Source organism: Dipteris shenzhenensis, chromosome 25 (assembly GCF_047967505.1).
Source record: "Dipteris shenzhenensis isolate YYH24624 ecotype China chromosome 25, Dip_SZ_1.0, whole genome shotgun sequence".
NCBI lineage: Eukaryota > Viridiplantae > Streptophyta > Polypodiopsida > Gleicheniales > Dipteridaceae > Dipteris > Dipteris shenzhenensis.
In genome coordinates this window covers 49,391,451-49,463,539 of record NC_141620.1, presented here as the reverse complement: position 1 = coordinate 49,463,539, position 72,089 = coordinate 49,391,451, and the positions used below count along the sequence as shown (strand labels likewise).

At 43.5% G+C, this 72,089-nt stretch overlaps 1 protein-coding gene and 1 pseudogene across 3 annotated transcripts; both read left to right on the top strand.

The window, feature by feature from the left end:
• The first annotated feature begins 12,669 nt into the window (after nucleotides 1-12,669).
• On the top strand, nucleotides 12,670-61,709 carry LOC147886003 (CLP protease regulatory subunit CLPX1, mitochondrial-like). Of its 3 annotated transcripts, XM_087396066.1 has the most exons (17): nucleotides 12,670-13,009; nucleotides 13,138-13,791; nucleotides 14,051-14,281; nucleotides 14,586-14,665; nucleotides 14,792-14,895; nucleotides 14,992-15,071; nucleotides 15,221-15,271; nucleotides 15,544-15,618; nucleotides 15,943-16,020; nucleotides 29,107-29,163; nucleotides 44,026-44,096; nucleotides 44,217-44,316; nucleotides 52,813-52,917; nucleotides 53,057-53,119; nucleotides 53,455-53,577; nucleotides 53,657-53,815; nucleotides 61,047-61,707. In XM_087396066.1, the coding sequence occupies exons 2-17, from the start codon at nucleotides 13,180-13,182 to the stop codon at nucleotides 61,128-61,130; spliced, it is 2,073 nt and encodes a 690-aa protein (XP_087252192.1). In that variant the 5' UTR covers nucleotides 12,670-13,009; nucleotides 13,138-13,179; the 3' UTR covers nucleotides 61,131-61,707. The 3 variants fall into 3 exon arrangements, with proteins under 3 accessions (XP_087252192.1, XP_087252193.1, XP_087252191.1); XM_087396067.1 differs by having other exon boundaries at nucleotides 12,670-13,791; nucleotides 53,730-53,815; nucleotides 61,047-61,709; XM_087396065.1 differs by having other exon boundaries at nucleotides 12,670-13,791; nucleotides 61,047-61,706.
• Nucleotides 38,408-39,030, top strand: LOC147886004 (uncharacterized; annotated as a pseudogene).
• Nucleotides 61,710-72,089: the final 10,380 nt, after the last annotated feature.

The following is a 72,089-nucleotide window of genomic DNA, read 5'->3' as shown; positions in this document are numbered from 1 at the left end:
CCGAGTAGGTACTAGTCGGGAATTTCGGGCATGGCTTAGATTGGCAACTTGGGGAATTCAAAGCGTCCCCTCTATGGCGATCTAGTCTACTCTGATCTAGATCTAAACCAACCGTCGATCGATGAAAGAGCAGCAAATAATTCCTTTTCTTTTGTTCTTTTTAAGTGCTGGGTCAGATGCGTCGATGTAGAGGCAAATGTGCGTGAAGGAAGTGGTTTTATCGGCAAGGCTCAAATGTGAGTGTAACTTGCGCTGAAATGTGCGCGTGATGTAACGAGCGCGTAGAGCATAAAAAATCGAGCGACTTTCCTTTTTGGAGCACCTTCAAATTCTTCCTGGATCAAGAGATATGACTTGATCTAGGTGGAGGAGCAAAAGGAGTGCAAATGTGCTCAATGATGATGTGTCACTGTGAGCCACATGCACTTTGTGTGCCTGCAGAGGTCAGTGTTGATTGGACAACTAAGGTGGCACTACTGATGATGTCAGCAGATGATGTGGTAATGCTGACGTGGTTGATGACATGGCTTGTTGAGTTGGTAGGGGTGATGTGGTAGTGATGATGTGGCTAATGATGTGTCCTTGATGACATGGTACAAGTGATGTGGCAATCGATGATGTGTCTATGCTGATGTGGCAGATAAGGTGCCACGTGTCAATCCTTGAGCTAGACCCTATCCTATCTTGATAAAGGGTGGCCAGCTTGCCACATGTTGGGATGTGGTTGCCTTTCGGAATCTTTTAGATTTTGATAGAATCTTCTAGATTCCGTCACTAGTTCGATGAGTCATCGCTGGAGGACGGAGATGAAGCTCAAGGAGATGTTGCTCGCCGCAGGGGCTTGAAGGGTTGTCATCCGTCGAGGCTGTGCTTATTGCAAACTTGAGTGGAGGAGCCTTGTTGCAAGTTGATGGCTGTCGGGAGTCCGTCGGTGCTGCAGGTCACGGGTGGCGCTCGAGTAGTGTGCAGTGGAGAAGGACCGAGAGCGTGGTCGGTCGTGCAATTGAGCTTGTGCTTTGTGAGCGATGGAGAGGCAATGGCCTTAAATCACTCGAGGCTCGTCGCGATGGCCTTAGAGCTGGCACAGCCTTAGGGAAGGTTGGTTGTGCACTCTATGGCCTTTGAGGCTATAGGAGGCTACAGTCGGTGCGGCTGACTATGAAGGCATTGGGCTTCAGAGAAAAGGCTAAAATGTAGGAGGCTTGGGCTTCGCTGCTACAGGGGTGCCTTGAGTCTCGGTTGTGAGGCTTGTGAAAGGAGGCGCTTGGTCCAGGAGATCCACATTGAAGAAAAGAGCGAGTTGTTGAAGCAGAGAGCGGATCGTTGCTGTCAATGGAGACAATTGCTCATTGCTGCAGAAGGTGTTGATTGCTGAGAGCCTTTGTTGGTCATCGTGCGGGTCGCGTAGTTGAAGATGAAGAGGCTTCGGCGATCAGTTGTAGTTGTTGGCGAGGAGTAGCTTTGGAGCCATTTGCTGCGTGGTGGTAGAGCCTTAGATGGAGCTCGCCTCAAGAGCTTTGGAGACTCACGGTCAGTGCTGCCTTGTAGAAGGCCGTGAGATCTCGGAGGTTAGAGCTGCTTTACCAGCAGCTGGTTTGCTTCTTTATTGGAGGTCGTCTGTGTCGGCTCCTTTGCAGTTGCTTTTGTAGTTGGGCTTGTGATAGAATAGAACCTCTGTGACAAGAGATGAATCTCTTCACAATAGAGCTCTCGAAACAAAATCTCAGGAATTCTCCCGAATGGATTTCCTCTCCAAATCTCTCTCACAAGCAATGGATTCCTATCTCAATGAAATCCCTCTCTCACAATAAGAATGAACTGAATTCTCAGACATGCAGTGGATGCAACAGAAGAGGAAGAAATCTCTCCCTCGAAATGAATAAACCAATGAAAGGAAATTCTTTCAAATGAATTGACAAAAATTCTCTCAATGGAAGTGAATGGAAGGATCTCACAATCACTCAAGAGAACTCTCAAGAATCGCAATGCCTCAACGGAAGGCAAGGGAGCTTTGATACCATGACAAAATATGAAGAGGGGAGAGGAGAAGAGTGGATATGAGGAGAGAGGGCACAGCTAGAGAGCACACCACAAATGACTAACTGTACACTAGATTTAGTTGAAAAAATAGAATATATACAAACCCTTTTAGGGTTAGGATTAGGGGATCTAACCCTTTCCTTTATAGCACTCTATAAGGTTAGTGCTATGCACATATGATCACATGATGGTGCTATGCACACATGATCACATGATGTTGAGCATGAACTCTCAACATACTTTCCATTCTTAGATCATAAATTGTATCATCAAGTGCAATCCATGATTTTGAATAACCAGGCGTTTCTTACGTAGCAAGTATTGTAATCCAATTTGTGACAAAGTTGTGTGGCCACTCTTGGAATGGAGTAAAGCAAAATTTTAAATACCTAAGTAGGATTATGAACCATAAGTTGTATATCTTAAAGATAGCCATGGCATGAAATCATATTTGGTTGGGTTATGTCAGGCAAATCAGGAAGGTGGCCCTGAGAGAAAGTCTATTTCATGATACACATTGATGTTGAATTCACATTGTGTATCTTGTTGGAGAAATCAATATAGGCAACCATGACATTATCTACAATAGAGGTAGAGTACAACTCTCTTACCTGGGGTCTGTGCAGGGCTATATGGTTGGTATGTTTGTCAATGGACCTTGGAGCAATAAAAGATGATTCCATAGTTATATTTTCTGACAAGTAGAGTGCCATCGCATTGTCCAAAAACCCATGGACATTTGCTACATTGTTTGTTAAAGGATCTTGGCAATATACTTGTTATCTTGGAGCAGTGAAAGATGATGCCATGGTTATCTTTTTCTGGCAAGTACATTGCCATTTGAATGGCCAAGAACCCAATGGATAAGAGAAGTTAAAGAATATTGATATTTGCTACCATTTCATACAACATTAGGTGGAAGAAGGGGATGTCTAGTCAATCTATTCTTTTCTTGAGTACCTAAGCAATGGACTTGTTCACTAAAGCCTTAGCTTAAGAGAAGTCTGAAAATTTAATCCTTGAGAGAAGTTTGAAAATTTCAATTCTTTATTTGTGTAGAGAGTGTCCAATGGTGTAGAGAGTGTCCAATGACATAGGAGTGTTGAGATATGGTCAACCCATGTGCAAATAGCATGCATACAGAGGGTAGAGGGTTAGAGATTATTGGTCCCTGAAGGACTTAATCTTCATGGAAATAGTCCTTAGGGACGTAAGGCAACCCACAATTAGAGTTTGCTATATATTATATCATATTCAATAGTGAATCGGCCAACCCAATTGAAAAGAACTAAAAAAGTATTAATAAGTGGAAAAGGTAGGAGGGGAAGGGTGGAAAGGAAAGAGAAGGCTCACGAGGACATTCCTCTATTTATGAGAACATGGCCCCCACTCTCCTCTTATTTATGAGTGTGAGAAATTATGGCCCTCATACTATACTTTTCATACAATGTCTTAATGTAGTATTGTGGTAAGACCTTGAGAGTGACTAATTGAGGTTTTGAGTTGAAGTCTTCCTTTTACATGAAAATTTGAAGCTATCTCTTTGACCTTAGCCTAATTGGCATACTCCACCTTTTCACCTAATAATCAATTGAAATTCTCGGTTGAAAAATAAAGGCCTTTTCTTCTTAGTGTAAGTTATATACGGGGATTAATTTGTTGCTATTAAGGGCATTTAGAATAGGTAGATGGGAAGTATAGATGAGCAATCTAATGAAGGAATAAGGTGAGAGCCTTTAGGGGTGTTGAGAAGGTCTACATGTTATATGACTTAATAGAACTCACAATTTTTTCACTTGAAGATGCTGCATACAAATTTTCTGATTTGAAGATGGTAATGCAATTCTTCGTTGAGCAAAGCTTGAGTCAAGGTTCATATTTGCATCATTTGTTTAAATACGAAAGCTCCACGTCTTGATTTATTTGATCCATCCTATATAGTTCTCAAGTAGTGTGCATAGCCACTAGGTATCGATATTGTGTGCAATAGGCAATGTTATCTCGCCAAGCTCTCAATATGATATGGTACTTAATGAAGATGTTGCATGAAATTCATGGTTGAACAAAGATCGAGTCAAGGTTTACATTTGTATCATTTTCTTAGATATGAAAGCTCCACATCTTAGTTTGTTTGATCCATCCTATATGGCTCTCAATCAATATGCATTGCCACTTTAGCTATTGATATTTTGTGCAGCAGGGAATGTCATCTCGCCTCACGATATGATATGTACCTAATGGATCCTTCAAAGGAAAAAACCATAAGTTTGCAGGAAAATGAAATTGATGCAAACAAATTGTTTAACATGCAATACATCTAAGACTAGGCTTTTTGAAAATTTCAGTCATCCGAGACTAGGTTTCTTGAAAAATTGAGTATATAATACTTCAAGTTCAATGTTCTTGAATATTCAAAGCTGAATAGCAAGGTGGTAGTAAAATAGAGCAAGAGCATTGAAAACTTCTAGAAGATCAATCGATTGACTCTAAATTCTCCAAAGTTAGCAATGAATAGGTACTTACTTTTGCAACATTTGGGGGTCCTATTGACAATGGCACAAGGATTAAATGGAAAGATATTATCACGAGCATAGAGCCAAGCTACATGCACCTTTGGGTGTGAGGGTTTGATGAGCATCATAACTCTTTCGAACTGCAGGGGTTTGATTGTGAGGGAAGGAAGAAACCTTTGTAAGAGGTGATAGATGGCCTTGTAGAAGGCTCCTGACAGTAAATCTCCTTGAAAGCAATTAGTAAAGCCATGGTATAGTATTTTTGTGCATGGCATCCTTGAAGCACAACTAGTCTTGAACGCTTGTGGCTTTGGCTCATGGCATTGATACTTGAGGCGTTCACTCTGTAAGAACCCTATATAGCATGTGCGTGCACTCAAGGGATATTTATATACCCTTAAGTATGTGTCTAAATCTAAACTATATGTAATTGACATCGTTCTCTCTATAGAACTTGACACTCTCTCTACATGTGTCACCTACACAAAGCTCTCAAAAGTGAGGTTTAAAAAAACAAAGAAACAATGCAAGAAGTAGTGTGAGAAGGGCTTGCCTCCATGACACCCTCTTGCGCCTCCCTCCATAAGCCTTACCTAACATGCTTCCTGACAAAATATGAAGAGGGGAGAGGAGAAGAGTGGAGATGAGGAGAGAGGGCACAGCTAGAGAGCACACCACAAATGACTAACTGTACACTAGAATTAGTTAAAAAAAATAGAATATATACAAACCCTTTTAGGGTTAGGGTTAGGGGAGCTAACCCTTTCCTTTATAGCACTCTATAAGGTTAGTGCTATGCACATATGATCACGTGATGGTGCTATGCACACATGATCACATGATGTTGAGCGTGAACTCTCAACACCTTCCCTCAAGATCAACATCATGAAGTAGGCCTTCCCTCAAGATGATGATTCTGGGGAATCGAAGAAGGACTGAGCATTACATTCCATCACTCCCCTTTAATGGGAATGTCCTTCCTCTGCATCAAACCAAGAGCTAGTCGGTGTTTCTCGAATAGCTCTTTACCGAGTGGTTTGGTAAAGATGTCTGCAACATTTTCTTTGCTATCACAATGCTGCAGTGTGATGTCACCAAGTAACACTCTTTCTCTGATGAAGTGCTCTCTGACATCAATGTGCTTTGTTCTGGAGTGATATACTGGATTTTTGGCCAATGCTTGAGCCGATTGATTATCACAGTATATTGTTGTTGGCTTTGACTCATCAAAGTAATCTGTTTCTGACAATAGTCTTCTGAGCCATATAGCCTCACATGCACCTGTAGTGAGTGCTCTATATTCTGCTTCAGTCGAAGACAGAGAAACAGTTGGCTGTTTGTTTGACAACCATGATATAGCACCTTGACCAAGGAAAAATGCATATCCCTGTGTCGATCTCCTGGTCTCATGATCTCCAGCATAGTCACTGTCACAGTATCCATGCAACCGTGGATGACTTCCTCTGTATTCTATCCCAAATTGTCTTGTACCTCTGATGTATCTCAAGACTCTTTTGGCTGCATTCCAGTGAGACTGTTTTGGATTTGCCATAAACTGTGCTAGTGAGCTTACTGCATAACAAATATCTGGCCGTGTGATTGTCAGATATATAAGAGATCCAATGAGTTGCCTGTAGTATCTGTCATTGACTGTAGGCTTTTCTGAATCTTTAGTAAGTTTCAAACTCTGTTCCATGGGAGTGGCTGCAATCTTGCAATCTGCCATATGAAACTTCTTCAGGAGACTATCAACATATTTGAGCTGACTCATGAATGTGCTATCTGAATCTCTCCAGAACTCAATTCCAAGACAATAGTGCATAAGTCCAAGATCTTTCATGTCGAACTCTGCAGATAAGTCTTGTTTTAGCTTTCTGATGAAGCTATCCTTGCTTCCTGTCACAATCAGATCATCTACGTACAAAAGTGCAATAGTAATATCTTCCCCTTGAACTTTGTAGTAGAGAGTATGATCTGCATTGGACTTCATGTATCCCAGATCAGCAAAATACTTGTCAATTCTGCTGTACCAACTTCTGGGTGCTTGCTTTAAGCCATAGAGACTTTTCTTGAGATGGCAAACCTTGTTCTCCTGTCCTGGTTCAACATAACCGGCTGGTTGTTGCATGTAGACTTCCTCGTCTAGATAACCATTGAGAAATGCATTCTTGACATCGAGCTGATACACATTCCATTTACTGAGTGTCGCTAGTGATATCAAGAACCATATGGAATCCATCTTTGCTACTGGAGCATAAGTCTCATCATAATCTTGGCCATATTGTTGTGCAAATCCTTTTGCAACTAATCTGGCTTTGTATCTCTGAATACTGCCATCTGGATTGTACTTCACTTTGTATACCCATTTGTTGGCTATGGCCTTCTTTCCTGGTGGAAGGTCACATAATTCCCAAGTGTTGTTTTTATACAAAGCATCCATTTCTTCATTCATAGCAGTTTGCCATTCTGGCTTATCTACTGCGTCTTCGAAGTACACTGGCTCTTCTGTAGCCATGATGGTAGTCATAAGAGCATAGTTGGTGGTTTCCACCTGAATTGCTTTGCCTTTCTGAGCATATGTCAATCTGACTGGTGGTCTGCTTTCCCTAGTAGACCGTCTGAGCTGCTGTGACACTGATTGGGGTGTTGCTGGCAATTCTTGCTCTTCTTCATCAACCTGTTCTATAGATGACTGTGAAGTCGATGCTTCTATCTCCTGTGTAGGTGAGGTTTTCCATTCTGATTCCTCATCGAAGATTACATCTCTGGAGATAATGACTTTGCGGTTGATGGGATCATACAATTTGTATGCTTTACTTTCTTCACTGTAGCCTACCATGATGCATTTGCGTGACTTCGCATCCAATTTTCTGCGATGATCATCATGTATGTGGGCATATGCTATGCAACCAAATATGCGGAGATGCCCAATGCGTGGCTTGTGTCCAGTGAATGCTTCATAAGGAGTCATACCTTGTATCGGTTCGGTAGGAAGCCGATTAAGCAAGTAGTTAGCTGTAGCTATTGCTTCTGCCCAATACTGATTCGGAAGATGCTTTTCACTAAGCATTGCTCTAGCATTGTCTGCTAAAGTCCCATTCTTCCTTTCAGCTATTGCATTTTGCTGAGGAGTATCTGCACATGTGAATTGTCTTCGAATGCCGTGAGTTTTGCAAAAGTTCATGAATGCTGAAGACATGTATTCACCTCCTCTGTCTGATCTCATGACCTTGATCTTTCTGCCTGTTTGGTTTTCTACCATGGCTTTGAATTCTTGAAATCTGGCAAACACTTCAGATTTCTCTTTCAAAAAGTAGACCCAACAATATCTACTGTAGTCGTCGATGAAGGTCAAGTAATAAAGTGAACCATTGATGCTGCGGGTCTGGGCATAACCCCATACATCTGTATGAATCAAATCAAGAATACCTCGTGCACGAGAGGTACTTCTGACAAAGTTGGTTCGCTTTTGTTTGCCGAAGCAACATGCTTCACAAACCTTTCCAAGAAACTGTAGCTTCGGAATCCCAATTGCCATATTTTGATTCCTTAGATCTAACAAGTACTTGAAGTTGACATGACCATATCTCTTATGCCATTTTGCAGATAGTGGCATCTGTTGCATTTGAGCTGACATGGCATGTTTATCTGGTACTGTAGCTAGCATCCTGTACAAGCGTCCTTCCTTGACACCTTTTGCTACTAGCTGACCTCTTTTGGATTTGTCTCTGATAGTGCATTCATCACCGTCGAAGATGACTTTGTAGTTGTGTTCCGTCATTTGACCTACTGATAAAAGGTTCTTGCTGAGCTTCGGAACATAGAGCACATCTTTGACTAATCCTTTTGTACCAGTGAAATTGTTCATAGGGATAACACCTGTCCCTTGAACCGGATTCGGTGTATTGTCTGCTGTATAGATGACATTCTTTTGACCTTCTAATGGCTTCATTTCTGTGAACCATTCCTGATGATTTGTCATATGAGATGATGCACCGCTGTCGATGTACCAAGGATCCTGTTCCACTTGGTCGACTTGATAGCTGAAATCCTCTTTGGGATTAAAATCAGTGTCTAGGTGCATTGTATCAATCTGATGCAATTCCTCACTTGCAAGAAACATATTGCCATGTTCATTTGCAAAATGACTGTGACTAGAATGTCCACCACGATGATTTCCTCTTCCTCGGGAATTCCCTCGATTACTGCTGGATTGACCGCCTTGGTCATACTGCTTCTTGCGACAATCTCTTTCATAGTGTCCAAACTTGTGACAATAGTTGCATTGAATGTTTGACACATTGGTGGATGCATTCCCTCATCCTTGGAATCTTCCTCTGTTGGAATGATTTCCTCTTTGCTGATTTTGATGTTGCTGAGGATGCTGCTGATGCTGATGCTGATTCTGACTTTGATTTTGACCACTTTTCTGATATGATCTACCTCTGTTTCTGCCTTTGCCTCTGCTTCTGTCTGAAGCGGTGAATGCCTAATCATTAGAATGACCTTTATGTGCTTGAATGGCTTGAGTCCTGAGTTCTTCACCAAGTAGAACTGACTGAAGTCCTTCCAGTGTTGGAATTTGCCGTTGGATGGCAATACTCTGGACTAGATTCTCATATCCTTCTCCTAGTCCATTCAGGATTACTTGAACCATTTCTGCGGGATTCATAGTCTCTCCTGCTGCTGCAAGTTGATTGTTGTAGTCTTTGATGCGGAGTACATAAGCATGACCGGTTTCATTGCTATTGCGGAAACTCTGGTTGATCTGGTTTCTCAGGGTGAGAATCTTGGATGTGTTCTTGGACTCGTAGAGAGCTGCGAACATATCCCATGCTTCTTTTGATGTCTTGACTGTGTTGAGCTATCCTAGCATGACATCTTGCACATTCTGCTTGATCAGGTGATAGGCATACTTGTCTTTCTTATCCCATTCTGCTTGAGCTCGGGCAATGGCAGGATCTGCTACTGGTGCGGAAACTGTTTGTGTAGATGTAGATCCCGATGTAGATCCCGTTGCTGGTGCTGTGACAACAGATGGAGTAGAGCTACTGGTGGCTGGATCGGCCAATGGTCTAGGTATGGATCCATCAACATACTCCCATTTGTCCTGAAGCACAAGAATGGTCTCCATTCGGTATTTCCATGTACCGTAATTGGAGTTGTCTAACTTAGCAGATGCCTCCAGATTGAGGTTGCTAGTCGACATGGTGCAAACAATGTACTCAAGAGTGTCCTGAAAAAACTCTGTATGAATCAACTGCAAATACACTGAAGATGCCAAGTGAAATCTCTGTACCGTCGGTGAAGATAGAACTGCAATAAATAAGATTTGACCTGTGTTACAAGGCTTGTGGCAATGATGCCGGGAATAGCCAAGAGGCTTTACAAGGCTGAAAAATGATGTGCACGATGCCGTGAGATAGCCAAATAGGCTTTACAATGGTGGCATGTGTGTGTGAAATCAAGTGCTATCTGCCCACTGAATCAATCTGCAATGCCTCTGAACTCTGAAGTCTACTCACTGAACTGATGAACGTAAGGTTTCAGGTAATGCAATGATGTGAAATCGGATGTGAGCGTATGGACTGACTCCGAGTAGGTACTAGTCGGGAATTTCGGGCATGGCTTAGATTGGCAACTTGGGGAATTCAAAGCGTCCCCTCTATGGCGATCTAGTCTACTCTGATCTAGATCTAAACCAACCGTCGATCGATGAAAGAGCAGCAAATAATTCCTTTTCTTTTGTTCTTTTTAAGTGCTGGGTCAGATGCGTCGATGTAGAGGCAAATGTGCGTGAAGGAAGTGGTTTTATCGGCAAGGCTCAAATGTGAGTGTAACTTGCGCTGAAATGTGCGCGTGATGTAACGAGCGCGTAGAGCATAAAAAATCGAGCGACTTTCCTTTTTGGAGCACCCTCAAATTCTTCCTGGATCAAGAGATATGACTTGATCTAGGTGGAGGGGCAAAAGGAGTGCAAATGGTGCTCAATGATGATGTGTCACTGTGAGTCGCATGCAGTGATGATGTGGCACTGTGCTTAGCAAGAGGTGTGCCAGTGAAGCTCTGTGCTGAGGTGGCAGGAGTGTGCACAGTGTGCCTGGCAAGGGACTGTGCCTGCAGAGGGTCAGTGCTGACTGGACTGCTGAGGTGGCAGTGCTGAGGTGTCACTGATGACGTGGCTTGATGACGTGGCCAGATGACGTGGCACAAATGACGTGGCCTGATGACGTGGCAGATGATGTGGCCTGATGACGTGACAGATGATGTGGCACAGATGACGTGGCATAGATGACGTGGCACAGATGACGTGGCTTGATGACGTGGCAGTGATGATGTGGCAACTGACGTGGCAGTGATGATGTGGCAGCTGATGTGGCAGTGATGACGTGGCAGCTGACGTGGCAACTGACGTGGCACTAATGACGTGGCAGGTGACGTGGCAGAATGACGTGGACTGCTTACGTGGCGCTGATGACGTGGCTCCGATGGTGACGTGGTAGATAAGGTCTGCCACGTGTCACCTCGTGGGCCGCCGAAATCTTGGAGATGCCGACGGAATCTCGAAGATTTCGTCGTCGTTTTCGTTAGAGGCTGATTGGAGCTCTGTTGAAGAGCGCGGGCATGCGGAGGAGCCGGAGCGCGTCGCTGGCGATGGAGCTCGTCGTGGAGCTGGAGCGCGTCGCTCAGGAGGTCGGAGCTCGTTGAGGCAACAACGAAGAATGCCGCCATTCGAGAGGCGGAGCTACAGAAGGAGGTGGAGCAGAGGCGGACTGCAGCAGCTGAGACGGAGAGGCTGTGCGCAGGAGGTGCAGCCTGTGGGCGTAGAAGCCTTGCACAACACTAGAGATCTGTGGGGAGCCGCTTTGTGAAGTGGATTGGAGCGCAGGTAGCGTAGGAGCCGGTGAAGAGGCTTGGAAGTCGTAGAAGACTATGGAGATCCGCTCGCGGGTACCAACTAGGAGACGCTTCGTTGCTGGAGTGTGCAGCCGTGGTCGCAGCCGCGTAGAAAGAGGTCTGTCGGTGCAGTAGCCTGCGTTCGTTGTAGCCCACAATATCTTGTCGATGGAGCCTTGGTTGTTGCTGGGCTTCTCTTGAAAAAGAAAACACTCTCAAACTCTCTTGAGACACCTCTCTATCTCTTTCTCTGAGAATGAGACTAAAACCTTTCTTTCTCACCCTATCTCTTTCACACAGTAATAGCTCTTGAAGCTTTCAATGAACACTCAGAGGTCTCTCTCTCTCACGGAATAAGAAACACTCAAGAGAAGGAACTAGAATCTCTCAAGAATGAACTCAAAGAAAGAATAATGGACGGAAATTTCCTCTCAATGACGGAAATTTCTCTCAACGGAAGTGAAGGGAAGGATCTCACAATCACTCAAGAGAACTCTCAATCTCACAATCTCTCTCACACTCTCAAGAAACTCAATGTCTCAACGGAAGACAAGGGAGCTCTGATACCATGACAAAATATGAAAAGGGGAGAGGAGAAGAGTGGAGATGAGGAGAGAGGGCACAGCTAGAGAGCACACCACAAATGACTAACTGTACACTAGAATTAGTTAAAAAAAATAGAATATATACAAACCCTTTTAGGGTTAGGGTTAGGGGAGCTAACCCTTTCCTTTATAGCACTCTATAAGGTTAGTGCTATGCACATATGATCACGTGATGGTGCTATGCACACATGATCACATGATGTTGAGCGTGAACTCTCAACACTTCCACCCCCTCTTGCTCATTTTTGAAGTCTGGAGAAGCTTCTAAAGAAGGTGCTGTGAGACGATACAAGAACATGCAATGCACATGGGTTTGTTTATGCTTCTAGGTCCATGCTTCGAGGAACTGGGTGCTATCATGTTGCATTGTAGCAACGTACGGCTCCCCGACTAGTACTTTCTGTAGCTCACCCCCTTCTATGCACGTGCTATCTAACATATTGCTCAGTGAACTTCGCAGTGGAGGCGAAGCGAGGGCGGAGAGAGCATCGAGAAGAGGAGTGCCACGTGATGGGACACGTGGGATGGGGTGATCCGAAAAGCCTGGTCTTTTGCTGTCCAAGCAACAACAAAAACAGAAAACATATCAAGGAAATCATTCAATTCCAATTTTCAAAAACTTGATGACAAGCGATCTTCATCCTCATCATCATCTTCATCCCTCGCCTTTTTCTTCTTCTCATCGATCACCCTCAGAGCATTTGCTCTCCAGCATTCGAAGCTCAGCACTCCTGCTTCAGAAATTTGCTCCTTGTATCTTCACTTTTGTTTGAGAATCGCCAGGCATTTTTGTGGTAGCCCAGAATTCACAGCTTATGGTTAGAATTGCTGGCGTTTTTCTGAAGAATCCTGTAACTATTGCACACGACGAACGTATTTCCGTCTAGATAATTGCTGGCGTGTTTGTGAAGAATTCCGACGGGATCTGCAGTGCTTCGTTGTTTTTGGAGATAGGTTTGCATTTCGATTTTGCCTTCGCCAAAAAATAGTCATTTTTGCACTGCACCGAGCTTTTCGAAAGTTCCAAGCAGGACGAGCTCTGTCGTTTCTGGATGATGCCGACCGATGCCGTTGTTTCTTAGCATCTGCGGTGCGGGGTGAGAAAAGGCATATCGGATTCGATCATGGCCGCAGCGCGGTTAAGGAACGTTCGCAATGCTGCAGCTGGCCGGGTGTGTGCAATGCAGCCTGGAACGGCAGCTGACGTTTTGGGAAGTACATCAGCTTGTCGGAAGCCTTTCCTAATGCCAATTTCATCGTCCAGTGGCAGTCCTCCTATATTAAATACACCTTCGCGCTCCATCCCTTCCTTAGAGAAAGCTGCAAAATTGGATTTTGTGGCTTCGCTAGTCAAGAGTGGAAACATAGATTTCGTAGGTGCTCTCGATTCTACCCGTATCTTGGATGTGAGAATCCCTCAGAAAGATGGCTCTTCCCGAGACAGACTTGATGCACAGGACAAATGGGGCTGCGTCAGGTGCCCATCTTGCGACATGCAATTGGAACTCCCTTTTTCGCCTTTTCTTCTCCTTCCAGGCTCAATTACGCGGAAAGCCTCTTTCCTGCATAGAAGGTTTCTTTGTCCATCCTGTAAACCTGCCCCCTCCCCCCTGACACTTTCCCTTATGTCTTATCTGCCAAAGAGCATCGACGCAGCATGTGCAGGGGAGAACAAGGGCCGCGCAAGTGCTTTGCTGGTGGTTAAAGGCGTCCGAGCTGAAACTTCTTCAAATGCGGTAAGGACAGGCTCACGATTTTTGGCCTGCCATAGGTAGGTCTAAGTGAAGGCGATTCAGAAGATGCTATTTTTGCGTTTAGGAATCCTCCACATGTTTAGGGCCTCTCTCTCTCTCTCTCTCTTGTCTCCCTGATCGCCCTCTTTCGCTATTTGGATCTCAGGCAGGCCTTATGAATGATTTATTATCATTAACCTTGTTTTGCTTCTTCTTGAAATAGTGCAAGATTATATGAGGATAACCTTCAGCATGCCAGCAGGTCGGTGGAAGTTCTCTTCCACCTGCAGTGGCGGTTCAACAGGCTCCGAACCCCCCGTTTGCTCCAGGTAGCAACTTTATCCGTGCCCATCCCGGACCCGGTGGATCTGGTGGCTCTGGTGGTTCTAAGGAAGGGTGGGGGGGCTCTAGCCTTGGAAAAGATCTTCCTACTCCTAGGGAAATTTGTGTGGCCCTTGACAAGTTTGTGATTGGACAAGAGCGAGCAAAGAAGGTATGCACTTGGTACAGTCGTTTCAGTCCATTTGCATTTTGGTTTTCTGATGGCCAGGCTGTGAAAGGGCTCTCTAAGTTTCCGAAAAGAGTGTCTCATAGTTCTCCTCCTTTCTCCATCTTTGGACTTAGGTCACTCTGCCCTACTGTTCACTGAATAGCAATGCTTTGTGTTCTATTGTTGATCAGGTTGTTGCTTAATACATGTACTTAAATCATCTGCTCGTGTGTTCATTCAGGGACTAGTTAGCCTTTTTTCATACCTTTCTATGTTGAAGTTTTTGAATTGCTTTTGCACATTACAGGTTCTGTCAGTTGCAGTCTATAATCATTATAAACGCATATATTTTGAATCATCATGGAAAAACAATTGCAAGACTGATGGGTAAATCCCTCCTCAAAGACCGCTTCCATTATTCTTTGTTTCTCAACATTTTGATTGGGTACAGCTTGTTCCATTTCTCTTTTTAAAAAATGGATCCTCAATAAAGCTAGGGTATTGAGATAACAGGCTAAGTGGGTACGCTGCAAGTTCTTCTGATGAAGAAGATGAGGATGGGGACTTTGTAGAGCTGGAAAAAAGTAACGTGCTTCTCATGGGTCCCACTGGGTCTGGTGAGATCCTTTGGAGAATCCATTTCATTTTTTCTGTCTTTGATACCAATACATATCCAAGGCCTTGAATTCTTGTCAACATCCTTTGTTTCACAGGAAAAACGTTGTTGGCTAAGACGTTGGCGAAGTTCGTTAACGTGCCTTTTGTTATCGCTGATGCTACGACACTCACACAGGTCTCTTATCTTCCTCTTCCCACTGTTCCCCCCGCCCCCCCGCCCCCCCCGCCTCACCCCCATTTGCAAGTGCACACAAATGGCATGTCAGCATGTTTGTGACACGTGCATGTTGGCAAGTAACTAACATTACTTGTGTCTCCTTGCAGGCAGGGTATGTGGGCGAAGATGTGGAATCCATCTTGTACAAATTACTCATGGTAAATGCCACGACTATACTAGCCCAGACTTTGCCTTGTACACTGTTATGCATGATGGTGTTTTGCTCAGACGTGAAAACACACAAAAAAGGGATATGGGTTTGGCGAGGTCCCCTGTTTGATTTCGTACTTTTGTATATGGGTCATTGGTTTTGACTCATGCCAAATGATCAAGAACGTCAATTTTAAGTTTCTTTTTCCTTGAAGAAGTGATTTGCATAGTTCTAGTTCTTTGCACGGATCCTTTCTTATTGTAATTGTGCTGTCAACAGGCTGCTGAATTTAATGTTGCAGCTGCGCAACAGGGCATTGTGTACATTGATGAAGTTGACAAAATTACAAAGAAGGTATGTAGGCTTACAATAATTCCATCAGGTTGCGGGCCTGGTGATTTAAAATGATATAAGCATGGCTTTCTGCATTTCATGTAAAACCCTGTCTCTTCTGCAGTACATGAAATGCAACGATAATTATACGGCCATGCAAAACAGTTTGGGTTTTGTTTACTGGAACTCGTCCTAATTAACCAGAATCGTTTCTGTTGTATTTCTGAAATATGTAATAAGTCTGCTATTGCTAGTTGTGTTCTTAGCTCTGTCATTGTTCTCTAGCATGTTTTTGTTTATCGAGTCATTTTGAATTTATGTGCATCGATTCTTGTTGGTTTTTAGGGTGAAAGCTTGAATATCAGCCGGGATGTCTCGGGAGAAGGTGTGCAGCAGGCCTTACTAAAAATGCTGGAGGGCACTGTGAGTCAATTTCCCCTGCTTGTTATTAAAAACAGAGCCTTCACGCCCCCCCCAAGCCCCTCCTCCTCCCAAAAGAAACCAGAGCCTTCACAACAGTTCATTTTTTCAAATGTAAAAATGTAGACGGGGCACAAATGCCTGCGTATATAGTAGATCTGGGGTAAAGTGATATGAGGATGAAGTGCTAGACCTGCCTTTTGCTTATCGAAGAAGCAATAGTACAGTAGCCTTAATGGGTTTAAATATATACCTATACAGAACACCTGCCTACCCAGAAGCAAAGTGTTAAAAAGTCGGATTAATGTTGGAAAACTTTTTGATGCTTTTTCACTTCTGCAGCATTTAGAAACATATGTGAACTTTAATAGTAACAGCAGTGTTGGGGCGTATTGTCAGCCTCACCCGTGTGACTTCCAAGCTTAGCTCGTGCTCTATGGGGGCATGTGGACTTTGGCGTAGTGCATTTAAGCCAAATTTAGTAGCAACACTGATATATTTCCGTCCGTCCAAAACGGACACAATACAAATGAGATGCAGAGTCCTACCAAACCATGGTCCTCCGATCTTACGAAAAGCCCTACTATCTGCTTGGCACCTCTAGATCTCTGAGCCCGTGTGCTCCTCTGAGCTTATCTGGACTTTTTGTCCAGTGATCCTTCCATCTTACTGCTCGGTAGTCAGCCTAGGTCCCCCTTTTACAGGGGCTGAGTCCCCCTTGATAGAACCGACCAGCCACCCTATTATGGCCGACTGGAATCCCCCCTACCAGCCAACTGGGGGGGGGGGGGGAGGGGGCTCTATAAATACCCTCCTAGGGCTCCAATTGGAGGCATTTGCTGGCCTGCCTGGCCACATGGCATCCAGCCAGTGGCCCATGCTAATCCAATTCAGATCTATGCCCCAAACGAGGCTCATAGGGACCAAAAACATCCATGAACTGCTGCGCCTGCCTTCAGCCTCTGTTCTGCCTCTTGCTGGGCTTCTGTAGACCTCCAAACATTCCCTACACCTGTCTGCAACCTCCGTACAGTTCCTGTGTCCTGTTGACATCATCCTCCTGGCCATGCAGCCCTTGCTTGCTGGTTTCCTTGTGCAGTCCTGTCCTCTCCAAGGATGGACAGCCTCTGAAAACTTCTCTGCCAGATCTGCCCTCCATGGTGGCTCTCCAGGTACTTCCATTCTATTTCTGCTGCCGACATGGCAGCCCATGTGGCAGCCCCATGTCCCGTTCTATTGTCCTATGGTTCACCTCCCCGATGCACTCTCATTTGGGGGCTCACAAGTGGGGAGGTGACCAACCCCAATCGAATACCCCCTCTCACCAACCTACATTGGCTCGATCCCAATCCATCGATGAAGATGCTCCAGTATCTCCCGTGTCGTAGCCCTCTGGAACACTTTTGGTGTCATCATAGTCTTTTCCTGGCTTTTCATCCAGTGGCTCCTGCCCTACCAGGTCCGGTCCCGCATAAGAACACCAGTCTAGTACATAGGTCCATCTAAGGTAGCACTTGATGGCACCACCATCTTCAGTCCACGAATCTTGAGCACTCCAGTTACCATCATCCTCCAATTGTCCCCTTCATGATGGGTGAACAGCCTGAAGTTGTCCAGGCACCAAGCTCTCAAGGTCTGTTTCAACCTGTCCTTCGTCTGGCTAGGTCTGTAATCAAACTGTATACTCGAGACATTATATCCCAAGCATGAATCCAGATTTATGTGGACCGTAAAGCCCCGTGTGTGGTTCTGTGTGGTCCCCCTCTAAGTCACAATCTCAGAAGACCCTAAGTCCTTAGGTCCTGTCGAAGAATCCCTCTCTGTGTCAGCAACACCAGCAAGGCAACTAGATGGCTCCAGGCACCCATCATTGTCATTCATTTTTACAAAGATCTTTGAGTCCTCTCCTCACAAATCCTCAACGTTACATCCCGACAATACACTGGGGTCCATATACCTAATCTTAGCATCATTTGGGAGAAGCCATCAAGAAAAGTTCCTCTTTTACCACAACCAAGTGAGCTGACTTCTCTGACTTTGATTTGGCACCCTTCTTGTCATGTCCACGGATTGGTATCGGATGTGTTTTGGGTACACAAGACTAGCTCAGGTAGCCTGGGGAGGCTTAGAGCTAGGCAGGCTTGATTCTCGGGTTGAGTGGCAAGGGTATGAACCAGTTAGAGGTCTTCGCTATTTTTGGCGCTTGGGGCCCGAGTCTATATAAGGGGCCCAGAGGTTCAGTTCTCAGGGGGCCGATGGGAGTAAGTCTCGTTCCCAGGTGCTAGGTTTGATCCTGGATTGAGTCGCGGATGCGCGTGTGCATCATAGCATAGCCCAAGGCCCAGCAGCAGATCCCAAGCTTCACGGCGCCACCTAGTGGTATGGGACACCAGGCTGGTTAGGATCTGGTTGGGAGTTCGTGCTAGTAGCACAGCTCGTGGCTCGAAGGGGACATCTCCTGATTCGGGATCGCATCCCATAGATGACATGGTTAGGTGGTGAGCAACCTGCTCAGTTTTCTCACGTTTGGTGTGTTCTTGTGTTTGCTTGTAGGTCAGAGATTTCAAGAGTGATGGGGTCGTGTCAGTTGGTATCAGAGCTAACTCCTGAGGTAGGAACTTGTGTTGCGAGAATTTTGGACGAATTTTTCTCTAGGTATGCCTCAATTTCGAAATTCATGTTCATGTCGTGTAAGTGCCTATTGGTTCATTGGTTAAGGGAAGTGGTATTAGATTGGGATAGAAGGAAGGAGAGGGAGAGTGAAGGGTGATTTCGTTGCAAGATGTGATGGGCTGAGAGAGAGAGAGAGAGGTGTAGTTAGGAGGAAGTAGTGAGGTCCGGGTAGAGGCGTCAGAAGGGAGTCAGGAGAGAGCGTAGAGTTGGGGCGAACCAAGGGGGATCCCACGTGTTGGCTGGCTGCTCAGTAGTTGTGATGGCAGGTAGAAGGGGAGCATAGGAAGGTGCGCAATAGGATAGGGCTAGATCGCAATCTAGGCCAGTTGCTTTTCGGGGGGGGCCTGGAGGCTTAAAAAAGCACTATGCCTCCGTTTTTGGGGGGTGAGCTTTTGGAAAAGCAGGGCTTTACTATCTTCGCAAGGACCTATTGTATCTGTGATATTGTATCTGTGATGTAGCTTCGGAATATAATAAACACTTCTCATTATGATGTGTATCAGTGTGTTTTGATTCCGCTTTCTTCATTTGTTGTCTTTGTAATAACAAAAATGAGTTAAGCGTGCTTGAACACCGTGAATTGAGAATGTTGTTGGATGATTTCATGGATGTATTCCTTGCTCAACTACCGGAAGGTTTACCCCCCGAATGGGCAGTAGGCCATCGCATAGATTTAGTACCTGGGGCTCAACCTATTAGTGTTCCACCTTATAAGATGAGCTAGCATGAGGAGAATGAGTTAGCTTCATAGCTACAAGATTATCTGAATATGGGCTATATTCGCCCAAGTAACTCACCTTGGGGAGCACCTGTCCTCTTAAGAAAGAAGAAAGATCATTCGTGGAGAATGTGTATAGATTATAAACGATTGAATAAAGTGACATTTAAGAATCGATACCCTCTTCCTCGTTCCGATGATTTGATAGACCGTTTGGCTGGAGCGAAGTATTTCACTAAGATTGATTTGCGTACATGTTATCACCAAATCCGTATCTATGCTAAACACATAGATAGAACTGCATTCCAAACTAGGTATGGCCACTACGAGTTTTTCGTATTACCTTTTGGTTTGACCAATGCTCCTACCACCTTCCAGCAAATGATGAACGATTTGTTCCGAGATTTTTTGGGCAAATTCGTTGTCGTGTTCTTAGATAACATCTTGGTATATAGCCGAACGCTAGAGGATCACATAGGACATCTACGGATTGTCTTAGTTATTCTAAGACAGCATAAACTCGATGCTAAGATGAGTAAATGTGACTTCTTTATGAAGGAGATCATTTACTTAGGACACAAAATTTCTTCTGAAGGTATTAGCATTGATCTAGATAGTATCCAGAAGATTTTAGAATGGCCTATCCCTCAGACTGTGAAACAACTTCGTTCTTTCCTAGGATTCATGATTTTTCTACGGAAGTCTGTGCATGATTATTCACACATCATGGCACTCCTGACCAATATATTGAAAGGTCGCAGATGCAGGTCTACCGAGCCGATCTCTTGGAATGATGCATTGAATAAGACTTTTGAAACCTTGAAGTTAACTATTAAGGAAGCACTCGTTCTTGTATTAACTGATCCCACCTGGCCTTATGTTTTAGAGGCTGATGCGAGTGATTTTGCGAATGGGGCAGCTTTATTCCAAGAGGATAGACTTGTAGCTTTTGAAAGTAAGAAGCTAGACGGCACCCAATATCGTTGGCCCACACTAGAAAGAGAACTGTATGCAGTTGTGTATGCTTTGAAGGTTTGGAGACACTACTTGTATGGTTCGAAGTTTCTTGTATTGACCGATCATCAATCAATCAAGTATGTGTGTGACGGGTTTGAATTGAGGGAAAGAAAGGCTAGATGGGCAGAGTTAATGGAAGATTTTGATTTTGAAATACGTTATTGAAAGGGTTCGCTGAATAGTGTGGCGGATGCCTTAAGTCGAGTCAAGTTTGTAAATGCTATGTCATTTACGGAACTATCCTTAGACCTATTTCAATCCTTGAGAGAGCTTTGCGCAACTGATAGTCATTTTAGTTCTTATTGGCAGAAAGTCCAGGATGGGAGCTCCATGGTTGACCAGGACTGTGCCACCTACGGTACAGGCGGCGGGAGGTTAGTGGATGATTAGAAACGGCTTGCTATTTCGGAATGGAAAGAAAGACCCATGTCCTAGTCGACCACCTCTCGAGGATCCCAAATGGGGAGCTCCAATGGGGGTCAAAGATGACCTTCCTGATGCTTCCCTATTCCTCATCAAAATCATCCCTGAGTGGGCCGCCAAAATTTGCTACTACCTGGAAAATGGGCTCTGCCTCTAGACAAAGACCTCAAGAAAAACAGAGCCCGGAAACTCATCAAGGATGCAGCACTGTATTAGTTAATTGCAAGCCATCTATATTGCATGGGGAAGGATGGCTTCATGCATAGCTGCATGTGTGAGCACAAATACATTGATATGCTCAAAGAAGCCCACTCTGGGATCATTGCGGGATGGCATTTTGCCGCTAACATTATGGCACGTAAGGTGCTACAGGGTGGACTTTGGTGGCTGACTCTCTTTGGAGACGCAACTGAATTTGTCAAGTTGTGTGACCCCTGCCAGCATGTGCAAATCTCACATATGGTGGACATGATGCCCTTAATAGGAATTTTAACTGACCAGCCCTTTGAGAAATGTGGCATAAATTTTAGCGGATCAATAAGCCTAGCAGCTAAAGGAAAAGGGGCTAGATACATTATTTTGGCCACAAATTACTTTACCAAGTGGGTAGAAAGGAGAGCCACGAGGAAGCCCGATGCAACATCTAGCGGTAAGTTATTATACGAGGAAGCCATTGCGCGATTTGGATGTCCCTTAGAGCTAGTCAGTGACGATTGGGGAACTCATTTCCTCAATAAAACTATTGTGATCCTGACCAGTAAATTCATGATTATACATAGCAAATCAATGCCAACACACTATTCAAAATTTTTGGACTTTATCTCCTGGTTTGGGTTTTTTTTGGGAGCATATCCTCTTCACTCAACTTCACTTAGTGAGCTCAAAAATTGGGTTTGTATTAGGACGAATACGTTCTTACATTTTTGCATATAACCTCAGTGTTTGCCTATGTCTCTTATCTCACGCTTGGTTCCCTAGTCGAGCATAAGAGATCTAGAAAGGAAAAGAAGAAGAAAGGTCCTCAAGGTTGTGAAAGCAATCTAGAAGGTCCAAAATAAGATGGATTTTTTGTTAGGGAGCTTTAGTATCTCATTTTGAGTTCCTGAGATCTCTTGTTTGGATTTTGGTTTTGGTCTTTGTTCTTTTGTTTGTGGGAGTTCTAGGTTCTCTTTATTGAGTTTCTTCGATCTCTTGTTATAAAAATATTTTAGATATTTATGTGTTTGAAATTTGTTTGTGGGAGTTCTAGGATCTCCTTATTGAGTTCCTTAGATCTCTTGTGAGATAAATTTATTTGTGAGAGTTTGAGGATCTCCTTGTTGAGTTCCTTAGAAATATGTTTGTTTTTATGTCTATGAAATTTGTTTGTGAGAGTTCTATGTTCTCTTTATTGAATTCCTTCGAGATATTAATGTGTTTTTATGTCTATGAAATTTGTTTGTGAGAGTTCTATGTTCTCTTTATTGAATTCCTTCGAGATATTAATGTGTTCTAGGATCTCCTTGTTGAGTTCCAGGATCTCCTTGTTGAGTTCCTTGGATCTCTTGTGAGATAAATCTATTTGTGAGAGTTTGAGGATCAGATGTTTCGGATCTTCAATCCAAGATTCTTTGGGAGTGTCATGATGCTCCTAGTGTTGGACGTCTAGGTATACATAGGACTTTGTCTCTTATGAAGCATACCTTTTATTGGCCTAAGATGCGTGCATTTATTGAAAACTATGTGGTAGGTTGCCGGGTTTGTCAGGTTACTAAGGCAGAACGCCTTAGAAGCGCGGGTTCATCACAGCCATTACAAATACCGGGTAATAAATGGGAAAGTATTTCCATGGATTTTGTTACCGGTTTGCCTAGATCGCACAAGGGTCATGACTCCATTTGGGTCATAATGGACCGTTTGACAAAAATGGCTAGATTCTTACCTACTAGAACAACCATCTCAGCTGTTTAGCTAGCTCACGAGTTTGTGGACCACTTGTTTAAGCTGTATGGTTTGCTCTCTGACATAGTTAGCGACAGGGACTTGAAGTTTACAAGTAACTTCTGGACACTTGTTTTTGAGAAGTCAAACTACTCTAAGTATGAGTTTCTCAGATCATGCACAATCTGATGTAGTACAGAAAAGGTCAACCAATTGGTTGAAGATATGCTTCGGGCATATGTTTCTAAGAGACAGTCTTCATGGAAAGATTATCTCCTTTTGATAGAATTTGCTTATAAAAGTGCAAAGCATTCAAGTACTGGTTACAGTCCTTTTATGCTTATGTACGGGTTTTAACCTAAGTCACCAGTTATGGTTGGGTTAAAGGGAATCCAAAATGATGCTGTAAAAACATTCTTGCAAGACATGCAAGAAATGTTGCAGTTTGCCAAGGAGTCTATTAGAAGTGCTCAAGATCGGGACAGATTTTATGCTAATAGACATCGTTTACCTAGAGAGTTCTCTGAAGGAACGATGGTATATTTGCATATTCCCAAGGAATCCAAGAACCTAAGTACTGGTTTAGTTCCGAAGTTGTTCCCCAGATATTGTGGTCCGTTCAAGGTTATTAAAAGAATTGGACCAGTTGCATATAAAACAGAATTGCCTCGTGATGTTAAAGTACATCCAGTATTTCATGTCAGTAGACTGAAAGAATTATTGGGTGCGGATGATCAACTTGTTCCTCCTCAAGAAATAATAGAAGTTACAGATTTGACTTTTATTCCAGACAAACTTGAGAGTATTCTTGAATTTTGTGAAAGATAGATTCGTAATAGAACTATCACGGAATACAAGATCAAGTGGAAGGATCGTGTTGAGGAGGATGCAACATGGGAGACATTACAAAACCTCCAGAGGACATTCTTGGGTTTTTTAGCGAACTCAAAAGTGAGTTCTTAGAGGAGGGGAAGTATGTCATGTGCACGGGTTGGTATCCAACGTGTACTGGGTACACAAGACTAGCCTAGGTAGCCTAGGGAGGCTTAGAGCTAGGCAGGCTTGATTCTCGGGTTGAGTGGCAAGGTACGAACCAGTTAGAGGTCTTCGCTATTTTTGGTGCTTGGGGCCTGAGTCTATATAAGGGTCTCAGAGGTTCAGTTCTCAAGGAGCCGATGGGAGCAGGATTGAGTTGCGGACGCGCACCTGCATCATAGCATAGCCCAAGGCCTAGCAGCAGATCCCAGGCTTTACAGCGCCACGTGGTTTTATGGGATACCAGGCTGGTTAGGATCTGGTTGGGAGTTCGTGCCAATAGCTCAGCTCGTGGCTCGGAGGGGACATCTGAGATCTCCTGGTTTGGGATCGCATTTCGTAGATGTCATGGTTGGGTGGTGAGCAACCTGCTCAGTTTCCTCACGTTTGGTGTGTTCTTGTGTTTGCTTGCAGACCAGAGGTTTGAGGGGTGTTGGGGTCGTGTCACTTCTTCTTTTGATCAGCCTTCTTCTTTTTGCAATCCTTCACAACATGCCTTGGCTCATTACGATAGAAGCATCTTTTCCTTCTTTCTCTCCTCCTGAATATAGGCCCAAGGAAGGCTACTTGTTGCTCCGGTCTGCTCCTTTGAGGGCTGCGTTTTGAACATAATTAAATAAATAAAGAATTCATTAATTATGATCAATAATGGTCAACTTATGCTTTGACTTTGAAGTATTTACAGCTTGGTGAGAGCAGCTAATACAATGCATGTGCCCCAAAGGAGAGCATCTCCAGATCACAAATCACCTTACTGATCTCTCAATCAAGCCCATGAATCTCTCAATCACACTTAATAGAACCTTCTACTACCAAACCCGGTCACACTAACCAACACAACCCTTGTACCCCTTGGTACTTCCCACAACATCAATTTGTCCTTCATACCCTTTCACAAATTGATGACCTCACCCCAGCAGTAGTACATTGGAAGCTTCATGGTTTGTTCACACCTAGTAACAACACTCATGATCCCAACCTATGACTCACTCTGGTTATGGCTCTTGGTTTACAACTAGGAGATTGGACAATGACAATGTATGGAAATCCGCATGGGTCCAACAAGGTAAAACCTCGAACATAAGACTAACAATCATTTAAGGGGGACATCCTAGGGCATAGAACCCTTATTGACCACACACACAAACAACTTAGAAAATATATGGGTCATCACCCTTGTTAAGATTGACTTGGGTGGTGAAAGCAGTAAGAGCTTTAACATCCTTTGGTTCTTCTTCTTTCTTTCTCTGCTTCTTCCACAAGGTTTGCTGAAAATTTCTTCTTTGTATAGCACTCTTTCTCAAAATGTCCAGGCTTTCCACAAAAGTTGCACTTCATCTTGCTGTCGTTGGTGGATCCCTTGAAGTTGCTTTTGACCAAATATGCAAATTTAAGGGTCTGTTGGAATGGTGACCTCCCCATCTGTAAGCCCCCATATGAGGAGAGCATGGGGGGGGTGAACCTAGGGTTTGAGGGAGTACCACATGGGCAGCATCATGGCTGCCATGTGTGTGCTATTTAGAAAGAGAGGGGGCTGCCACATGGGCAGCAAAGAGGCTGCCATGTGGGCAGCAAAGCAAAGGGAACACACCTGTAGTCAAGGTGGCTGCAACAGATGGCGCCAGCAATAGGAGCAGATGGCAAGGCATTCAGCATCAGGATCTGGCCTGGAAGAGGTGGATCTGGAACAGCAGACATGGCGGGGTGTCCCAGGTAAAAGGCGTGATGATGTCAGCAAAAGTACGGACGTGTACGGGCAGGACATGGTACTGGCAAAGGGCTGCAGCATGGCGCAGCATGGCGGGGGTCTGTGGGCAGGTGTACAGGCTGCAATAGGGTCTCCAGCAGCAGCAAAGGGCGGCGTAGCAGCAGCCCAAAAGGGTCTGGCTAGGGCCCTTATATAGGGCTGGTTGAGCCAGCCAACGAGGCCGACCAGCAGGTCGGCTCTTTAGGGTTGGGCCAGCCAACCAAGTCGGCCAGAGGGGGTCGGTTCATCCCCCTGCTGGGTCGGCCATTTCTCAGGGCCCTTTGGGCCTATAAAAGGAGAGGCTCTAGGCCTCATTCTTCATCCAACCATTCAGCAAGAACAGGAGTAGACAGGAGCAGCCAGAAGCCACTCCCTTGGGCCTCACACTGGGGGTGAAGGAGAGTGGTAGGTGTGCTGCAGACTGAGTTCCCTAGAGGCTGGACCTTGGCTGTCTTCTAGGGCAGCAAGGTAGCAAAACACCAGCAGTCAGGAGCAGCAGTAGACTTACTCTTGGACCCTATTCCGGGAGGACCAGGAGAGAAGGAAGAGCTGCAGACTGAGCTTGGAGGGCTGCCTACCTAGGCTGACACTCAGGGCAGCAAGGTGGACGGAGAGTCTACATACACTCGAGGTGGAGCACGCGGGCTCAGAGATCTAGAAGTGCTTGACATCTAGTAGGAGAACCTTTTGGTATTGTATCCTGTCCTACTTTATGGATGGACGGAAATATAAAGTGTTGCTTCTATATTTGTCTCTGAGCATTGTCTATTTACTGGCTTGCACATCTATGCACATAAGTTTTAGAAGTTTGTGATTCCACACCCCACACCACACTATGTGAGCTCTTGGGCAATACTATCAGTCTTCCGCTATGCGTACCCTATGTTGGGTAATTTCTAACAGGGTCATCACCCTCGTCAAGATTGACTTGGGTGGTGAAAGCAGTGAGAGCTTTAACATCCTCTGGTTCTTCTTCTTCTTCTTCTTTCTCAGCTTCTTTCATAAGGTTTGCTGAAAATTTCTCTTTCTATAGCACTCTTTCTCAAAATGTCTAGGCTTTCCACAAAAGTTGCACTTCATTTTGCTCTTGCTGGTGGATCCCTTGAAGTTGCTTTCGACCAAATATGCCCCATGTTCTTTTAGTCATTCCTCTGTTTAATTTTCCTTTCCTCTTCCAAGAGGAATGCCTCTATTTCCACCAAACTAATCTCTGGTATATTGGTGAGTAGTGACAATAGTGCCATATTCCTCAGTTAGGGTTTTGAGCAAGATAGCAATTACAATGTTATCATCAAGATTAGTATGCTTTTCATGGAGTTTAAATGCGAAGAGATTGATTCTCCTCTATCTAATTTAAGATCAAAGAATTTGATGAGCAAACTAAATGTGGAGCACTTCCCCTGTGCTCCAAAGACAAGCTCAAGATGACTCCATGCAGCATGAGCAGTCTCACAACCATCAATGTGGTGGATAAAAGAATACTCAATCCAAGAGCAACTATGGCTAGTGCCTCTTCATCCTTAGGGAGCCATAAAGTCTCTCCTTCCCTAGTGGTTGGTTTCTTTTCTTTCCCATTAGCCACATTCCAGATCTCCTTCTTTATAAGAATAAATTTAAGTTTAGTCTGCCAAGTATGAAAACCCTCTTCCTCAAACTTATTTATCTTGGTTTTTGAGGCCATAGGGAAGGTGTTATCAAGACTCGCATTGTCTAATCCCTTTACGATTCTTCAGGATGAACCATCACCATAGAGATGCATGTTACAAGCAATGAAATTTGAAAGGCCAAGGTTCTTTGCATATTGCTAATAGTGAGGTACTTGGGATTTGGCTTGGAGTTTATTGACCTTTCTATTGGTGTATCTTGGAGTTTTCTTCTTCTTTATCTTCCTAACACATGGAGTGTTGCTAGAACCACAAGAAGAAGGCATGTTCAAAAACTATCTTTCCATGAATACAACGCTATGAAAGAAAAGATACACCAGGTGAATAAGACTCCCACAAGTTCAATGGTTGAACTCTAGCACTCCAGCAGAGTCAGCACTAAAAATTCTTGCAATCAAACTAAGAAGCAAATCTTAGTTGACTTGGTCAACCCTCCAATTCACAAAACTGTCAAAATGTGAACTCAGAAATGAGCAGAGATTGGACTTTGAAATTCAAGCTATAGAAGCAAGCATTGAAGGGGCTTTTGCAATGGAATAAAAGCTCTCTTACCAGAGAGGAGCCCCTAGAGAAGAATTGCGCAATGCCATGTCAGAACGCCAGTGAGAATAGCATCATTTCCGAGTGGTTTTTTTGCCTTTTCTCCTCATATTTTTGGACCATTGTTGCTGAGACTTCATCAGCATGCTCCTTGTAGATCGCCCAACATCAGCTAGAGCCATTTTATGAATGGTGGCTCCTACGAGGAGAATCGCACGAATCTTCAACTGCTAAAAGCGTGTCGGCACGGGCAAATGAAGGAACTATTCCCTAATTCCTCTTGGCCAGGGATTCGCCCCAACATGAGGAGGCTTGGGCTCAGAGGGCATGGGAAATCTCTTAGAGATGGAGGAGAACGAGCCTACGCAAAATTTGTGGGAAGAGAATGAAGAAAAGCTTCATTTGGGGAAGATGATGACATGGCACTCAAAGAGGGCTTAAGCAGGGTGAACCAAGCTCTGATACCACATGATGGAACAGCAAGAGGGAATCAACAAATGAAGCAAATAGAGTTGTTTATTCAAGTGAGGAGAGGCTCTTTTAAGGGCAACTGGTACAATGCATGTGCCCCAAAGGAGATCATCTCTAGATCCACAAATCACTCCACTAATCTCTCAATCAAGCCCATGAATCTCTCCATCACACCTAATATAACCTTCTACCACCAAACTTGGTCACACTGACCAACACACAACCCTTGTACCCCTTGGTACACCCCATTACATGAATTTGTCCTTTAGATACAAGCCCAGTGAGCAGCTACCCCATCATAGATCTGTTTTGCTTTCCGTAGTTGTTAATCTCTCTCTCTCTCTCTCACACACACACACACACACACACACAACAATAGCAAGGTTTAAAAATGAATGTGTTTTCTACTATTTCATCATCATTAGTTAGTGCTTTAAAATTTTGGAGTAAGCCTTTGCTTTTTTAATTGAAAAGGTTCTTGTGCACTAATTGACACTCAACATCTAGTAAACGAATGACCCTCCCAAAAGTAGTTGGGTAGCTTATATCAGTTTGCATTGAATGGTGAAAGATTGTGCTAATGCATATCTTGTTATATTTTCATAGGAGTGCTCCAATCGAGTGAAACCAAAGTGCTTTTATTGTTTAAGCAGATCTTTAATTGGAGTTATGATTGAAACATGTTACATACCCTTAGGTGGAGCCACTATGGTCAACCAAAATACTTTTAGTTTATGGAGTTAGTGTCAAAACATATCTTTAAGATGCATTTGACCTGTGTGGCATGTTGGAATCCTTTACTATTTTTTGGAGGCTATTCCCATGGGGATTCGCTACAAAATACTTAGTGTAGGAACTAAATGAGTTTGACAATGTGGCAGGTTGTAAACGTTCCAGAGAAAGGCGCACGCAAACATCCAAGGGGAGATTATATCCAAGTAAGTCATCAAACAAGGATTACACTGCATCTTTTGTTTCTTTTCTTTAGCTCTTTTGGAATTATTTGATATGCCTTCGTTTATTATTTGTAATCATGTGATGCATATACGTTAAGTGAAAAATCGTGTCGTATCCCCTATGTGATACTAGAGGCTATCCTCATATGATCAATTTTTGTTTGCTTGTGGGTAATGATGATGTGAATCGCACAATGCTTGGATAACACACTGTTTAATAAGCTCAATTGTTATTTGTGGTAAACTCGTTTGTTGTTGAAGGTAGTCATACACTACACAATAGTTGTGTTAAAGTTGCGATGGTTTGGCTTTACTTTAATCCTAGCCTTCTTGATTTTGTGTCTTCAAATGTCCTTGTCAGGTCTGCGCTATGGGGCTGCCCTGGCGCCTCTTAAAGCCCTTCCTATGGGCTGTGGAGCAGGGGGTGGAGGTCGGCCATCTTGCTGGCCATCGGTTGTGGGCTTGAGCCCTCTTTATAGGGCAGTAGACAGCCCTATAGGTGGGTTGGTCCACTTAGCCTGGTCGGCCCCTTTCATGAGCTGGTCGGTGCCCTAAGAGGTTGGGCTATATATTTGCTTCCCCCCTGCCTTCATCACTTCATTGTAGGGGTATGGCAGAGGTGCAGAGCCAGCCCAGTGAGGGGGTATTAGAGGTCAACATCTATCACGGGGACGTGATGGTGAAGTGATTAAACTAACTGTCACTGAATTTGGCCTAGGAGTGCCAGGCTAGGGGCATTAGTTAATGTCCAAAGGGTACCTATGATTTTATGTGCAACAAGTGCAACTCCTAGTGCTATTAGAGTGGTTCTATTCTCTAAGGTCATTGGTTTAGTTCACTGGGGTCATGCTTTAAAAATTGACCCACTAGAGGTCCTATATACTAGGGTCATTGGTGTCAATCATTAGGGTCTGACCACGCTTCGTGGATAGAATCCCTTAACTAAGCCTGCAAGGAACCACGTCTTGAAATTCCACTCCTTTTTTGCCATGTGTGTGTGTGGAGCTTGTGTTGCCTCTTTGCTTGACTTGTGACACCTCTGTGTCACATCTGGAAGCACCTAGAAGGCCTTTGAGCCCTTCCCTAGTCTTCCTTGCTGTTCTGGGTCTTCTCCCCTACCAGAGGAGTTTTCTTTTGAAGATGACGGATTTTTGCAGCTCTCTCTTGGCTGGCTGATGTCGTTTTTGAAGATTTCTCTGTGACAGATCTCCTCCCGTTGGTGTTTCCTGCTGCTGGCATGCTCCCTGGACCTGGGTGTCTTCATTCTGGGGCTTTTCTCGACTTTCTTTGCGACATAAGTTCTCCTTTTCTGCATCTGAAGCCATATTCTTGGATGCCTCACTCCTAGCTCTTGTCTGGTGCAAGGCGCACTAATTTCTGAGGTTCCTGTGGGCTGTAATCTCCATTCTGGTGGACGCTCTCTTATGACCTTTTCTGGTGGTGGAAGGCAGCCAAGGACAGCTCCCTCCTTCCAGAGTCTGCTATCTGCTGTTCAACCATCTTTTGAGGTTGTTTCGAGCTGAAACAGGCTCCTTTTGTTGGCCGAATTCTTGTCTTCTCCTTCTGCTTTGTGCTACTGTCATTCTTGTTGAGTTTTTGGAAGGTTGGATGCCTTGTCGTTGGCCCGGGAGAGGATTGGGGCACTGGATGTGATACTCTCTTCATGGGGAAGCAATGGCAAGCCTTGGGCTCAGTGATGGCTTTGATTTATGTGGATGCATTGCTTGGCATGGTGCTTGGTCATTCTGCTTGTGATATGCTTGGCTACTGAAGGGAACCAAGAGGATAGCACTAGGAGTTGGTCACTTGCATAGCCACGGGTTGGCTTTGTACTGGGTTGCACCTGCGGGTGAGTTCAAGAAGGGAGTCCCTTGTATTTGAATTAACTAGTGAATAAATAAATACTGCAAGGAGCGGCAAGTGTTGGGGCCAACAGGTGTCACTGTTTATGCTATTGAGTAGGGGCATTCTAGCCTTCCTTGTTTTGTTTGGCTCAGTGATGCTATGCCATGGTGTTGTATGCTCTAAATATTGTGTTTGGGCAATGGCAATGGAACATGGTGGTTGTATTTTGGTGTTGTGAGAGAATAGAGTAAGATCTACTGCCCTTTGTCAGTCAAAGGTCGGTTACAGTGGTTCCGTTGCGGGGACACTCATCAAATCATCCAGAGGAGTCCTTGGGCAGCTTGGGTAGAGAAAGTATCTGCTGATTTTTCTTGGTACAGCCACCCATTGCCTTTAATATGGAGCATATAAGGCTTGGTTATGATGCAGACTTAGAGTGTGAGCCAGAGCAGCAGATAAGGGGAGCACACCCTGGAATAAGAGTGCAAGATGCAGCCCATGAAGGGCAGAGTACTCAGGTTGATGCATTGGGGCAGCCAGCTCCACAAGTACATAACTTTGCTAGTGCAGTTGCATTGGGTGCAGACCCAAGTGTACAGCCAAATGCTATGGCCGTGATGCAAACTCAGATGGCTTTTGTGTTGCAATTTTTAACTCAGCTCACTCAGAGTTTTGCTGAGCTTGTACATAATCCAGCTCTATTGCCGAGGGTAGAGGCACAGCCCATATAGGATCCCACAAATGCATGTGGGACAGCCACTACGAGAGCTACAGACACCAGTGGTACAACCAATTGCAGAGCCATAGAGGCAAGGACCAAATGGGAATGAGCATGGTAGCAATGCTCAGAATGTGCAGCAAGAGCAGCAAGCCCAACCACAACATGTGGTTCAGCCCACTCACTTTGGAGGAGGATCTATATTTCAGGCCATGACCACACAGCCAGCCCTAAATTCTTTGTATGCTAATGTGGGGATACAGCCTGGAATGTTGGGAGGCAGTCCCATGGTGTCTCACACTCAAGCAGTACCACCTGTGCCACCAAATCCAGCTGTGGGGAGTGCTATACAAGCTCCAGAAGGACCCCAAGGACAGCAGCCTCTTTATTTGCAGCCCCCTGGCTATGATCATCTAGAACCCAGGCTTAAGATGAAGGATTACAAGGAGAGAGGGGCAGCAGTGAAGTTTGAGACCTTCAATGGGCATGCAGATAGGATGAAGGCTCTTACCTTTTTGCAGCAATTTGACTTGGCTTATGCTGGAGGTTATTTGAGAGAGTCTTCGAAAATCAGGAAGGCAGCCACATTCCTCAAAGGTAATGCGATGCAGTGGTGGTCTAGCCTTCTTCTTCAGGGGCAGACACCCGCTACATGGGTTGATTTCAAGTAGGTATTCTCAGCCACATGGCTCACCACTACATTTGAAGTGGATGTCATGACTCAGTGGCATAACCTGAATGCTAGGGAATGCAAGAATCTAGAAGACTACAATAAGAAGTTTTGGGATGCACTTTTGCCTGTGAGCTCCTATAGAACAGTCCCATTTTCAGAGCAGGTTGAAAAGTATTGTTGTGGTCTTCCTAAAGAGCTGAGGGACTATTGCACAAAGACACACATTTCCAGCATGTCACAGTTGATAGAGAATGCAAACACAGCTTACTCACTCATGCAGGGCAGAGTCTCAGGTTTTAAAAGCAACTTTAAAGAGGAGCACAAGAAACCACAGCAAGCTGGAAAAGTACCTTTCAAATCAAAGTTTGTGGCAGGTCAAAGAAGAAAACAGCAGCCCTCTTCCCTCACCTCTGAAGAGAGGAATAAATTGTTTGCTCAAGGAAGTGTTTTCTCTGCAAAGAGATTGGTCATAAGGCAGCAGATTGTCCTAACAAGAAGAGAAAAGAACCTGCAGCAACTCGGGCTGAGTCTAATCAGGGCACAAAAGAGGACCCCAGAGGCAAGAAACCTAAGCCAAGTGTTGGCCACATTACTGATATCATCGGGGGTGAGCTTGATGAGAAGAAGACAGAGATGTGTAGAGCATGGGGCAAGCTATGGGATCAGCATTGTTTGTACTTCTTTGACTTAGGGGCCAAAGCAAATTTTATAACTCCTGAACTTGCAGCTCAGTTGGATCTTCGACCAGAGGAGTTTGACCCTCTTTGTGAGGCCAACATGGCTAATCAGGAGATCAATACCCCTGTTACCTTGATTTATAGGGGTAAAACCCAAGTCATAGATGTAAACATGAAAGGGGAATCAGTCCCAGTTGTATTCGCTTCGGCAATTTCCTGGATAATGAAAAAGCATCTTTCAGTGTATTTGATATTTGTAAAAGAAAAGGAACCGCCAGAGGATGAATCTAAAATTTCCAAGATGGAAAAACAGTAAACTGAGTTTTTATTTCAGTTTCAAGATTGTTTCTCAGACGAACTCCCAGAGGAGTTACCTCCTGAAAGGCTAGAAGATCATACCATTGACATCATTCCTGGCAGTTCTCCACCGAACCGACCAGCATACAGGGTTAGTGCGGCACATCAGGAGGAGATCATGTGCCAGGTGAATGAATTGCTACAGAAGGGGTTGATTCAGCCAAGCTCTTCTCCATATTGTTCTCCTGTCCTATTAGTACAGAAGAAGGATGGATCTTGGAGAATGTGTATTGACTACAGGGCTTTGAATAAGATCTCTATCAAGAATCGATTCCCCATCCCACGTATTGATGACATTTTGGATCGATTAGAGGGATCAGCCATCTTCAGTCGCATTGACTTGAAGAGTGGTTATCATTAGATACGAATCAGGCCCGAAGATGTACACAAGACTGCCTTTAGAACTACTTTTGGGCTTTATGAGTTTCTTGTTATGCCATTTGGCCTGACTAATGCTCTTGCTACCTTCAATCGCATGATGGATCGGATTTTCGAAGAGCACAGAAAGTTTGTGGGAACATTCTTTGATGACATTATTGTGCACTCGAAAGATGAAGAGGAGCATAGGCAACACTTGGCAGTTGTATTTGCAGAACTCAGGAGACACAAGCTGTTGGTCAACACTGAAAAGAGTGAGTTCTTGATGCCAGAGATCCATTTCCTAGGACATCATCTCACGGGATGGAGTAAGGATGGACCCTGCCAAGATAGAGGCAATCAAGAATTGGCCTCCATTGAAGAACCTTGAAGTCTGTAGTTTTCTTGGCTTGTGTTCATATTATAGGCGCTTCATACGCCATTTTGCTGAGATAGCTTCACCTTTACATGGTTTGCAGAAGAAGGCAGTGCCTTTCGGTTGGGGGAAGAAAGAAATTGCAGCATTCAATGAGCTGAAGGAAAAGTTATGCTCTAATCGTGTTATCATTTTGCCAGACTTGCGAAAGCCTTTTGTTCTCCAATGCGATGCAAACAGCAACAATGTTGGTGGAGTACTTATGCAGGAAGGCAGAGTGGTTGCATATGAGAGCAGGCTGCTCCGAGATGCTGAACACAACATGAATGTGTATGAGCAAGAATTGGTAGCTGTAATACATGCTCTTACTGTGTGGAAGACTATCTTTTAGGTGTTGATTTTTACGTGCAAACTGATCATCAATCGCTGCGATACTTTCTCGTTCAGAGAAAGTTGTCAAAGAAGCACATGAGATGGGCAAACTTCCTTTCCATTTTTCATTTTCAGATTGTTCATGTGGCTGGAAAGAAGAATGTATTGGCTGATGCACTTTTCAGAAGGCCACGTACAGAAGCTATGTCCAAGAAACCACAGGTATCCGCAGTTACTATTGCTTATCACAATGAGCTAGATGCCATGAAGGAGCAGTATGCTACAGATGATGCTTTTGCACGTATTTATGATCAGCTTATGGAGGGCAATCGACATGATCATTATACACTCAGGAGGGAATGATGCATGGTAAGCTGTGTGTGACGCAGCCATTGAGGCAAGGTGCTCATTGAAAGTCATGCCCCATCGTATGCAGGACATAGGGGTATTGAAGCTACAATCAAAGCAGTGGAGCACTACTTTTATTGGCCTTCTCTTTGGAAGGATTGTTGGAATGGTCACCTCCCCATCTGTAAGCCCCCATATGAGGAGAGCGTGGGGGAGGGAGACCTAGGGCAGGATGTGCCCAAGAGGAAAAGAAGAGAGGGGGCTGCCACATGTGCAGCACCTCACATCAAAGAACATGGAAGGTACCCAGAGCTAGGATGGATCTACATGGTGCTGACATCAGCAGTGTACGGAACTGTACAGCGCTGGAGAAGAGCCTGGCAGAGGGCAGAACCAGCAGGACAGAAAAGTGCTGACATGGCAGGTCAGGAGTGCAGGTGTACGGGGCTGTATGGGGCCTGGTGGAGCAGCAAATGGGGCTGCCAGTGGGCAGTGGCATGCCTTATATATAGAGATCTACGGATGATGATGATGTTTTGGAGAGGTTTGTTTGATAACATGGGTACCTCACTACTGTTTTCCTCTTCATATCATCCCCAGTCTGATCGCCAGTTAGAAGAGGCAAATTCTACAGCATTGGAGTTGTTGCGTTGTTATGTGTCTGAGCACAAAGCTAAATGAGAACAGTATTTGCCGCTGATTGAGTGTACATACAATAACACAGTGCATTCTTCCACAGGTAAGGCACCATTTGAAATAGTGGAAGGTGCGAGAAAGGTTCCTCCTATTTTGCATACAAAAGAGAAGATATTTGTGGCTTATGAGTGTGTGGAAGACTTGCAGACAACGTATGAAAAGGTTAAGTATGCCCTTCAACACAGTCAGGACAAGTAGAAAAGAGCTCACAGATAAGCATCGCAGGAACCTGGTCTTCATGGAAGGTGATTGGGTATTGCTAAGGAACACCTCAGGAGCAAGAAAGGGAAGGTAAAGCTGTACACCAAGCTGAATATGAGGTACTACGGGCCCTTTCAAGTTCTTGAGAAGATCAATGAGGTAGCTTATAGGCTGAAGTTACGTGAGAATTGGACCATCTACAATGCTTTCCATGTTAGCTTGTTGAAGCCTCCCAAAGATCATGATATAGGGGGTCATGACTCTATATGAGTCCCTCAGAGGGAGGGTACGTGCCCCAGAAGGTCTATCAGATTAGGTTGAGAACACTATTAGAATGAAACAAGACTGCCCTCTCTCACCGACTCTATATCAATGAGATCACTTCTTTTGTAGACCACCTAGGAGGAGAAGGTTCACTCCTAGCTGACTTAATGGTGCATTTATTGTTGTATGCAGATGACATACTCGTCATATGATCCTTAGGAGAGGGATTGCAGAAACATCTAGAGGCTTTGGAGATGTTCTGCATAGAGAGAGACTTGACAGTTAACCTTGGGAAAACCAAGGTTATGATCTTCAAACACCTTCCCGAGGAGTATCCCATTGCCATAGTTTTACATACCAAGACAAGCCAGTTGAGATAGTGCGGTCTTACACATACTTGGGGGTTGTGTTCACTGGACCAGGTTTCACGATGACCCATGCAGGTACGGCACTGCTCACACGAGGGCAAGGTGCTTTGGCCCGACTAGAGAGGTGGTGCTTCCAAAGACAGTTCCAGGACTCTCCGCGAAGGGTTGGCTTTTCGACACGCTGGTGAGACCGATTGCCATGTATGTTGCTAGCACCTTTCCGGGGGAGTGATATTTCAGCGATAGAGTGAAAGAGATTTGAGAGGCTACCGGTGATTATGGGATCCAGGATGATTCGGAGCAAGCCCTCAGTCCCCCATCAAGTCATACAGGAAGAGTTTGCCATGACCCCTCTCCAGGTTGATGCTATCTTCCAGATAGTGACTTTCTCCACAGAGTCTGGGCCTTACCCCGGTGGAGAGTACCGATAGTAGCATTAGAGTCTTCCCAGGGAGCGGTGTTGATATAGCATGATACGCACGGGTATCTACATGGTTTGGTAGTCACGACATTCAGATGGACAAACTTCCCCCCTTTTCAGATGGACAAACTTCCCCCCTTTCAGTATAACATGGATTCACCACCCGAGATGATCCGAGGAGATGAGATCAACCATATCATATGGTTGGACCTCCTTAAGCTACATACATCTAGGGCTTTGGGGGGGGAGGAGTTCCCCACCAAGGTCTAGCTCTACCATGACCACTTCTTGAGGGTTTCGGAGCATGGTCTCGTCATCAGACCTCAAAGGATAGGAGAGTCTCACATGCATTGAGGATCGCTGTCAGTTAGTTGCGAGTCTCGTCACATCAGTTGTGGATTCAGGCAGGGAGCTGCAGGCATACCTAGAGAGCAGAGGATCTGCACATTGTGCCGGATGGAGGAGATCAAGATAGAGGAGCACTGTCTATGTGTCTGCCTAGTCTACTATGAGAATTGAGGGTGATATCATTGCCTCTTTCCGGAGGGGCATGGCTTTGGTCCACTTGCGAGGCTGATCCATTTTCCCGATCAGGTTTGTGTTGGGCTCTATCTGATTGAGATGCGATGACAGAGAGATATACTAATGTGATAGACACGAGAGCATCACGGATTGATGCCATAGGCCACCAAGATTGACAGAGCACAGACACTCGTTACAGCAGTAGGAGTCCCCGTCACGATGCTGCCAAACGAGAGACACACTCCACGTGCGACACGGAGATGGACCAGAGCACGCACGATCGTAGTTCGGCCTATTTCAGCGCTCTTCAGAGGTGACCACTAGAGATGACGTGTCACCTTGGATGTAGCCCACCGGATCTAGAGATTGAGGAGACCACACCCTCCACTGCATCGAGAGGCAGCTCGACAGAGCCACCAGGTTACTTGGATATATGGAACCTGGGGATGCAATAGGGACGTTAGCTCTGAGCACTTGATACTCTTCTGAGATATTTTGCTACTCTACTATTTTGCTCACTAGCTTAGCACTTTAGCACTCAGCAAGGGCCTTAGTGAGCCCTTTGCTTCAGCCCCTAGTGGCTTGTATGAGTTACCTTTTGGTTTTACACTTTGTCTCATAGGCCCGCGAGGCCTCCTGCAGATGTTAATACACCTTTCTTTCTTTTTTTCCTTACCTGTCATAAAGTTTCAAAACTCCTCTCAGAGTGTAGAAGAGAAGTGTACTCCAATCTTGCTTGAAACATTTGATTTTACTGCACTCTAGACTGAGATAGACTTGGAAAAGCTTGTTCCACAAGTTTTCAACTATAGAATTCAAAAAGATAGATGCAAAGTTTTAAGAGTTGAAAAATCAGCCTTGCATTTTGATTTTTATTGGATGAAGTCTAAAAGCAAGACCTTGATTTGAAATAGTAAAGGTGCCCAAAAGGTGTAGCTGTTGATGTCCCTTTGTTGGTTAAAGTTCCGTTTATATAATTTTGTTCATAACTGTAGGATACTCTATATTTCAACAAAGCATTGGTATTCAAAATGGGCACTGATTTTGCTGTTATCTCAGCAAACTTCTACCTTTTAACTTACCAATTTGAGTTTATGGAGCGATTGATCTCTTGTGAGACTTGTCCAATCGTTCTTCATAAACTTAGTCAGGTTACGAGATTCATAGATGACTTGTTTGTCCCAGACATTCCAAACTTTAAAGATTTTATGTACAAAGATGCAAACTCCTTTGGTGGAGGAATTTATCCTTGAGAGTTTCATGAACTAATGTACAGCTAGTGGAAGCTATTGTAGTTTCTTGGATCTTTGCATTACTCAATCTTCCTTAGGTTTAGAAGTTGATATCTATGGTAAACGACAACCACCTGAGTATGCTATGTTGAATGTCATACGAATGTCTCACATTGACTCAAACATCTTTGATATGGCTAAATATGGAGTGATTGCTTCCCAATTCTATACGTTCTCTCGTCTTTGCACAAGTAAGAGTGCATTTATCTCTCAATTTAGTAATCTAATTCTAATCTTAGAAGGGCTATAATACAAGAAAAGTAATGAAGAAACTACACTCTCTACTTTGTTGTAGTTGCTATGTTGTCAGAATTTGGGCTTTGGGTATGTTTGGGATCCTTGAACGTAGAATGAAAATTTAAAGTGGCGAGCTTCATAGCCCATTTTCTTTTGAGTCCTTAGATTTGTTCTATTTTTGGAGTTCATTTACTCTTAGGTATATGTTTAGTTTGTTTCCCATGGGCCCATGAGGCCTCCCGAGGACGTTAATATGACTCTCTCTCTTCCCCCCCCCCTCTCTCTAATTTTCTGCGTTCTTTCTTTCTTTTTGCTATCAAAGTTTTTGTTGTTTGGTTACGATCTCAAAGCTTAGTAAGCACTAATAGATTTCGGATTTTGATACCCAGATGGCAGCTTATGCTTGGGTACTGATGAGAACATACGCGTGGCTTTGCTCACTAAGCTCTTTTTCTGCTTTTTATTTTTCTCATAATTCTGTCTAAAGTCGCTTACAAACTTCCTTCTTTCCTTTATTCTTTTGCTTGTTTTATAAAAAAATTAAATTTGTAAGATTGGATATATTCTAGTCTTATGAAGGCATATATATATTCAATAGAAGGCTAAATCTGAGGATCATGCTTACTTTGAGGCTTGTCCCGGGTGTGGGAAAACAGCAAGCTGAAGGCTAAATCTGAGGATCATGCTTACTTTGAGGCTTGTCCCGGGTGTGGGAAGTGGGAGCTGAAGGAGAATTGCAGCAAATCATCAAGTTGGACAGTAGAAGGAGATCATGGACTAGTAGAAGAGGGAAGCAAAGTTGCCAGAGGGCAAGCGGACATAGGAAGAGGGCGAATTTGCAAGGAGAGCAGCAGGGAGAGGGTCCAAATTTGCAAGAGTGAGCAATGAGATTGCTTAGAACTGATCCCAAACGTCTTAGACTTTGGGTGAAAGAAGAAAGCTACAGAATGCTGAGAAAGCACCAAAAGCAGGTTGGAAAAGCTGGAAAAATGATTCTAATACCTTTTTTTTTTGAAATTGTAGTTTTTAATAGGTTATTCTATGCTTGAGTTTGCATCATAAACTGGCACATACCTTGTGGTTCTAGGTTAGAATATTTTTTAGGAATTATTTTAATCCTTTACTTAGGTCTCTTAAAAAATTTTCCCCATGAACCCTCTACCCATGCACACAATTTATTAAATTAATATGCTTAGAACAAAAATGCACGTCCTAGGTTTGCTAGGCTCATCACTTGATCTAGACAACGTGCATGTTAGTAATCAAGGTGCTAAACCTAACACTCAAACATTAGGGATTGTGGAGGTCACATTCGCCTCATGTTTAAACACTACGGAACCTGTAAAATTGATGAGCTTGGTAGCTTCGGCCTTTGACTCCATGATGTGATGACTGCATCAAATGAAACTGCATGCAATTGATCAGCTCCTGGGATACAAGAAATTCTGTGAATCTTCATGCATACAGATGACCTCTGCTAGTTCTCACGGATGCAGACGAGTTCTGCTAACTCTCACGCATGCAAACAATGAAACTTCGCGACTTGTGGGTTGCTTCTTGCTGACCCATGACACAGCTCCAGATCCAAGTGAGAAACAGTAACCTGTCACTGATCTCTTGCTGTCCACGTCTCCTGCCCAAACCGAGTCACAGAATCCGGTCAAGGTGTTGCCCTTGGTATAGGTGATGCCATAATCAAGTGTGCCTTTGATGTATTTCAGCACCTGCATCCCTGCCCTCCAATGGTTCTCCCGGGGCTTATTGGAAACCTGCTTAGTACACCAGTTGCAAAACTGATGTCCGGCCGTGTGTTGCACAAGTAAATCAAACTGCCCACAAGCCTTCTGTACTTCGCTTCGTCCACCAGTGGTGATGAATCCTCGTTTGAGAGCTTCACGCCAACCTCCATAGGGGATGGGTAGAGCTTACGACTGATTAAGGCCACTAGAGTGAAGTGGCTGTGCCACATTTGCATAAATTTGCAGCTGGCGTTATCAACTTTCTGAACATTACACTTTATGAGGTCTTCAAAAAGGCTGTAAATGGTGCTCCCCCTTAACTTGTGTTCTTTCGTGTTACTTGAATTGCTTGATTGAAGGGGCTGTGCCAGCAGACATCATAAACTCTTTGACATTACACTTAATGAGGTCTTCAAAAAGGCTGTGAAAAGTTTCCCCCCTTAACTTGTGTTGTTTCGTGTGACTTGAATTGGAGCTTGGGTTGTTTTACCCTAGTGGGTGCATTATACTCACTTTTGAAGATTTCCATTAAGAAATTAATATGTACATGCCACGGAGCACTCTTAACATCAAATGCTAGTCGGCAGCTTAGAATTGCATGACTATAGTGGGTTTCATTCCTTCGTCTTGACCATGTGGGGTCTGAAGCATGCTTGGTCTGCCATATCAGTGCATGAGAACTATGAATGAGGTTCTTTGTGTAGGATTATGTTGCAAGATAGTAGGAGCCGTGTTTGAAAGTTTAGGTTCTTTCTCAGGAAAAAATCAGTTGTAACTTTTTTTTTGTTTTTGTAGTGTAAGGCTGGCACTTCAAACAAAATGAATCCCGCCCCCCCCCCCTCCTTCTTTCGCCCCTTTTCCCGGTGCCTAATATGTCCTGCTAGCGGCCAACTTGGCAGGGAGGAGTCTTCCGTTCTACTTATCAGGGTTTCTATGTTTTGCTTAAATGAAGATATTGTCTTATTCAATTATGAGCCATTCTATTAGGTTATGTGACACTTCTGCCAAAGCCATGTGGTTCATCATCAGATTTACTTTTTCCTTTATTGTAAACAGTTTCCAAAGTAAGGGCAATTAATGGATCTATCTTTCCTGGTATTCACGTTGTCCTACTTAATGTAGGAAACCCGAAACTTAATGGGAAGCATATAGTATTTGCTTGGTTGAGTTACAGAAATTTCCAATTAATTTGTGAGTGTGGACAGCCATTCAGCTCAATTATCCATTTCAAATTATAAATTTCAAAGGTATACTGTGTCCAGGTTCGTGAAGTGTTTCTCCTTGTCTATAGGAAAATGTTCTTTATGATGGTAACTCGATCATGCATTATGCATACTGTCAAAGAACTGCACCTAGTTTGGAGGTCAGTATGTAGCCCCAAGCCAAAAGAACTCTCGACTTATAGCTTGACATTTTGCATCTTCACCTCAAGTCTATACGTAGTTCTTGTTAGCCAGGGGTAATATAAATCAAGCAGAATATGCTGCAGTTTTCCATCAGTGTATGTCTTCAACTAAGAGTGTTATGAGTTCTAGTCAAAGTCTTTTAAACTTTGACATTAAACAAGCTGATGGATAGGGATGCTTTAATGATGGGGAAGAGAATATTGAATAACGGAGTACATCTCTCTCTCTCTCTCTCTCTCTCTCTCTCTCTCTCTCTCAGCCTATACCTCTTCTCTGCTCAGCTTGCTGCTCAGTCCCTCCATCTGTTCAACCCTGTGCTCAGCCTGTCAGCCTCTCCCCCTTCCCTTTCTTGCTCCTAGCTTATCCACATAGCTTTCCCATCACTAGATTGGGTTCTCTGCTAGGCCAGCATCAGCAGGAAACTGGGGGAAGCAGTTTTATGTTGGCAGACAACAGAGCATGATGCAGACCAAAGTATCCACATCCAGATTGTTCTTGATGTCGAAGGTGCCAGTAGCCCACACAAGCAGATAGACAATTCACACAAATCATATGCAGCAGTACTCAGCCCCTTCTCGCTGTCCTACAGATGCAATCTGAGTCTACTCGATATACATCTTCAATATGACAAGAAATTGCAGACCTTAGGAGTGTGTGCAACAATTGAACTTTGAAGTGGAAAATGGAGCAGACAGATACTGAGCCAGCAAAGAAGGGGTCTATGAAGTGATCAAGGAGTGCTTTTCCTTTCCAACATCCCAATTGATGCCCACGTTGAGCGGATTAGTCAACACAGGTTACTCACATACCAAGAAAAGGTAGTAGAACAGTTCCATGACAAAAGGGTTGAGGGAACTCAGATGTGAAAATACACAAGCAATTCAAAGACAAGGAGGAGAGGAAAAGGAAAGCGACTAATATTAGGATGGTGGGCCTTCCAGAAGATGATTGGTATAGTAAAAGATGCTTCCATGCTTGCATTATGAATCTAAGGGAAGCCATACTACAGATAGCAGGGAGCTTCAATGAGTGAGTTGATAGCCAGCCTCTACCAATTGTTGGTACGTGCCTTCTTACATTTGAATGACGAGATGGGAAGATTGAGTTTCTCAAGCAAGCCAAAAAGTGCAAAAGCACAAAAATCTGGATGTCAGTTGACCTTACCCAAGCTTATATGACATAGAGCCCAATGGAGTTGGAGAAAGTCAAAGAAGCCAAAGAGCAGGGAAATTGGCTGTTTACTGTGATGAAAAGCAATCGTCAGAGATTTCAAAGTTAAACCTTTTCTATTTAAAGAAACTCAGTCTAAATTTGATGTATGCACCTTAGAGTCTAGCATGTTGTTCTGCCACTCCATGTGAGCACCAGATGATAGGATTTTGTTAAGACCTTAGGGGTGGACTAGGCACCTCTAGCTCCCCACTAAGAGGGTGGTGACCTTATGATGTATTTTAGTCATGGTCTCAGGTCTTTTTTGGGCACCTGCAGACATTAATATATCTCTTTTTCTTTCTTTTCTCTCTCAGTTTTCATTTTATTTTTCCTTTCTTCAGTCCCTTCCCCTTTCCCCTTGCGGGGCTCCCCCTCTTCCCTACTTTTTGGTTGGTGTTATAGCATTGTTACACTTGGGTTACCCAAGATTGTCCAGAATCCTGTAAAATTAGATGGCAGCTTATGCTTGGGTACTGATGAGAGCGTAAGAGTAAGCTTGTGTTTTTGTTTTTTTTTTGGGGGGGGGGGGGGGGCGGGGGGTAGGGAAGTTTTAGCTTTGTTTCTTGTCCTTCTAAAACACCCTCCTTTCATTTCTGTCCTCCCCACCCGCTCCCGTTCGAGAGATTTTTTTCTACATGGGTCAGCTCTGGTTTCTGGAATGGTATTCTAGACGTGTTTCTGTTTCCCCCATCTGAAAATCATGATATGCATGTATGGCTACTGTTGGGGCTCAATTAGACCAACTGTGTTTGTCCTGTTGCAGGTGGATACAAAGGACATCCTATTTATATGTGGGGGAGCCTTTGTCGATCTTGAAAAGACAATTGCAGAAAGGTAAATATTTTGACATTCAGTCATTTATATTCAGTGGGTGATTCAAGAGGGGGTTTGCAACTTCAGTTCTTGCGATTGAGGCTAAGTCTTTTTCATGTGCGTTCTGTTACTTCTCATCAGGAGGCAAGTTTCTTCAATTGGTTTTGGAGCACCTGTTCGGGCGAACATGAGGACAAACACTCTGACAGATGCTGCAGTGACTTCGTCGCTACTAGAATCGGTATACTGACTATGTGTGTGCAATTTGTGAGAGCTGGGTGGGTATGGGGGTTGGTGGTGGGCGTGGAGAGAAAGAAAGAAAGAAATATATATTAAATCTTCTGGAGGCCCCACGGTCCTATAGGACAAAAGTAAAAACCAAAAGTACAACAGAAAATAGCTCCTCATACAAGTCACCATGGGCTGGTGCAAGGGCTTCCTAAGGGCCTGTTGAAAATGGGGAGAGGGTGAGAGACACTCATCACATGATCGGAGACAAAAGCTGAGGCACAATAGCTGATGTTGATAGTTGGTTGAATCATAGCAAGTACATGGCCTCATTTATAGGCTGGGCAAGCCTTATCTTCCCACACTGATACCTCATAGATGAGGTCACACACAAGAGAATCTAGATCCCATAATCTAGGGGAGGAATCACACCTACCACATGAGGTGGCACAAGTGGCCTCAAGACTCTTCACACTCACACAACTGTAGGACATGGCCTAGGACTCTAGGACCACACACACTAGGACTCTGATTCCAACAAACCCCCCTTCGGAGCTAGGGTGAGAAATTATGACATCAACCAGACTGTGCATCCCAGGCAATCTCAGAGGCTAACAGTTGAGCATAATTCAGAGGTTGAACCAAGCACTCTCATGGCTTAGGTGTCAACGTGATCAAAGACTCAAATCTGAGCATGGATGCATGACCAACTCATAGGTCTAGGGAGTACACCAACATCCTGGAACTTGGCCAGGCCTGATAAAGGAAAGACACAACAACCCCCCTGTCTCCTAACTGGGTACGTAGACCCTTTTATAGGACAAGGCACACAAAATGACAAATTATTACATCATTTTAGGGGGACTACCCAAGGCAGAGTACCTAACACACATGACTCTAGAAAGCCCACTCTTCATCCATCACCTCATGGAGGGATAGATTAGAAATAGCAGCAGTGCAGGCTTGTTCCTTAGGTCCAGAAGGTGTAGCTTCATCGTCTTCATCCTCGCTCTACTCCGCAACTAGATTGGCATGTTCTTTGGCTTGTACCTTTGCCATTTTCTTGAAGCAACGATCCTCTGGATGGCCAAGTTTCTGACAGTAATTACATTTAAGAGGTTTTCTGTTCTTCTTGGGCTTATTCTTGAGAAAGAATGCTTTGCCAGATTCGAAGGAAGATTCTGCTTTCTCTGTAAGCCTATGGTCCTCATCAATGAGATGAGCTACCATATCCTTAAAGCTCATATTGCGGCTGACTCTTAGGACAGCAAGGATCTCATTGTACTTGGAAATGTCTTCAATACTGGAGAGAAGTACAACAACTTGATCATCATCTTCAACAATGGCTCGGATGGCAGATAATTGTTGGAGAATTGACCCAAGATTTCTCAAGTGTTCATTGAGGGTTTCAGTTTCCTCCATCTTGAGCTTGAAGAGTTTTTGTTTGAGAAATACTTTGGAATTATTGATCTTATTTCCAAACAAATTCTCTAACTTTTCCCAAACGTCGTTTGCTGTCTTATCAAAATCCACATGGTGGATAAGGTTGTCAGCTAAAGCTAGGCCAATGATAGCCATTGCTTTATCATTTTGGTTCTCCCACCAATTGATTCTAGCATTATCACCTTGGGGTTTTGGCTCCTTGCCATTGGTGATATTCCATATGCCTTCTCGCATAAGAAGAAGCCGGAGTTTTGTCTGCCAAGTTGGGAAATTGCTCCCTGAGAATTTCTCAATGAACGAGGAGTTTTTTATGCTATCCATTGGTGGGAAGGTCTTAGCTGTTTATTACAGCCAGTGTCTAAATCCCTTACAATGTTTACTCAGATTTCAAAAAGGGCCCAAATTTTACATGGTAGAAGCTTCAATTATGCCAAAGGAAGACATAGGACAGAAAAGCCCTAAATTTTTGGGTTAGGGTTGCTGCAAAAATTAGGGTTTGCAGAAAATTGGGGCTTTTTAAAATTTCCTAGAGCATAGTGTTCTAGCAACACTAGGGGAGCTTCAGACCATAAAAGCCCCAACAAATTCACCCAAAATGAGGCAAAAATCTTCAAAAACGCAGAATATCTCAGACGGACTGTTTGTAGAATATCTCAGACAGACTGTTTGCTGTTCAATGGAGAGGCATAGGTCCGGGCTGATACAGGCTCTTGTACACTGATGCTGAGGCTAAAGAGCAGTCGATGATGAGGCTTGGGTAGGAGCTCATGTGGAGAGGCGAACGAAGAAGATCAACAACGTAGCTCCAAATAGAGAAAGAGGAACGTCATTAGATCAGAATCTAGACTCCAACTTGCAAAATAGGTAATCACGAACTGGGTAGTTTGCAGAGGAAAGCGTGGGAAGAATGCAAACGTAGAGCAGCCACGTAGAAAACCTTTGCCTACCTCGCGACCTGTACTCAGGAGATCAGCCCAAGAGATACGCGATGAACAGCTGCAGATAAGCGATGCAACTTCAAAGGATATGTCGGGCAGAATGGCACAGCATGAGCGGCACGTTATTGCGGGCTGAAAATGAAGACGATGGAGAGGGTAATGACGAGGCAAGGGAGAGGAGAATCAGGGCAGTAGCATTGGAGTGGCACAGATTTCGAGGCTGTTTGGTATGGGCCTGCTGTACGGCAACGTAGAGATGGCGACGTGCGGTGGAGGTAAGGCTCAGTCAGGGAAGACCCGCTCTGATACCATTTGTTGAAAATGGGGAGAGGGTGAGAGACACTCATCACATGATTGGAGACAAAAGCTGAGGCACAATAGCTGATGTTGATAGTTGGTTGAATCATAGCAAGTACATGGCCTCATTTATAGGCTGGGCAAGCCTTATCTTCCCACACTGATACCTCATAGATGAGGTCACATACAAGAGAATCTAGATCCTATAATCTAGGGTAGGAATCACACCTACCACATGAGGTGGCACAAGTGGCCTCAAGACTCTTTACACTCACACAACTGTAGGACATGGCCTAGGACTCTAGGACCCCACACACTAGGACCACACACAGGACTCCGATTCCAACAGGGCCTTGTTGAGTGTCCTATATCCAAAATCGAGAGAGAAGCAAAAGATCTAGAATCTAGAAGTACCATCTAGGATCTTGGTGCCTCGATAGTCAGGATTGTGCCTATCATGGTGGGGCCCTCCGGTGGGATATGAGGATATCTCGTATCTGCCTCTATGGGGTCATCTCTCAATGTGCCTCTGTGATGCTTGTATGCGTTGGGCCACATCAAGAGTGATACCTTACCTCTGACGATCTCCTTTGAGTAAGGCTGGGATTGTTGGCTGGACCTCTATTGTGTGTGTTCTGGTCTGTCTTTGCTCTGTGCATACTCTGTCCTCATCTTGGCTATCTCCTCCTCTTGGTCTCCATTGTGTCTCGGTGATTGTTTGATCTGTCTCAATAGTGTCTCTCTATGCGTTGCATCTTGATTAGGTAAAGACCGATGCAAACCTGGTAATGAAAGTGAATCGATCAAGATGGTATTCCAAACTCGTGTTCCTCTTGGAAGAGGCAGTCATATCGTCCATGCATCTCGTAGTAAACTATGCTTGTATAAAGAAAGTGCTTCTCTGTCTCCATCTACCCCAATGTGCATAGCCTACAGATCTACTGCGCTTTAGGTGGGTCTATATCCCTCCCTAGCTCAATCCTCATTGGTGGAACGAGACCCACAACTGTCCAATGGCAATCGTGAGTTCATGTGAGACTTGTTTGTCTTCCAGATATTGGCATCTGATGACTACTCATCCTTGGGTACTCTTTGGAAGTGATAAAAGAGGAGCTTGGTGGGGAACTCTTAGTTCCCCTCCATGTCTGTGACATATGCAGCTGGAGTAGATCCAACCGTATGATATGGTTGATCTCATCCCATGGAATCCAAGAAGGCATAGCGTATTGGAAAGGTGGATGTCGATCCATTTGAATGCCCTAATTGGCAGCCATGTGGATATTTGTGCATACCAAGCAGTGCTAACCCCTCGGTCCGCTAGTTACCTGGATGACTCTAGAGCAAACGTCAGTAATCTCTAGTTGGGCAAAGCCCAAACCGGCTAAAGGTATGTAACTTTTTGAAAATGGCATTGATCTTGAGTGGCGTCATAGCAAACTCTACCTTCGCTATTTGGTCAGTGGCTGATGGCTTGCTCCTTAGTTGTTGAGAGACCACTCCCCCAAAAGGGTGTTGCATACATGGCGGTTGGCCGCATCAAGGTATCAAACAACCACCCCTTTGTCGGGGGATTTGGAAGTGTGCCCGAAAGCACTATCTTGCTAGTCTCCTTGACCTCTCCTTGGCAGCATGGACCATTGTGAACACCGTCTTGTGAAATTTGCCCCTAGGTAAGTGTAGGTCTGCACAATCCCACCGGCTTCCTCTGGTATGTGAAGCTATGTCAATGCACTATGGCCCATGAGGTGTTAAAAATCTAACCTTGGTCTTTACAAGGCCGACCATCAAGTTTCTCCTTGCAAAACCCCTCTAGGACCTCTAATTATCTTTGTAAGCTTGCTGCCAAGGGGGGGGGGGAGAGAGAGAGAGAGAGAGAGAGAGAGAGAGAGATTATGATATGATGTGATTCCTTTTAAACTTGGCATGAGACCTGTGAGACCCTTCAGGATCTATTGGATTGGCAATCACTATCAACTAATAGTGATCCCTTACATCCAGTGAAATTAGATATTACAGAACTTGCTATGATGTGAGTACGGTATGTCAAGATTTCTTGAGCAAATTTCAACTATCATGCCGGGTTTCAGGTGCAACTCTTTTTGTAGACCTGCAGTTGGGGATTGTAATTGTTTTGCTGCATGTTTTGTGCCTCACATCGTGTGCGACGATCCGATGTGGCTCAGTTGGCAGTCTCTGGAAAATGTGGAGGTTGTGTGCATCTTTTGCGGTGTTTGTGTGGAAAAGATGTGGTACATCTTCTTTGTTCAGTGGTGGCCGATGGCAATACAGACTATTGATCACGTCGACGTCGTTGAGTGTGTAGTTTCCTGTGCGCAACCGATTCAATTGCTTGGGGCTTCTGTCCTCATAACAGTCCCCGATGTGCTGCTCATTTTCTACCTCCCTTGTGGGGCAAATTTTGCAGACCCTTTCTTCTCTAGGGATCCTGGGTCTTGCCCACCTTCCCCTCTTCACCTCTAGATCATGTGAACTAGTTTGAATTTTACGGCTTAGATGTCTTTTAAATATTGATCTGTCTTCCACGAGGTATTTCTCCACCTATAGCTGTCCGTTGAGTTCATTTCCTGCTTATAAAACTGCATTTTTGTCCTCGGGTTTTGCCATAGATTCTGTAGCATCTTGTGTCAGTATCCCTCAGATTTCACATGCAGATTCTGGTATTTCAGCAGCTGTTATACCCCATCCCTTCCCTCTGCCAGCCTGTGTTTTGCATCACTTCCAACGCATTACGTGGTATCCTCCTAGTGTCCATCTTCTCAACTTTGTTGAGGTAAGCCATGAATTGCCATATTGCTTTCCCTTCTAGAGGTATCATAGTTGTTTTCAGCCAGTAGAATGGGGTAGGGTGTCTATGCTTCAACCCCTAATTCCCGTATTAGGAAACGTTAATGTATCATTTCTATCCTTTGCCAGTAGGTCCTAGAGAGTCCAGGTGCCCAGGCTGGTCACCCGTAGAGGATTACAATCTACACAAGCATAGTGTATAGGAATTTTCTCATTTCCCAATTTCACAGATGTGATTTTCTGCATTTATTTTGGAATCTATATAACCCTTGGACCTCCTAGTATTCCCCTCTCCACACATGCATTCCATTTGTGGTTGTCCGTGAAATCGAGCCCCAGATTTTTTCATGCTGTTGACAATGTCTAGGGGCTCTCCTTCAAAGGTGACATCCACCTGTTTATTATGTGACCCAATCACCATTGTTTTTGTCTTATCTATGTTGACCTGCCTTCCTGAGTGTGTGCAAAATTTTCTCAATGTATCTAAGTGTGCTTGCAAGTTCTCCTTCTTAGCGAAGAATACCACATCATCCCAGTACATAAGCATTGTCAAAGCATATTCTGCAATCTGGTGACTCTCCCTACTATATATTTTCATCCACACTTGTAGATCATCAATAAATAGGTCAAAAAGTGTTGGTGAGAGGGGGGCATCCTCGCTTCACCCCTGTATTATTGCTTATGAAGACTTTCCTCTTGGAACATGATCCATCTACTAGCGGCTGTGCTAGCTTTGCTAAAATTCTCTCATATGTTGCTTCTTTGAATTCTAGAGGGACTTGATGTTTTCTAGCGCTTCCCATACTTTCTTACGTGGGACTGTATCAAATGCTTTCTTAAAGTCGACAAAGCATCCATAGACAACTTCCTTCTTGTGTTTGACTCTTGCTGCTAGAGCTCTAATGGCCGCTAGATGGTCAACGGTAGAGTGTTTAGGACGGAATCTTGCTTCGGATTGTGCTTTGACCCCTTTCTCCTCCATCGGATAGTTCTTTATAGCTTTGCCATTAACCTACTTACCATGATTGTCCGATAATTCTTTACTGTCCTGCTATCCCCTCCCCTCCCTTATGGATTGGTACAATCTTGTTGACGTGCCATTCTAGAGGAAAGCCTTCTTCTAGAGCCATATTCATAAGCTTGGTAAGCATTTTCTTTGTCATCTCGCCCCCCATGTCAGCATTTCTGCTACCAACCTTTGCTCGTCTGGAGCTCTCCCATTAGCTAGATTTTTCAGGCCTTTACCCACGTCCTTCTTAGTTATAATTTCATTTGATTCCTTGATAGTGTAATTGTGTTTGATTTTCTCTTTCCCTTTTCTTTCGTATAGGCTTTTGACAAATTGTATCATTTCTCCCCATTGTGCTTTACCTCTCTTTAGCTTTGTTTCCATGGAATTTTTGAAAGAATTTCCTGGGCCGCTTCTCATAGCTCTTGAGAAATATATTTTTCTTATGCCTTACTATTTGTTTATATGTGTTAACGTATTTAGGAGATCTCACAGGCCTTGAGACAAAGTACAACCAAAACAGTTCATCATACAAGCTGCCATGAGCTGGTGCAAGGGCTCGTTGTGCTATACTTAAACCAAAATCCAAAACCCAAAATCTAGAGGAAACCAAAAGATCTAGAGTCTAGAAGTATCTGCTAAGATCCTGATGCCTCGACAGTCCAAGAGTGCCTATCATGGTGGGGTTCTTTGGTGGAAATGAGGATCTTGTATCTGCCTTTGTCGAGTCATCCCTGAACATGGTGAGGGGCGTGGCCTCCGTAATCTCTATATGTGGTGGGCCATATCAAAGGTGAGACCTTGCCTCTGATGATCCCCTCTGAGTAAGGACAGATTAAATTGGACCTCCATCGTGTGTGTGTGTGAGAGAGAGAGAGAGAGAGAGAGAGAGAGAGAGAGAGATTAACGTCTGCGGAAGGCCTCACGGGCCTATGGGACGAAGTGTAAAACACACCAAAAGGGAAAAGAACTCATACAAGCCACAAAGGCTGGAGGAAAGGGTGTGCTAAGACCCTTGCTGAGTACTATGCTGAACTAAAAAGCTCAATAGCTTGAGCAAAATCAAGTTCAAAACATTTCATGTGCTATCTGAATTAGGCTGACAATTGGAGCTGAAACTCGGAATCCGAAACTTGGCACTGTTGTGGCTCGTCTATGAGTGCTGAAAATTTCTTGGATCTGCATATGTCGGGCTGTCTCGTGTTGTGGCGGTGGGGGAGGACGTGGTTCCTCGATCTCTGAACCCGTTGAGCTATGTTTAAAGTGACCCCTCGTCTTGGGCGATCTCCCTTGAAGAAAGCTGTGATAGGTCGGACCTTAATAGAGGGTGCTCTGGTTGCTCTTTGTGTCGCGGATGGCCTTTGCATCCCTCTCTCAGTAATCCAAACTGCCTGCATAAAACTGCCTGCATATCGGCTAGCTCCTGCTCCTCCACCCCACTTTGTCTTGGAGCTGACTCAAAACCATAGAAATCTGTAACTCGCCGTTGTGTTTGTCACTCTCTGTATCCTGTGGTCTGGTCGCCTCGTGTTGCTCTCTAATTTATTGTAGCAGGGTATCTGGGTGTCGGTGCATCTCAAGCAGATAGAGCCCAATATAGATGTGGTCATGGAAGTGGATCAATGGTGATAGTGGGCCGAAGCCACTCCTAGCCTGATAGAGACAGTGGTATCACCCCCGGAGAGAGATGATATGATATGATTGTATTAAAGTCCGTGTGAAACCCTTCAGGATCTATGTGTGTATGCGTGTGCGTGTGCGTGGGGGGGAGAGAGAGAGAGAGAGAGAGAGAGAGAGAGAGAGTCTGTTAACGTCCACTGGAGACCAAAAGGTCTATGGGACAGCAAGAAACCCTTTAGTACAACTGCTTAGGGGAGGGCGCATGGCAGCTCCCAAGGTGAGAGAGAGAGAGAGAGAGAGAGAGAGAGAGAGAGAGAGAGATCTGGTATTGTTGGAGTGCATCTTTCAAGCAAAGGGTCATGCAGGTATGGAGCATTGACCTTGTGATTTGCAACAGGTCGAGAGTTCTGATCTAATAGCATATGGATTGATACCCGAGTTTATTGGAAGGTTCCCTGTTCTCATAAGTCTCTCAGCCTTGAAGGAAGACCAACTAGTGCAGGTATCTTTGGAAATTTCATGCCAGTATTTCCCCTTGAATATATTTTTGGATGAATATGTACTATGCCAATTTGAGCCTTCCAGCAAGTAGAATGAAAATCTATTGCAAGCAAATGCCTTACTTTCATCTACGTGTGCAGGTTCTGACAGAGCCAAAGAATGCTCTTGGCAAACAGTATAAGAAGATGTTTGCAATGAATCATGTGAGCTATGGGTTACTTGCTTGATTCAATTTGACATTGTGGCAGGCAAATGCCTTGCAGTCTTTCTTTTACGCCTCCTTTCACCTGCCTGTTTCTAGGGCACAACAAGACAAAAGGAACTCCAAAGAAAGTGAAAACCAGTAAATTCAAACATGTGTAAATTATGAAATAGAAAACAAAACAAACAAAAATAGGAGCTACATTGGAATTCATCCCCCCCTGCAGGAAACATATACCTGTCATGACTTACTGTACTTGTATATTGTTGTACCTTTCGTCATGGGTAACCGTTGTCCTCATATTGATCTTCTGACCTTGATATCTGTATCATGCAGACAAAGTTGCACTATACTGAGGGTGCTTTGCGGAAAATAGCTCAAAAGGCCATGGCTAAGAGCACTGGTGCACGTGGATTGCGCTCTATTATGGAACAGCTTTTGGTGGAAGCAATGTATGAGGTAATTTTTTAGCTTAATGATCTTGATGTGGTACGCAGTATCAAGGTAAAGTATTTGCTAGTAACACAACCCTTGTCAGGTTCCTGATGCGAAAAGTGCAGCAGAGAAGATAGATGCTGTTGTGCTTAATGAGGATTCTGTGGGGCCTCCAGATGGCGAAGGAACAGGTGCAAAGATTCTGCGAGGACGGGGTGCTCTTGAGTGCTACCTTCGTCAAGAAAGACAAAAAGCAGCACAGGTATGCTAATGATATACTTGACAGAACATATTTTGGGGTTGGCAATTCTAGTTTCTTATGAAGGTATATAGATTTTCTTCTACTTTCCTTGGCAGTGGGCTTTCTGAATGGCTAAATGATATGGCAGTTGCATGTTGTGAGAACCTTTTCAAAATTTCTGCTGCTTTTATTTCAGTATAGTGTGGTTGCCCCTCTGTTATTTTCTTTCCATTCATGTGAGAAGAATCATAAGGAGCACTTGATATCTCACTCCACTGCCTCTTTCCCTGCTGCATTGCCACCCTGTGGCCCTTGATGGAGCCTGTCCAGTGCCATGGTATTTGAGACGTCTTTGTTAGTCCTCCACTGCCTCACCTTCCCGCGGCCCCTTTACTATGTCTCTCCTTGACTGATGAGAAAGTTGAGGCGGTTTTGGATGAAGGCAGGATGCTTTCTGTGCAGTGGCCCAAGTGGAATGTTGGTGCCTATCTCCCGCAGCAGGTCTCGTAACAGCAGGGGGGTCGTCGTCCAACCCAACCTCAGGCTGAGCTGATCCCCTGGCTCAGCCTGGGGTGTCAGCTTCAACAAAGGGGTCCCGGATTGCACAGGTCTTTCCTAGCATGGAGTTCCTGAAGACGAAGCTCTTTCCATTGACTCCATCTAACAAGAAGCCATCCTACGCTGCCATGGCTTCGACACCTTCTCCTTATGCCTTGACTTCTCACAGATTTCAAAGCAAGCTCGATCCACATGAGAGGATCTACTTCCTACAACAAGAACTGAGATGCAAAGCTCCACATTGCTTCCTTGGAGAAGACAGTTTTAGAAATGAAGAATGAAGGCAGACAAAAGGTAATCCAAGAAGTCCTACAGCAATGCAATACTGCAACTCCTACACCACAGCTTGTAGCCAAGGTCCAAGAAATGGTCACCACTCAGCTCCAATCCATGGGACAGGAAATTACAGCAACAATACATAACAAGATCGACAAATGTGATGTTTATGCAGAGGTAAGAGAGCAAAAAGCCATAGCAAGTAACAATAAGATTTTATGTATTGGGGGATTGCAAGATAGTTGCCTGAGCTATTTTGAAATGGAAGAGAAGAGGAATGTATTGATGAGGAAAAGATTATCCAACTCAAGAGGGCAGCGCCACAAATCGGTTGGGATGAAAATGACTTAAGTCTTATCACTTGAAAGGAAAACCAAGCACATATTTATTTCAAAGAAAGGATTTTAAGAACCAAGATCCTTAGACAAACCAACAAGCTCAAGGGTACTAGGATTTGGATATCTGAAGAGCTCACTCCGACCCAACTCAAACAAAGGGCAAATGAACATATCAAAGTGAAAGAAACAAGGAAAAAAGGTAAATGGGCGGTTTATCGAGACGGGCAAACACTCATTAGAGATTTCAAACCTAAACCCAAAGACTCTCAGCCTTAAATTGATGTTATTCAGACCACCCTTAATATAGTACTTGAATGTAGTTATGCTATAATAATTTGGGGCTGAGCTGCTATACTCCCCCATAGACTCTCAGTCTCTAATTGATGTTGATGATTTTGGTGTGCATTTTGTCCCATACACCCATGAGGTCTCATGTGGACGTTAATATATCTTTCTTTCTTTCTTTCTCTATGTGTGCGTGTCACTTTCACCCAAAAAAAAAATGTGTGTGTATCACCCTGGGGTTACCAGAGCATGGCGCATAGGACACAACCTCACCAAAGACCAGCCTCTAGCGATACGTTTTATAGACACCCAAAGTTGGCTGATTGCATTGTGCAAGGCCATAGCTCTTGGGATCATCCGTAGATTTCACATGGATGAGGATCTTACTCCTTTGGAGGTAGAGGAGAGATGAGCCAAGGAGCTTCTTGGAGTCATACACAGGATGAGACATTGTCTTCTACATAGAGACTCACCAAAACCCTAGAGCATCTACTATCACCAATGAGTGGATACACATGGGGCATCATGGACTTCTCGAGCCGTGAGGAAGGTATTCTTCTTGGAGACTCCAACACTAGGACTACAGACCTAGGTAGCGATCATTGATTTTCAGCATGACTCAATTTTATCGCTTGACATTGATTTAGATGAGATCAGTATTTCTTGAGTGTTTGCAGACCGACAAGCCCCATTCACCTCATATGGGCATGCCTTCATAGACATAGGCAGGATGCATGATCTAATTGTCTACAAGGGTGTGGAGAGGTGGCCTTCTTTTGGCGGGCTCACTTGTTCTCCACACGCAGGAGATTCTAGTGTAGTTGACTCTCATGGGATCACGTGCCTTTGCCTCTTGCATCATAGTTTTCTACATCTTGTGGTTTGGATTTCAAAGGTGTGCGGCCTGACTTGGCACTTCTCCCCATAGTGAGGATGTTCCTGCATCGAGCGGAATTATTGTCCCTATGTCTCCCACTGTCCCCACTTGGAACTGACCATGTCCATTCCACTCCTGTCACTGAGCACATCCCACCACACATACACCATGTGGCAGGAGATTCATTTTGATCACAGATTAGCCCTTGCATATGCTGCCCGTGCCTCTAATATGTTTGTTGACATCGATGATGCCCTCCTACTAGAGGATAGAGCCGTCCTTATCACATGCTCCCTTCATGATGCCGCTCCAATCTTTTCCACATACCACCAGATCCACCCACTCACCACCTATTGGATTGGTCCCTTGCAATAACTGGTATTTATCTAGTCCATTGAAAAAAAGCATAGTGCCCAGAAACGGTTCACCGTTTTGCCGCCGTTTTTTTGAAACCAGAAGGCGTTTCAGGCAGGGCAAAATTTTTTTTTTTGGGGGCAGTGTGTCTGGAGCCTAGCCAGGGAAACGTATATATAGAGCAGCAATGTAAGAGCTTGTAGACACCAATGCTCAGCTATAGACGCAAAAGTACCAGCACACAATCACACACACACCTGCCTCAACCACCGAGTAAGAACACCATTGGCGGGTAGGGCAGTTTTTGCTCTCCCTCTCCAGTCTCTCCTCTTGCTCTCCTCTCATCCCACAGCCCCCCTCTCAACCTGCTGCCCCTAACCCTTGCTCTCCTCTCTAGCATCTCCTCCTTGCTCTCCTCAGCCCTTGCCCTCTCCTCTCCTCCTTGTTGTTTTCTCAAGCCTTGTATGACATATGTATTAATAATAATTATATATAAAAAATATATTTTATTAACCTTAAAAATCGAAACAACGTTTCCCGCTTGTTTCCGTTTCCCCATTTCCGAAACTTGTGGGAACTAAGAAAAAAAGGGGCTTTATCTACCAAAACAAGAAAGAACTACCAAAACTCGTGAAGAAAAGGGACTTTTGGCAGAAGTTTCTTGAGTGGAGGTCCAGATCCCCTATCATAGACCCAACCATTTGGCACATTTATGCATGCACCCTTCCACATGTATCTTGTCCTACCTCTTGTTCACCTGTTATATCAGACATGCAACTCTTTAAGTTACAGAATGGCTGAGTCAAAGATCATGAGGGATTATGCACCGAGTACATTGCACATGGACTTAGTACCTTAGTCCCGATTTTAGACAAGCTATCTAACAAATTGGTTTGTACGGGTTTTCCTCACATCTGGACCCTTAATACCATTGTCCCGATCCATAAGGTAGGGGATTCCATGAGCCCAAAAACCTAGAGGATCATTTTGATTGGACATGTCATGTCCAAGATTTATGCATTAACACTTGACACTTACGTTAGTCAGTTTGTGGAGTGTGAGGGATTTTGACCCTTGGGACATTAAAGATTTTGGGCAGATAATGCTACATTGGACTATAGTTTGACGTTGAGAGCTATCATTGAGGAGGCCCGGATGTGATAGTAGAGAGTCTATTGTTGCTTTGTGGATTTTTGCAAAGTGTTCGACATAGTGTCAAGGGCCCCGCTATTTAGATGACTACTTGATCTAGAGGTTAGGACATCATCTGGGCAGTCCACACACTATATGAGTAGGTATCAGGCGAGTTAGGACGTTGACTGGTGGACAAACTATCCTTTGTCTCAAGCTCCTGCATATCGTATAAAGAGTAGATTCGTCTCTTACATGGGAATGCTCTCTGCCCGTCCTGTCTCAATACATAGTTGATGAGAGGACCCTCGGGACTGCCCAGTCGAGATCCTTAGTGCAGCGGGAGATGGGTTTTTGTATAGATGGGAGATCGATAGAATCCTCGTTCAAGACCTGTAGGCAATGATCTACATAGAAGCTGAGCTTTACTAAAAGCTCATGGGGTGCTAGCCAGGTCGTGTATGGGTGGAGTTGTAGGATGTTCCCGTTGATGACCGAGTTCACCTCATGATAGGTAAGCGGAGTGGATGGAGCCTTAAGGCTATATTGAAACAGTGTGAGTTTGTCCATATGGAGTCCTAGGTCTACAAACCATTTGTGTATCCAAGCATACCCACTCCTTTGATTCCCCTGTGTATCTAGTGCCATAGATGAGCCACAATAGCTTGCATAGTTTCGATATCATGGTGCCAAGTCCGTGACTCTTTAAAGGTATGTGACTATCATAACATCAAGCTTGAAAGGGATAGTAAAAGAATATGATGTGGGATCGATGGCTCACTACAGATCATTCGTGCAAGAAGTAGAACTTGTAGTCTCTCGGCATGGGATCCGATGCTGGCTGGATGAACAAGAGAGTAAAAAAGAAGATACTTGGTTATAGGGTCTTGAAAAATGGGTCTGAAAGCTCTGATGATGAAGTTTGGCAAGTGTGGCGTACCCTTTGCTGAAGCGGGCCTGCATGGCTAGTCTCATCGTGAAAATCGATCCTGAGAAGAGAACCCCGAGGACTATTAAAATGCAACAATGTCCCATTGAAGGTGAACTGCTCTTATGTGCTATTTCTAGAGACTTGTTGAAGATCATGACCTTCAGATCACGTGTCTCACAGAAATTTTGAAGTGCACCCAAGTGCCGTTGGAGATCCTTGACAGTAGAACCACATCATCTGTGTATCGTAGAATCGGGATTGGAGAACCGGCTAAAGGTGAGCTAGCTCAACCTAGGAAGGAGTCGTACTCATCAATGCATTGGCCGAACAAGGGACAATGTTTTTTGACTCCAATTATGCTTATGATCTGCATTGAGATGCCCTGTGTACTATGAGATCCTTGAACAGCACCACTGTCTTTTTAGGAGCAAATTTGGTTCTTTAGAGATTTCTTGTCCTATCTTGATGAACACTTTGTGGTGGCAACTTTCCTCCTCGAGATCGAGTGACATAGAGGCTGACTTCTGCAAGCACATAGTAGAGTGTAGGAGGGCTTGTGCTTTGACAAGCCAGAGGATGATCACGTACTAATTTTTTGGTGACTCAAGCAGGGGCGGTAGGGGCCGTGACATAATAGAGACTTAAGAGAGTATGACATGACTAACTTGTCCTCTGGTGAACCCTCGCATTCGGATTGTAGACATCTCCTCTTTACTAAATGATTTGGAGAGAGAGACCATTGGAGTGACGGTAGCACTTGTCAGAGGACGAGCTACCTCCTAGAGATTATAGAAGAGGAGAGTCGGGCCTATACAGATTGATCAAGCTGAGCACTAGCAGTGCTCTATTGTTGATTCCCTTCCTAGACAACGCTAGCCCTCACCAGATCCAGAGCCACTACCGGCTGAGATAATCTCTTCTATCCTTAGCCAACCAGCGAAGTGTGGTTTTTTTGTGCTTTCAAAAGTTATCATGTGCTTGTATGTGCTTTTTGGTGTGCTTTCAAATAGTCTTCTATGCTTATATTGTGTGGCTCTACCCCACCAAGCCGAGAACGCTATGCCTCCTCTCCTTTAAACAAGAACTTCATAGGTGCTAAGCGTGCTGTCAAAAAGTCCTCATGTGCTTATATGTGCGTTCTATTGTGCTTTCAAAGTCTTCTGTGCTTATATGTGCTTTCTGAATTCCTCCCTTAATTATATGTGCTTTCTATTATGCTTTCAAGAACTCCTCATGTACCTATCTGTGCTTTCTGTTCTCCTTTCAAACATTTTTCTATGCTAATCTGCTGAATAGCTGAGAAAACTTCCACAGAATTGGTACAAACTCCAGGGCAGAACTGTGCCAGTCAATAATGAGGTAGAACTGCACCTCACAACTCACAGGAGTAGCCAGGAAACTGTGCCACAAACACGCCAAGACTAGGCTGGAAACTGTGCCAAACTACTGCCAAAAACTCCTAACTGCACAACCAGTCTTCTATGCTTATCTGCTGAATAGCTGAGAAAACCTCCACGGAATTGGTACAAACTCCAGGGCAGAACTGTGCCAGTCAATAATGAGGAGAACTGCTCCTCACAACACACAGGAGCAGCCAGGAAACTGTGCCACAAACACGCCAAGACTAGGCTGGAAACTGTGCCAAACTACTGCCAAAAACTCCTACTAAAACTGCACAACCAGTCTCTATGCTTATCTGCTGAATAGCTGAGAAAACCTCCACGGAATTGGTACAAACTCCAGGGCAGAACTGTGCCAGTCGATAATGAGGTAGAACTGCACCTGACAACTCACAGGAGTAGCCAGGAAACTGTGCCACAAACACGCCAAGACTAGGCTGGAAACTGTGCCAAACTACTGCCAAAACTCCTACTAAAACTGCACAACCAGGCCTCAAATGACCCTATTTGTAGGGCGCAGGAGCCTGGTGACCTTGCCGACTGACCCGACAAGGTCTGGCCAGCTGAACCGACCTGGTCAGGTCGGCTGACCCGGCCCCAGTCAGGGTCCCAAACCAGCCCCAAACCGGCCTGACTGGCCTCAAACCAGCCTTAACTATGGCCTCTAGCCCTGGCTAAACCCCCTTCTAACCTGCAGGAAAATGCACTGAGAAAAGACACTATGACACCTCTTTCTGGGCTGGCACACCCACATAGAAGCTCTCTCTCCCTATCGGACAGTTAGGAAATGACTAACTCTTAACACAAGTGTCACTGGAGACCCTCTACTGAGAATGAGAATATGAGAGAGAGAGAGAGAGAGAGAGAGAGAGAGAGATTGTGGCTGTCTATACTACAATTTTGAACTCCTTTCATGCTCAAACTTCTATGATGTCTTTCTCTCATGATTATGAGAGAATTGTCAAACTGGAATGACTCCGAATATTATTATCTTGAAGTTTGATTGTCTTCTCAAAGCAGCATGTGTCACTCTTCTTAATCTGTATTTGAGAATATTGCTATCGTAATTCTGAGATGATTGTGAATCCAATGCGGCATGTAGGTCCCCAAAGACACTAAGGGGCGAACTCGGGAAGCAGAAACGGAGACTGAACCTGAACTTCCAGCTCAAGCAGTGAGCATGTAAGGCCATGTACACAATTGTATTGGTTGAGGCTCTGTACAGAAGTGTGTTAGTTGAATCTTTCTTAGAGGAGGCAACTTGCTGTCATGTGTTTTGTATTATGAACCAAATTATATGTACACTAGAGGTCAATCAGTTTTAAGCCGCATTTTGGTGGAGTTGCAAGAATCCTGCAACTAAAGACGTCACAGTTCCAAATTTACATAAAAAATTACACGCAAAGCTGAAATATGGCCAGCTACATTGTATGAACATCCATGTAGATATACCGCATTCACTAATGATGCTGGAATGGCTTTGATTGAAGGCCACCTCATCTTGCTGGTGTAATAAAATTGAATTTGGCTGTCTTTGCCATGTCTATTTACAGTGTCATGTTACAGTACGTTATTCCCCTAGCTGAAAAGTATTTGCAAGTTCATTAGGCAAGGAATCAATGCAAGAGAACATCTTGAACTTTGCAATGACGCTGACGAGACCTAAATCTTCTAGTACACATTTCAGTCGAGAAGTGCTGGTATTGTTTCTCCCTTTTTATTTCTCGTCATCTTATAAGGAGTGGCCAATTGTAAGAAGCAAATGCCAAGTTCCAACAGCAGCAAGCAAGTCTGTCAGCTTCATCATTTGCCATAAAACAATGTCATCTAGAATTGTGCAAAACTTCTTAAAGCCCCCTTTGAGGAATGTATTGCAATTTGTAATGAAGGGTGACACACAGGGTTCCGTATCACCGCAGTTTCAAAAAAAGCAGCCCTCAACACATTGAAGTTATTGCTTAATCATGTAATCTTCTATTTCCAATGTATTTGTTTGCACAACATAATTAAAAAGGATGAACCCATGGAGTTCATGCATAATAAACTGGATGAACTTTTTTAATTGTGACCAGTCTAGTGTTTGCAAATGGATGGCATTGTCATAGAAATTGCATGTTATTTGTGCCTACGTAAAGGGTTAGGGTTCCCAAAGATTGTTTAAAAAGTAGCATGTTTGTGTCATCTTTCAAAACCTATGGTTTGCTTTCAATGGTTTGAGATAATGGCCTTACTTGTACCAAATATGTTGGAGCTCCTTAGTGTAAAAGAAAACACATGGGTATGCCGATTGTTTATGCTACTTTATAACATTTGTTAGCACTGCCTTCAGGCAGCGCTCTAGTAACACTTTTGATAAAAATTGTCCCTCACCGTTTGTAGCCACGTGGCATATTTCTATTTTTGTTGGTTCGTGGGTGGCTTGGGTTTTTGTTTTGGTTTTTCGTGTGTTTTCGGTGGTCTTTGTGGAGCATTCCTTTCGTGAAGAATCGTTGGTACTTGAGGAGTTGTGAAGCTTGTGCGAGAGGAAGCTTTGAGGAATTGCATAGGTTTTATCGAAGATTTCAGAGAGGGGAGTTGTTATGTCTTGAGATTTCGTTGTTTCTCTGTCTCCCCGCCTACCTTTCCGTTCCCCTTCACATCTTGATTTGAAGCTCATCTCTCCGAATGGTTTTCCCCACCGCTCTCCATTTTTGTAGGCCTTCGACTACTCAACTTCCGGATAATTGCTCATAGAGCACTGCGCTTGCAAGCCTTGTCACTACTGCGTATAGCATCTAGGATCATTTTGTGTCTTGGAAGAATAATAAGTTGTCCGTTTAGTTGTTTGATTATCAAGCTACTTTTGCGTGGCCAGTGCTCTAGTTGAGTTCAAGAATAAGATGATCACAACGGCGTGGAGTTTGATCTCAGAAGTTTGCTCGCGGTACTACCTCACCTTCTGAACCTAGAAGGATAACTCAACTTCATGATAAATTAGGTAAGTTGGTCTTGTCTTCGGGAATTTTCTTCTACGGCTTAAGGATGTCGACTGTTAGAACGTGCTTGAGATTCCACATCTTCTAGTATGTTGGAGGGGTTATTTGCAAAAGGGTACATGTGTGAGCGACCTAGTAAGGAGCTCGCTCTTTCTTTGACTCTGCTTGTTTTGAGCCTCGCTAGGAATTGAAGCAACGTCGGGTTGGTGTTTGAACCGCAATTAGAATCTGGCCACCAGATGGGGCTCCTTCTTTGGTGGTTGGAGCCTATTCAAAGGCCTTTCCAAGTTCAATGGTCGCTTCTCAAAGCAATGGCAATTTATCCCATGGAGGAGTCGGGACATCTTCCCAATCTAAACAGTCTTCTAATTCGTGTGGCTGTTCCCAAGTGGGATCCCTAAAGGGCTTTTGTAGGGCTGTTTGATCGGCTTTGAAAAGCCTGGAGCCGTTCTGGGTCGACTTCAAACGGTCGCCTACCTTTTGCACAAGTCTCTGCAGCCGCCCTCTCCAAGCGATTATATCTGTTGCATGAAGTTTTGACTGCCCCTGTAGTAGGCCATGGAAGCTGAAAAATAGTACAAGAAAGGAAAGATTGCACGTGATCTCACAGGCTTAGCTTGGAATTAGTTGCTTGTGGGGTGGGAACGCTAGGAATTCTAAAGTTTCAAGGTGTCTTGTTTGTTTCAGTAGAGTTTATAGGTGGCTGCGCATTGATTTTTGGTCGTAGCAGCATAGATTGAAAGTCTTAGAAGTGGATGGTGAAAGAAGAAGAGTCCTTCACGTTGAGATCCTGTTAGATACAAAGATTTGGCTTGTTGGTTAAGGCCACAACAAGATGAGGAATTTGGCGACCTGCAGTGAGGATTTTCGGCAATGCAATACGTATATGAACTTTGTTGATCGTGAGGCAATAATTTATGCATAGTGACTGGGTGTTATAAAGTCTAGCTAGTGTATCAGATTCAAAGCACGACCGTATGGTTGAAAGAAAAATCGAGGTGCTGACTGCATAAGATCCAAGGATGTTTTGATCATGGGCTGAAAAAAACATGTGTATCGGTGACACATCAGGCTATCTTCCATCTATCTTCCCTTCCCCTTTTTCCTTTGGTGTCAACCCACTTGTTCCAGACAAACCCTTTATCTCTATTCCATAATCATTTGCACAATTATTCAAATTGCTCGGCAAAGGAAACATTTCTCCTCCTCTACGTGGAGGCTTATCACAATTTGGACTTGTATGGCCCCAATCCCCACAATTGTAACAATTATAGGGTTCAAACCTTCTCTGATTAGCTCCTCTACCTACTCCTAGATTCTGTCTGTTCCCTGGATTTTAATACGGTGGCCTGGGCCCTCTTCCTTGTCCTCTTCCTACACCTCCCAAAAGATTGAGACTAAGATTTTTGAACATGTCAACCACCTCATACATTTCTTTACGCAAACTATCATTCTACGTATTCTTTGTTTCTCCTGGTGCAACCAAAGCACTCATAGAAAAGGTTGTTCCTCCCTCCTTGGCATTTGTTGTACTCCCGTGGTCAACTGCGCCATTCTGATCATCTTCCACTCTTTTGCTTTTGCTAGATCCACTGCTTCTTGGAAATTGGCTACAGGTTTTAGTTCTAGCTTCATTCGCAAAGGGCCTAAGTCCTGAAATGAATTTCTCCTTTTTCAACATGGCAGGTGGCTGCTCATTCCCTAGTGACACGAACCAACGATCACACAAACGGCTGGAGTCCTGAATGTATGCATCAAGGGGACCTTTTTGCACAAAATTATGTACTTCATGCCACAACTTCTTGGATCCTCTACCCTCCTGTAATGCTGTAAAAAAGGATCCCTTGCCAATTCAAATGTTACCTCTATCGGTAGATTATTCACTGCTTGAGAGGCTTTGTAGGCGTGAAACCATCTCCTTGCTTCATCTTGTACACAATACGTGAATATCCGTAACATGAAGGCTACATCTTGATGATTCTTAATCCAACACGTAATTTCCAATTGTTCCATGAATTTCTCGGCATCCTCACCTAGCATCCCATGAAACAACGGGAAATCCTGAGCCATAATTTCTGATGATCGACCACCAATGATTCTGGTCTTGTAAAATGAACGTCTAGCCAGAGACCGATCCTCCGTCGAGGCACCAAAAACGTGATGAGACTGGCAGAGCTACACTAAAATGTCGTTATAGCTGGATGAACAGTCACGTTTGCAAGTATATCGAGAAGAAACACAATCCCATCATAACATAAAAACCAAAAACTGAAAAAACACCGAGAAGAAACCATATACTGATAGCCACCAATAACTGTAGAAAATACAAAGATCACTGAAATGTATACAGGTCACAACCTCCTAGGAATCATGAACTTGTAGATAGAACCCCCTTAGGATCAGATAGGATCTTGCTTGCCAAAGATCGATTGGATGCCCTGGAACTTTGATAGGTGATCGATGTCCTTAACTTTCTTGATTGCCTTGCAAATGAGGCTTCCCGACAAATGCCAAATATCGAGCTTGTTTTCCTTTTTTGGCCATGATTCCTCGATATCACATCCACTGGATGGAAAGTGCCAACGTTCAAGGAACAGGTTGATCACAATGATAGAACATAATCTAGTTCATGCAAGTCAATTTAATCCTTTGAACGAACCCACTCCTTTGGGCTTGTCGCTAAGAAAGAGCTCATCCTTACTAGACCTTATTCAAAGAAAGCTCACACAAAGCGAGTACATGGGCCCTCAATGCTCAAATGATGCGAATCAAGACTTCAATGCCAATAGAACTAGAACTGGTATTTTTGCATCAGGAGCTGAAAAGGACAAGCTGAAAGCTGCTAATTTTCTAGAATCATTCCTGCAGCTTCATGTCCACCATGCTAAATTTTTTCCTTAGCCCTTTTTTATCCAAGAGAGTAAGTGTGCCCTTCCCCCAATCCTGTACCGCTTTTACTAATCTCAACCAAGGCCTCCCCAAAATGAGAGAAAGGCTCCCATTCAAGTTGGCATAACATGACAATCAACCTTTACATCAACCCCAAACACCCTCACATCCAAATCATTCAAAATTCCTAAGCATTTTACCTTTGCATGATTTGCTAGTCGGATCTTATACCCTGATACTCCATTTAGCCCAAAGCCTAACCTTTCAACACAAGACTGTGTAATTACGCACACCTGGGCTCCACCATCAACATACGCTTCTCCTATGGATTTTCCTTTATGCCACGCATCAATCACAGGACATATATCAGGCAATTCTTCCAAAGATTGAACCCTTACCGTCTTTTTCCTCTCCTGCTTAGGTGGGTTGACTAGTCTCTTCCATTCTCTCCTTAGTCGTGGGCAAAGCTCCATCAACTGACCATATGAAATATCCACTTTCTTACCTATCGAATCCTTCTGGAGAGAGTAATTTTCCTGAGTTCCTCCAAGTGGTCAATCCCCTGTTTGAAAATGTCTTCGTGGTCTTGACTTCTTTTTGCTTGAAACAGACTCCCCTTCTATTTTCCTTCTTTGCATCACCGTGTCCATTCTTAGGTTCTTTTTCTCTTTCTCTTTTAACCAGCATCACTTCAGGATGCGCTTCTTGAAAAAAGCCTGCAGATGTCGTTGGTCAAGTAGGCCAACATAAATGGAGTAGTGACAATAAGTCCGACGAATAGAACAAAGGTTCTAATTTTCATGGACTCACAAGGCAACTTAGTAAAGCGATTTAAGCAAGCTCCCTATCATGCTTCAATGGAAAGCTAAAAGGATTTTGTGACCGCCCACGACAACTGGCCTTCCTCTACTATCTTCGCTTGTTTCAAAATCGGCACCTCGTCTTCGCCATTTGAAAGTAGCTTGCTTTCTGTCTTTGATACCTTGTAGTCACTGTGAAAGGACCTCAAGATCGAATCCTTTATGACTGGCAACCCGCTAAGATTCAGAGGCTTGCTAATCTCGCCTGTAGGGCGAGACCCAAAATGGAAGAGAGGGGGTTTCTCAAAATTCAAGGGTACTTTCATGTTGCCATATCCGCCCATTCAAAAAATCCTTCGCCGCACGGTCTGTAAAGAGCCTAAAATCCAGCTGCCTTGTGGTTTGAAGCTTGAAGTGTCCAATTCATCATTGCCAATGTATGGAAATCCTCATGCTCATCCAAATGCCATCATTGAGTCTTAAAAGCGTACTGTACTGACATACTTTGACTAGCGAATGGGAGTGTGTGTGTGTGTAAGAGAGAGAGAGAGAGAGAGAGAGAGAGAGAGAGAGAGATTCTTTAAAAAAAAGAAAGTGTGTGTGTGTGAGAGAGAGAGAGAGAAAGAATTAAAATACATATTGTATTTAGTAGTAGAATAGTATGAATATTCTAAAACTGGTCCCATTTACAAATACATATGTACTGTTAATTAGTGTGTACATTCTATCCTAGAATGGGATAGTGTGAACATTCTAAGAGTTGTACTTGGTGTGTACATTTTGTTCTGTACTAGAACAATGTGAACATTCTAAGACTTGTTTCATTTGTATGAATGCTGAGAACTTGTATTTTTTATTTGTTTTTTTTTAAATTTTAATGTTATTATTCCTTGGATATTGATATGTCTTAGTACATACACTCTACTCTAAAATGGAATGGTGCGAACATTTAAAGACTTGTAAGTTTGTACCAAGTGGCCAAAGTTTGAGAGTCAAGCTTGGTTTTGCTGTCTGAGGGATACCTACATGGAGAATGCCTCAGAATTATTGGGCAGATTGGCATATCTGCATAGTTGCTAGGTCATCAATTTTCTAATGATCCTTGTTTTCGGAATAAGGTTACCTTAGTTGAACTATTACACAAGGCTTACAAAGGCAAGAGTAGTTGCTCGAAAGAAAAAGTGAACATATAACAAGTTCACAACATTGTATATCTATCAACATTAGTTATTTCACCTTTTGTCAACTTATTACATCGTAGGCAACTTATCTTTTTACCAGAAGCACATATAGGGAATGGCACATACACACAGGTCAGTAAGGTCAGGATTTTAGAGGAGAGTTTTAAGAATGATATATTTGCTGCAAAATGTTTTGTGTGAAGCAATAGTCAGAACAACAAAGAAGTGCTTGCATTGTTGGAGGCTACATGTATACATGTGACTCATCCAAGTATTGTCAATGCAATAGGGTTCTTCAAAGATGAAAATGAACCAATGGTGATGTACATGTATTGGAATGGTAGCCATTTGGATAGATGGCTATACTTGATGAATGCAAATACTTCTAGATCTGTGCCTAAGGATTTTTTAGATATATCTGAAGAAGTGAGCACTTTGGAATGCTTTAAGTGTCACATATTTGACATCATCAATGGCTTAATCAAAACTATCAAATACATACACAGTAAAGGCATTCTACACAACAACTTACACTCTAGAAATGTAATGGTTCGTTTCTCACAGGAAACAGATGATGTTTTTATTGGTTTAGTGGGGTGGAGCTTGAGCACCAAGACTGATACTGTAAAAACATTTTCAGCTCTTCCAGATGGTTTTGTTGAAACATTCCAGCAACACAAACAAAAATTTCGACATGTTGCACCTAAATGTTTCAGCATTAATCCTCTCGGATATTGCAAAGCGTAGGATATCTACTCACTTTGCTTCAACATTAGCAAATTAGTGAAAGGGATAGAATATACTAGTGCACCCAAGGAAAAATATATATTGAACAAGCTTCATGATGTATGTACAAAAGCATTTTCCGTTGGTGCTGCCCATCATCCTACCATTGATGACCTGTCTGAAACAATGACCAATGCTTGTAATCTTGGATTAGTGGCCTCCACGAGGTCAGGAATTCGATATGATAATAAATAATCAATATTTGAAAGCTATTGATTTGTTCTTCAATTTGTGATGTTTATTTACAATACTCACATACAATGTAGCTGTTTGATTGTTCTTTTCTCTTGTGCTGGCTTTCCATAGAAAAAAACTTTTGCAAGAAAATGTTTTTATATAGGTCTAGTTTATGCCCTTGTTAATGAAGCGTAAAAAAATCAGAAGCTATTACAAAAGATCCTTAAAAAAACCACAAAGACACTATCATAAACAAGTATCATAAACAAGTATTAGAATACTGGAAAAGTTATTTTTCAAGGTACAAGTACAATATCAAAGAGACTTATTTTATCTTTAATGTGCATGCTTTTAAATGTTTATCATTGTACAAGTTCGTTGTTTAAGTACAACTAAAATACACTTTCGCTTTACGTACACTATATGTTGCTTCATGTACATACGTACATGTGTGCATGTACATGTATTCATATAGGTACAAGTACAATAACATATTTTAATACACTACAATATACATTTTGCATTGAAAAAGTGTATACTGATCTCAGTAGCTTTTTTATTGGTTTGGTAGGTAAGCATGCTTTGAAAGATGGAAATAAAAAAGCAATCGTTAGGCACTAAAAAAAGGGAACATGACGATGAGCTTTTGCCTCTTGCAAAAAAAATTGCTATAGGTAAAAGTAGTATTACTAGCACAGAGAAGCGTTCTGTTGTGCCAAGTAAAATCTGTCCAGAGATAAAATCAAAACTTGGGGCTATTCAAATAAAATACCTTGAGGTAAACATACGAGATGTTGCCTTTGAGGGTTTAATTTTAAATAGGTACGGCATGTATGATAGGAAAAAAGACTCTAAGTACCAAAATGTCCGTGGAAATTTAATAGACAAGTTGGGGCTGATCACAGTCACATTATAGCTTGACAATACCTTGATTGCTTTTCACGAAAACTAATTAAATGAGACACTTGTGTTCGAGTTGAAAACTTTCAAGTAATAAGTAGAATAGGAAACATATATGAAAAAGGCGATTCAAAGTTTCTAATCAAAGTAACTAGTGGAACATGCATGATATCAATTCCAAAATTCGAGGTTCGATTACAAATGTTCCCAATAGTTGACATTGCAAGCTTCTGCAAGGAAATGGAGAAGTTCATTTCTGGCCCTGTTCAATTCGCTATACTCGTAGATGCAGGGTACATCGAAGGGCAATATGCGAAGCAACACTCTCTTAAAGTTACTGATGGAACAACATTCGAGGATGTTACAACGGTAAGTACTACTTATCACATAAAGTTAACAAATGTGAGTATCAAAAAACATTATCTTGGTTGTAATTTTTACTCAGTTTACTTTAACTACTTTTTTGCTTGTAATATAGCTTGCTTTTCGGGACGACTTTAAAGATGTTAAAAAGAAAATGCTTGAGGAGCTCCTTAGTGGTCACACAACAACATACGTTGTGAAAAATGTGGGGCTCACATACGATGGTTCAATAACAAGGAAATTGCTATTTACGAGTTGCTCTTTCGCATTTCCCATAATATATGAAGAAGATCTCAAGAAGCTAGCAGAGGTAGCTGTATTCCATAAATCAGGAAAAAGCTCTGTGAAAGAGGTAAACTACAATTTCACTTTTATTACACTATTTCACTTCTATTTTAAATCCAATGGATGCAATTAAAAAAAAAAAAAAACATTTAGGCTTCTTATGTTGTTATATTAATAGATCATTGGGGAATTTACCTTTGAGAACATTAGAGCACCATACTTTAATACTTGTGTCAATTGCAATAATGCAGCATCGTTAATTAAAGTGGCACGGGACTCCTTTTTCTATGAACAATTTAAAAAAAAAGTGGACTCCATACATGTTGCACAAATGCATGGTCAGCTCTTAGCTCTAGATGGAGAGATTGTCAACGTCACTATACGTGAACCATGGCTCCCTGCTTTTATGTAAATCGATGAAGACATAGTTACCTACTTCATGCAAGATGAAGTCGCATTTCGCAGAAAAATCTCTAAGATAAAGAAATTCGGTGAATTTCACATCAATGCATCTATGTGTGTTACTGGTTTCAATGATATAGAACAGATCTAGTGCTTAGTTCTTGCCAAACAATTCCATGAACTATGTATATCTTAGCTGAAGCGTTTGAGAAAGGGAAGAGGAAAATAGAAGACTAGGTGGTTATGCATGTAATCCAGTTTATAGTAACACTTACAGTGCTTTTTTTGGTCAGCTATAAATGACATTATGAGTTCTTGTACATGATGTACAGTTATTGTACTATTTCAATTGCAATAAAGCTTGTAATGTAATATATTGCATCATTAAAATATCACAAAAAACAATGACAAAGCAAAAATATGCACGATCTAAACCTATGCAACAATTAATTTCGGTCGACAATGTTTTGTTGAGCCAGCAATGCATACAGACTTCCAACTACCCATACAAAGCCGGTGACTATCTGTTCGATTCTATCTCATATTGCATAGGATAGAGTCTGACATCCATGACCTTGTGACATATGATGGTACAATATTTTATGCAAAAGCTTTAGCAGCAAGATAACATTGCACTGTCTTGCTTATCATGTGCCCTTGCACCTGACTTCTTACATAGTCTTCATGATGTCCAGACACCAGGTGAGTATCTCTACCAAATGACTTTACCAACTGAACAAGGTGGCTTGTGGGGTGATCAATTTTCAATCCAGTGGATATCAGACCTGCTACTCAGGCCTATTATTGTTTGGTCGCAACATTACTCTCGTAGCATAATAACACACAGCGATCGCTTTCAGATGACTGTTATGCAAATAGCGTACGATGATAGACTTGGTCATGTACAACACTTTGAGCCAATTTTGCCTATTCTCGATTAATATCCATGTTCAGAAGAATGTGTACCAATTACCAAAATGGAATCAATTCATATCGCTAACACAAGATGATCACAATGACATGAACATAATACCAAATACAAAGAAAATATGTAGAAAGTGGACAATTGAGAATAATGACTTGCTACAACAAATAATGGACATACACAAAGACTATACTAATAGAATGATTGCAGAGCAATTCATAAAGCAAAGAGATGCTAATGAAAATAATAGTATCCAAGTAATTGCGCACACATACAGATCTTACACAAACAAAGCCAGCACAGGACAATGTAGGAACATACTGATGATACTTCAATAAAGACTTTCGGTACTCAAGCACATAAACATTCAACGTGCATTGAGAATACTATTTTCTCACTAATCTTGAACAAAAAACAAAGAGGAAAGTGCAAGGCCAACCACAGTTCTCGCAGTCCATGATT

Bases quoted from the DNA above. Each gene is read 5' to 3' on its own strand.
- LOC147886003 (XM_087396066.1), top strand. From the start codon at position 13,180: ATGGCCGCAGCGCGGTTAAGGAACGTTCGCAATGCTGCAGCTGGCCGG. The intron at 14,896-14,991 runs GTGAGATCCTTT...TTTGTTTCACAG, and splicing joins CATGGGTCCCACTGGGTCTG to GAAAAACGTTGTTGGCTAAG. The intron at 15,072-15,220 runs GTCTCTTATCTT...GTCTCCTTGCAG, and splicing joins ATGCTACGACACTCACACAG to GCAGGGTATGTGGGCGAAGA.